Source organism: Pagrus pagrus, assembly GCF_965226575.1.
Source record: "Pagrus pagrus genome assembly, chromosome: 11".
NCBI lineage: Eukaryota > Metazoa > Chordata > Actinopteri > Spariformes > Sparidae > Pagrus > Pagrus pagrus.
The window spans coordinates 30,829,253-30,901,341 of NC_140195.1; the positions used below are offsets into that span (position 1 = coordinate 30,829,253).

Consider the following 72,089-nt stretch of genomic DNA (forward strand, 5'->3'; position numbering starts at 1 on the left):
GAGAAGAGGGAACCAGAGAAGCAAAAAAGCTAACTTTTTTCCGGGTTTTAGGACTCATTCCTGTTGCACTCTATTTAACATTTTACTCACTTGCAACTGGAAGGGATTTTTCTCAGCCTGTTATAGACCCCATCGTGTTGTGCTGTCATTGGCTATTCTGTAACAGCAATATGCAGCAGACTCCCCTTTCTGTGGTTTTGGTTGATTTTACAGACCGGACGAAGTCAGAAGAGCATCAGCAGAGAGCTAATAACCTGAAACACAACAAAGGCGACACTTCTTATCTGGAAAATTTCACACGTGATGACACAGTTCTCAAACATTCACACCACACCACGCATTTGAACCATAGAAAAAAGACAGTATAATGTCAATTGGATTCATTAAGTAACAAAGTCCCTGTCAAATTATTCCTTTAATTCAGCATCTTATTAAAGGAGTAATTCAGTATTGCGTTTCCAGAGGAAGACAATAGACAGATTACAGTAATAATACAGTAGTCAACATGGATGCAGCAAAGGCCAGGATATCATTGTCCTGACATTTTGTCAGTAGTATGGACCAAGCTCCAAAATCATTGGCTTCTAAACTTCCCACAGTGCAACTCAATAGCAGGTTGTTGACCCTCTCTGCCAAATACCAATGTCTTTTAAACCCAACAACCTTACTTTACAATACAATGCATACTTTAAGAAAATGTAGCCTCCAACCATGCTGAGATAACCCTGATGGCATCATCAGACTTGACAAAGCTCCCTCAAGGACACAGATGACATTATACAGCTGTTTTCACAGGCTTTATATTACTCATGACTAATTAAGTTATCTTTATGTGTAAAATAACCAGAATTCTCCTTTAATACTCAAATGGAGTTGAAGGATAATTAAGGATAAATAAGGATAAAATAAAAATATAAGTATATACAGAAATATATTATCTGTATTTATTACCTGTTTGTTTGTGGGCTGGTTTGTTGGATTGTCTGCAGGATTACGCAAAACCTGCTGAAGAGATCTCCACCAGACTTGGATGGAGGATGGGTCTCAGCCCAGAATAGACCCCAGCAACTTTTGGTGCTGGTCCAGATAAAAGGATGGATCCAGTGATTTTTTTCTTACTTTCTTTAACTTTGTCAGATAGTTTTTCTAAAATATTTATCAGGGAATAATTCTCCTTGGTGAAAAAATGTGATGTGTTTGAATGGGTCTGTAGGCGAACGTAATAAGTGTTGTAAGGCGCTTTGAGCGGTCAGTAGACTGGAAAAGTGCAATAGAAATGCAAGTCCATTTACCATTCTAGTTTGTAGAAGAAATTTAAATGGGGCGAACTGTTTGTAAATGACAAACTGGAGAACAAAGTATTATGAATATTATTTCATAGTTAAACAACATCAAATGGTATTGGACAAATGACAATCCCGCAGCAGCCGTACAGTGTGTTGTGCAGGGTTGACCAAAGATGTCATGAATGTATATATGAAATAGAAACAGGTTAAAATCACTATTATATTGCAGTGCATAGTCCCACTTGTCATTGTCTCCCTGTCGACTGTGAACACGAGGGGCCGTCAGTAAGTGAGTGCCACATTCAGGGCTCTCAAGTAACACTGCTCTCAATAGTGTCACTGTCAGCTCCACACGATGGCTAATGTTCTCAAACAGCAGCCTCTCATGGAGGACCAGAACGACAGGTAGGGCTCAAGCCTGTATGCATTTTTCCTTTAGATTCTTCTGCCTTATATGAAGTGTATAGAGTAACATGCAGCTGATACTGTTTCTAACTGCATATCATATGCTGTTCATTTCTGCTGTCATTCTTAAAATGTTAAATGTAGTGTTCTATGGACTATGCATAGCATTATACTGTATCTATATACTCCAGAATATTTCTACATCTCAACAAAAAGTGTTATGACTGTAATTCTCTTTTTCAAGTTAAAAAAACAAAAGAGAGCAACTTCAGTTGTGTGCTATATGTACTGTGTGTTCACATCTCATTTTCTTAGTGGTATTGAATTTGTTAAGTAATGACCCTTTCATCAGTTTCTACATTCTAGTTAATTGAGCTAGATGGCAACTTTGGCATAGAATCTCTTTCAATGAAGCATTGCTTATGTGCTCTGTGATATGTCATTTACATACAAACCTGCTCACTGAGGTTAAATTATGCATCTCAACGTAAGCTATCTGTTTCCACACTACTGTGTGTCTGTCCGCTCTACTTTCTGATTTCAATCTGTCCTCCTGTGATACTGACTCTTGTCACCAGCATCTGCTCCCTCTTCCCCCATCAGCTAACCAGCATGCAGCAGGAGCTGAGGCTCGACACCAGGTCCTCAGGTGCTGCCCTCCATTCAGCTATTTTATACATTGAGAAGCCTCTTACTCCAACTGAATACACCCCACACCTCACAAGCCACCATGTCCCTGAATGGTTCAGTTCCTAACAACAATAATAACACAAATATGGAGGTCCAGACGGCCTCCAGAAGCAGGATGATAAACAACACACAGTGCAACAATCACAGAAGAGGTCAGTTTAACCTGTACAGTTCTCTGTGGTGTAGTAACAAAACTGCTATCTGCTGGATCTACAGCATGTAACATTTGTTTGTACCCCATTTTTTAGTTTTTTCTGTACTTAATGTATTAATTAGTAAGCTTTAGAAGTGTTTCGCTTTGAGCTATGCAAGGCCAACCATGCAGTGACTCCATCTCCATACATGGGCACAGTCTGAACTTTAAGGTCAGGGGTTCCCAAAAATAAAAAAAAACAAGAGGAAATGTAATTCTAATGCTTCTCTTGCACTAAATTCATCCAATGACTGATGGACTATTGCATGACTTGCCAACAGAAAATGAACCCAACAGTAAAAGACAAAGATGCCAGCTATCAGAGTTTCTCCAGAGATGAGTCTTTGAAAAAAAGTGATCATCCAACAAAAATGTTGCTTAAAAGGTCATTAAACAGGTAAAAAAATAAATAAATAAATAAAAAAATAAATAAAAAAAGAAGAAGACTTTATTGGTTATAAAATGGCAGAGCAAGCCTAGGTTAAATGATGCAGAGGCATAAGGATAATTGCAAAATAAATCATCCTCCAGCAGCATGAATGATAAGAGCTTCCCCCAATGCTGTGCACATTTACCCAGGAGGCACAGCAGCTAGTGCAGAGGTGCATTAGTCAGGATGTTAATTAATGCTCTGTGTTCTTTTACACATCCAAAAGTTCACACACACACACACACACACACACACACACACACACACACACACACAAACACATTCCTTATTATGATGAATCCTGAGCACCATCAGAGCAGTTTGGAAAAAATTTATTTCACAAGCTAAAAGTTATATTCTGCGCCTGTGACTCTATAACATGGACACAAGTCTGATACGGATCGTATTATATAACTCTCAGAAACAAAGGAAACAATTGTTTTTTAGAGAATGTTTAAGGAATTTTGACCTCCTTGTAGGGCTGGGCGATATGGCCCTGTCATGCGATATGTTTTTTTATATTGATCGATGTCAATAATTTTTATGATATACAGTATATTTAACAATAATAATGTTGAATTGACAGTTTAATACACTTTAATGCCTCCTGTTCTGTAAGACCTGATGTGGTTCCGACGTGCGAGCAGACCACATATCAGCAGTGACATCTCTGAGCTGCTCCTCCAACTTTACACTACACTCTGCGTAGAGCTGATTTTTCAACCGTGCTTATAGTCATCATATGTTTAGCGATACAGTACGTAGCTGCGCTGGTTCTGTCTTTGTGTCACTTCGGTTTCTTCTCATATGGGGTAATGGCTGAAAAAACAGCGGCAACTGTTGGCGGTCGAACTGAAGTTTGACCAGTAGAAGCAGTGGGGCTGTCCTGTTGGCTACTTGAGGGGAGGCTGACGCTAGCATGATAGCGCTAACTCATACTTTCGGAGTACTGTTTGGGACGGTACCTTTCGAGATGATGGAAGAGGTTGGTGGTGTTTCCGATTCTACTGAGGACTGGTCGCCGACACATTTTGCACCTAATGGTTGTCTGTCCTTTGTCAGACTTTTTCAACTATTTCCAAATAACCAAAGTGGTATGGCCTTTCTTCGGTACAATTTCTTCGTCTTTCGCAGTTTCCTCGCACTCGGTTTCGAGTGGACACACAGGTGGTCACCGTCATTCTGAGTAGTAATCTGTTTCTCTGCTGTGCGATTGGCTGTTGGTGTAGTGTTTTCTAGGTAAAGGAAAACTGACTCAAAAATAACTGTATCGAAAATAAATGTCATAAATTTATCATTGTTATCGTGGAAAATGTTATCATGAAAATGATCGAGATCGTTTTATCGCCCAGCCCTACCTCCTAGATGTGTCGGGTTATCATCTGCCAAGCTGACAGAAATGCATAAAATCCTAGCCAAAGCTGCTCAATACATAGGATGAACATTCAGTGGTCTGGGTTGTGATGTCATCGGGAATTACTCAAGGGACATTATTCTCAGTTCTCAGTTCAAATTTACTCATAACTCATAACTCATAACAGCCTTTAAATACTGATTCTACCATATGCTATACAGTAAGGTAAAATTAATCTTTATCTGTTCAGGGATTCCGCTCTGTTTTGATGTGTTTGACATGTTTTTGATGTAATTTCTCTGTCAGATAATGGAGTCAAAGCCGAGGCCACTTCAGGTCAGTCACACCCCATGAAGGCTTCCAGGACTCACAACGAGCTTCACAAGGAACTGCTACTGGCCCACAAGAGGTAGGTTCCATGCAGGAGCAACAAAATGGTCAGATTTAATTGCCCATTCTGTGTAGCAACAGGGCACAATGAAACAATATATAGTGATCAACTCAAAGCAGATGCGTTACTGTCCAGTAGGCTACCACCTCTTGTTGGCTTATTGAAAAGAAAGTACCCACATCGGTGCATGTTTGAATGGTATGTCTAATAAAGTACGTATAAGATTAATGTTCAGTCTGATGCATTGATAAAAAATAGATACCCCTTGAACTGACATTTTCAGCTTAAATCAGTTTCTACACTTTTCAAGACGCCATGTATGCATGGTGGCATGGCACTGCTGATCTCTTAAACATTAGGCTTTAAGTATTATTTTCCCATGATAACTGCTTAATTTATCTCGGGATAACAAAACTTGTCTTCTCAAGATCTTGAGAAAATTATCTCGCAATCTCGGGAAAACACCCTTTGTCATTCCATGATAATGACATAAGTAACTCATGATCTTCAGAAAACAATGTTCATTATTTGGAGATCTCAACACAATTAACTTGCTATCATGGGAAACTGGAGGAAATAATATATTTGGCCCATGGCCATTTAGGGCTTCATTTCATTTCATTACAAAGAAGCATTATTCCTTTGTACATGGGAACATGAACAAAGGGACATTTAATTCAATCTTATCTCAACATTTTGTTTGAACTCATGTGCTTTTGTGTCCATCATCAAAATGCATCTCATGCTCTATCCTCAATAATTCTTCTCTAAAGCAGCTGTCATTAAGAATGCATGAGAGTCTCTTTCTCTCTCTCACAAACTTGGAATTATACACCTTCTCTCCATGCTGTTGCAGCCCTTTAGGCCACTAGGAGCATGAAGCAGTGTAAAGTGATATGTTCATAGGAGGACTGACCTGGCTTCACAATCAGCTGGTCTGATAGCACACACTGTGCCAGTGAAAGCAGTGGAACTTTTTGTTGTTGCCTGTTACTCTAACCTCACAGTTCACATACATCCGACCAAAAATCTTCTAAGCAGAACGTAAACACAGATTTATTTGAACATCTCAAGTTTATCATAATCCTAAAATGGCTTTAAAAACAATCTACCATGAGTATTTTGGTTCCATGCATACAGTAGCAGGAGACATGATCGTTTCTCAGACAGTGATTTGTATTTTGACCCAATTTGTGTTGATGATGCATTTCACAACTGGACCATTTTCAGAAATTGGTTTAAGCCAAGGTGATTCATTCATTACTGATTTGCCCGGTTGCATTGTGTATGGATAGCAAATTCATTGTTGCCTTGGGTTATCATGGCTTTATGTGTAAGTAAATCACGAGACAGCCAAATGTGGTACCATTACCAGTGGCACTGAAGATGATGGTCTCAGTACATCAGTAAATCTGTACATAAGAGGAACTTTTAAACCTCAGACAATCCACTGGTCAAGCTCACTTTTACAGAGCCTCTAATTGGAGGACCAGCAGATCTGAGTACTCGTTAAATTGAGACAGCTGGGATTTCTAACCATATCCTGTTGATTCATCTGGTGAATGTTCACTCTCTGGCCAACAAGATAGATGAACTGCTGCTCTTCAACAGAGTAAACGCAGACTTTTTCCAATCTGCTGCCCTCTGCTTTATCAAATCCTATCCAGTGGGCACATCCTAGACACTGCACTATATCCAACTCCTCCAAGCGTAACTTGGAGTAGTAAAGAAAAGATAACACTTGCGGACACCTGTGTCCAGTCACTTGATAATCAGTATTTTTGGCAACAAATACACCATGAAGACACACTCCAAGCAACTCTGTGAAAAGGTTATTGAAAAGTATTAGTCAGGGGATGGATACAAAAACATTTTCAAGTTACTGAACATCCCCCTGAGTTCAGTTAAATCCATCATTAAGAAATGGAAGGAATATGGCAAATGTGTAAATCTGCCTAGAGCAGGCCGTCCTCACAAACTGAGTGACTCAAGAAGGAGACTTGTGAGGGAGGCCAACAAGACACCTATGACTACTCTGAAGAAGTTAAAAGCTTCAGCAGCTGAGATTGGAGAGACTCTGCATACAACTTCTGAATGCTGTATCGCAAGCAACTGGACTTGTTTCAGTTTCTTAAAGACGTTTCACCTCTCATCCAAGAGGCTTCTTCAGTTCTAACTAACTGGAGGGGAGTTGCAGGCTTTTAAACTCTGTGTGGGAGTGTCCTTACAGAGTTGTTAAGGGCACGTGTGAGCTTCAAAGTCATTAGGGCCACTTGTGGGATGTTGACTTAACCGGCCTTCATGTGGGTTGCTATTGCTAGGTGAGCCCAGGTGTGAATGGTTGTTAAGCTGTCTGGGGAGGGAACTCAGTACTGCATTGTAGGTGGGTGATAAGTAATGTTGTAGGCCACCTCCTCTGTTCAAAGACGGTTGTTCCAGTTTGACATAGATGGATTCCTTTACTCCTCTTTCAAACCATCTGTCTTCTCTGGCCAAGATGTTTACATTGTTGTCTTCAAAGGAATTAATTTTCTCCTTCGGATGTAAGTGGACAGCAGAGTCTTGACCTGAGGAGTTGGCCCTCCTGTGTTGTGCTATTTGTTTATGGAGAGGTTGTTTTGTCTCCCCAATGTACAAATCTGTGTTGTCGTCATTGCATTGAACAGCATAAACTACATTACTCTGTGTATGCCTGGGTGTTTTGTCCTTAGGAAGGACAAGTTTCTGCCTCAGTGTGTTGGTAAGTTTGAAGTGAACCGGGATATGATGTTTATTAAAGATCCTCCCGAGTTTCTCAGATGTTCCCACGACATAGGGAATGAATTCCTTTTGCCACTAGGTGGTGTGCCGACCATTACAGAATATTGGCATGTTAATGTCTTCAGGCTAGGGCTCTTATCAAATGTGAAGTTTCAGGCAGATTCAAGCACATACAGTGGAGTTAAAGCAACTTTCTGCTTCTTGGTGACACATTGGCCACCGCCATACTGCCACGCTCACGCCATTCACAAAAGCTCACGTGTCACAATACAACATCATCAAGGTGTCTACTCACCATGATTGATGCAGATCAGATCGTCTGGCTTGGAGAAGGACATCACTGATTAAAATATGTAATTTCCTGCTGCCACTAGGGGGTGCTTTGATTGTAACTCAATATTTGCATATCAATGTATTCAGGGCAGGACTCTTGCCAAATGTGTAAAGTTTGGTAAGAGTCAAACTGAGTATGTCTATATTATTCATTTCTCCAAATTCTGCCTCTATCTTTTTTTTTCTACTTTTTTAGATATACGGTTAAATAAATACATTTTTGAGTGTCAGTGTTATCATTAATTAGTTCGTGGTCTCGTAACTCAACCACTTAACATCTTTTGTACTCTGTCTCCTTGTTTCAAACTCTGTAAGTTCATTGCCTCATTCATAAACTCCATTTCTGATATTTCCTGTATAGTTATTTTCTGGTCTAGACTGGTGGGTTTTAGCCAGCTCCTGGTATTTGCTTCATAGCTGCAATTCAAGGTACTGGTCTGTTTCCTGCGTTAGCTCTGAGGGTTACTCTCCAAGAATGATGTATGCAGGTTAAATGTATTTTTTATATTAAATATGTTGTGATTTATAGTCGTTATAACAGGCTGCCAAAATCTGAACAGAAGAAAAAAATTGTGGATAGTTTTCTTTTGTCTCAGCAATTCTCCAGCAATGTGATTTCACTGATGTGTTCATTTTTTTAATGTACTTTCAGAGTAATAAAAATCTCATACAAAATTTCCAGGCAAATTCTTTCCAATGTTTAGAATTGGCTGTTCTACGAATTTCTCTGCACACTTGCTTCCATTCCTCTTTGCTCAGGTCATCTCCTATTTAAGAAGTCAATTTTTGTTGAACACTATTATTGTCCCCATGTCCACTTTCAAGAGCTTTTCATATTTAGTTTTTAGTTGCTATGTAATGGTTTTTAATCAAAAAGCTAATAAAAGTGGTTTGACTTTTTAAAGGTTTTGAGAGATAGGCCCTTATCTGTAGATATTTATAGAAATTGTTTTATGCCAAATGATATCTTGGGACTAATCTCTGAAAATAAATTATAATATTGTTAGCCAGCATTTGTGAGAATGTTTTTAATCAGTTTGAGTCCCATACATAAAGAATGTTATCTGTACTGCTTGGTCCAACTTTGGAATCCCATGTTATTTCTCAGAAACAAACCAAGTCGTTATCTATTTTGTGAATTTTACATATTTTTTCCCAGCTTTTCAATGTGTCATGTACCCATCTGTTTAGCCCTTTGAATTGTAAATATTCTTTCTGTTTATATATGATAGGTCTGTTGGTTTTTTTTATAGATATTGGTTACATTCTTTATCAATTGATTGATAACCACTTTGCTTCTCTGTCACTCAACCATATCATTACTGTATTTATTTGTGTTGCGTTAAAGAACCTCTTCAAGTTAAGGACGACTAATTTATCCAATTCTTTTGCTTTGATTAATTTATTGTATCTTATTATTTTCCTTTTATTGTTTCAAATAAAATTACTGTTGTGGTCAAAGGTTTACATACACTCCTAAAGAACATGTATATCATTGCAATCTTGAGTTCCAATGATTTTCAGGCAGAAATGTGATGAAGAGTCGGTAGGACAGACTACCAAACAGAAGACAGAGGCTTTTCCACGTAGTATTTTATTCCTCATATAAGTTGCCAAAGACACTACCAGTTACCACATTACTGTTGTTTGGTCCTGTAACGTTGCTTTGTGGGTTGAAGTGTGGGACATTTCTCTTTTATTTGATGAGTGAAGGATCTGTTTAGTTGTCACACTGTGAACATCATCAGACCCACACACCCCTGTTCCATGCCCCAGCTTTTCCATTCACACAGACGCCGTCTTGGCTCTGCAGTTGCTCTGATATCCCCCATCTGCCTCCTTAACTTTCACACAGACGGCAAGGCAGAGTATCGCAAATGATTCCTGCACTGACAGGGTGTGAATGGGGCTACTGACTGTTTTAGAGGGGGAGAGAAGTGTCATTGTGGTAGTGGGGGAGGGGGGCGCTGAGGCGGGCAGTGGTGGAAAAGCTCCATGGGGCTCCATGGTTGTGTCATGGTTGATGGTGTTAGGTCTGCTCTATTGTCTTTCAAGTTGGATAGGAATATTCCTGGTAGTGAAGTCTGGTGCCCACACTTGCGGAGATGCACAAGCATTCCAGCACACCTTCCTCTCCTCTGGCGTTTAACTGCATGACCAAAGGTGAGAACACCTTTGACCGAAAGTCCAATAATTCCACTGTTCTACCTATCTGTGTTAACTGATGTCAGTAGTTATTGTTTCACATTTAGTTTCATTTATTTTATTTGCTGAAAATTTGCCATATTCTTTAATTGTTTCCTTAAGAGCAGGTAGTAAGGCTTCAGGTCATGATAAATACATGATGACATCATCAGCATACATAGTCAATTTGTGTTGCTCTTCTCTAATTTGAACCCCTTTGATGAGGTTCTGTTTTCTCACTAACTCAGCCAAGGGTTCCATGCACATAATGCAAATCAAACTGGACAGTGGATCTCCCTGTCTGGTTCCCCTGTGTATTTTCCGGCGTCTTGAGAGTGCCATTGACTTTGACTTGTGTTACAGGGTTATTGTACATTAGTTGTAACCAATTGATAAATTTGGAATGAAAACCAACCTGAAATAGTCAACCTGTTGAATATATACAACCAGCGTACTCTATCGAATGCTTTTTCTGCATCGATTGTTAACAGAAGTCAGTTAGCAGTGGTCAATTATATTTAAAGTGCACCTTATATTGTTGATTGTAGTCTTTAATCTGTATTTAGAAGAGATACTGGCCTATATGATGAACATGTGCCTTTTTTAGGGATGACTACAGTCACTGATGAGTTCCAGGTTGGTGCTCAGGTTCCTTCATCTATGCATTATAGACTCTATGTAAGATTGGTGTCAGTGATGTCCAAAACTCTTTTAATAAATTTGTGTATCCACCGTCCCCTGAGGTTTTACCATTTTTTTAGTTTCTTTATTTGTCTTGATGTTTCATCTATTGTTAGGCTACTGCTTTATATGGATATGTGCTCTGATCTGAAGAGACTTGCTTAAGTTTTCCAAGGTATGTGTCCATCTTTGTTGTATCCAATTTTTCTGATTTATCCTAATACAAGTTCTCATAAAATTGTGTGAATGTCTCTGCTATCTCCTCATCTAGAACTTTAGTTGAGTTTGGTCCCCCATCACAATTTTTCTCTTTTGTAAATACAAGTGAATTTTCTTTATCAATGTATCTAGTTCTGAGCAGTTCTTTTCTAGTTGTTTGGTCGTAGTGGCATTTGTATTCATTAATTAATTTATTTATTTATCTTCGAAGAGTTTGATTTGCAGTTCAAGTTCCTCTTTACCTTGTTCTCTCCATCTTTTCTTGGCAGATGCATTAGCTATTTTTTCTAAAACCACTTCTGCTCCTTCCCATGACGTGATCTCATGGATTTCCCCAGTATCAGTCCTGCAAGAGGGAATTGTTCATTCTCCACTGATGTTTCCCTTTTATAGAATTTTTCTTCACCTTTAGGCTAATAGTTGCATGGTCTGATAAAGTCATTGTTCCAGTAGCGCATTGACTAATAAATGAAATGTATTTTTTTAAACATAAAGAAGTAATCTAATTCACTGTAAGTAGAGCGTCTACCAGAGTAATAAGTGTAATCTTTAATTGTATGGTGTAATGTTCTCCATACATCTATTAATCCTATTTCTGCACATGTTCTCGTCATTACATTGCTATTTTTTTCTGCCTTATGCGTTCCAGATGTCAAGATCATATTGGGGTTAAGGAGCAAATTAAAATCTCCACCAATAATAACTAGTTCTTTCCCATGTGTCATTATTACCTCGATCAACTGAATCATGAATACATGCCAAATGTCTGGAGGATTGTAAATGTTCATTAAAGGTCTGTCAGCTGTCTCTGACAATAGGCCTTTATGATTGTAGTGACACCCCATCTTGCTGAGCTCAGTCAGGTTGAAAATACTTGTACATTGTCTTATTTTACTTAGCTTTCTGTGTTCTTCTTGCATCAGGTGAGCCACTTGGATTAACATTATGTCTCCCTTTTCTTTCTTAAATTGTTGAAAACCTTTTTTTCTTTAAATGAAATATAATCAGGTTACTCATAAAAAAGATTTACTGTCCTAGGTATGTATGTGACATACAGGAATGTGTGGTCACATTATACAATTTAATTCTGTATACTATGTATGGTTTTCATGTGCTTATGTAGAAGAGCCTTAGTAAGCAAATGAATGGACCTTTATGTTGGGAGTTGTATCTCCATTTTGCCACAAGGGGGCATCGCCTGCCTAGTGAGACTAGCTGGTATCCAGCTCTCATCTTGTAGAGAAGTAGATGTCATCCAGGACAGGCAGGCGTGTGTTTGTGATCATCTGGGTTGTGTTTATAACCTCCTGCAGAGCCTTCCTGTCAGCCACAAAGCTGCGGCCATACCAACCGGGATCCCATAAGTCTGTATGTTTCCAATGGAGCAGTGGTAAAAAGACACCAGCAGCTGTTGTGGCTGGTTAACCTTCCCGAGTGTTCTGAGGAAGTAGAGCCGATGTTGTGCCTTTTTAACCAGAGATTGCGTGTTAGTTGACCATGCATGTGAGATCGTCTGAGATGCGTGTGCCCAGGAACCTGACGCTGGAAACTCTCTCTCCTGTCTCTCCATTTATGTGCAGTGGTTTGTGGTCACCCTGTTTCTTCCTGAAGTCAATAATCAGTTCTTTTGGTATTTGTTTGGTGTTGAGTGCCAGATTATTTACTGAGCACACACCCCTGTGGGACCCCTGTGCTGAGTGTCAGAGTGGAAGAGTAGTGGGGCCCATCCTGAATGCCGGCTAAAGGAATGTGCTTAGGATATAACATAGAAGGTATTGAAGAAAAATAGACCCAAGCTACAGTAAATACAAAATAAAAACGAAAAAGTGACTTCCTTATTGGCTACCTTAAAGCTTTGGTAGTTTACTCTATTCATCCATGCATTCCTCATTGCAAGGAGAAGTTTGCGTTCCATCAGTGTCAGTTTATGTAAAACTAATTTTTTAATGAATTAGAAGACAAGAATAGAGGGGTATCAGTGTTTTTTAACAATTCTGTTACACCCTCTCCCTTTACAGATAAAATAACCTCCAAGAGGCTTTTTTGTACAGTATGGGTATGATATATGTACCTACCAATTTTCATGTATGTAGGTCAGGCTTAGGGTGCTGGCAAGCAGGTCATTGTTTAAAAAAATATTTCCTTCTGCTACTAGGGGACACTGTGACTTTAAGCAAATATTGGCATGTAAGTGTGTTCAGAATGGGACTCTTATCAAATGTGTAAAGTTTGGTGCAGATTCAATCATGCACAGTGGAGTTACCACTGCACTGGCTCGGGCCCTAACAATAATTCCTTGCATTTCAAGAGGGTCCATGCACCGTTTCTGTGCTCCTGCCCTAATGAAATGTACCTTCCTTGATTACACCTGAAGCATTAGCCAAACAATAACACACCAAAATACAGATGCCTCCATCACCGAGATTGATAACCTGCGAAACTAGAGGGGAGAGATGGAGTGGTCTGCCCATTCACCATGAAACCAATGACCTGTTGATATTACAAATCAAGACTCGATAGTCCAAAAATGGCATACTCATCAGTGCTAACAAAGAATTTTAAAATGGAAAAAATCAAATTGAAATGTAACCTTAATCAGAAAACATCAAATCATGAAATCCCTGCTAATGAGCCTTACTTCTTTTTTAGTTTCCTTGACACAAACTTCCCACCTAAAATCTACTTCAGACCAGGTAAACCCCTCATAACAATGGCATTCCCTTAACTAGAATGATATGGCTAGAGTAAAAATGGAATGTCCCTTTATATTTACTATTACTGTGACAGAAATAGACAGGATATGGAAACATATTGATAATATCACCTTCTGCAGAAGTGTGCAGTTATTCAAGAAGTAGAGACAAAGAGGCACTATATACAGTGCAATGCAACTAAATAAGTGTGACTGAACTGGTGAGTGTGGGTGAAAATAAATCATTAACATTCATATTTCAAATTGTATTTATAATTGTCAACCTGTCTTTTGAGTTTTCCACCATATCTAACTCAAGCTCTGTCTCTTAATCTATGGGCTAAGGGGTCTGGCACTGAGCAGCAGGTCAGAACTCCAGCAGGTGCTGGAGAGGAGGAAGAGGGTGCAGAGTGACCAGGAAGACGAGGGACAGAGCAGGACTCCTCTGGAGGACGTGCTCCTCAGACGTCAGCAGAAACAACTCGAGGTAATACACCGTGAATTTAGGTTTATAAGGGTTTCAGCAATGGCAGGAAATGCTTGATTTAATCTTTTCATGCAAATGGTCACTTACTGAAACTATCAAGTGAACTGCCTTTGATCCAAAGGATCAATTAAATACATGAATAATAAAGCTGACAGTAGCTGTTTAAATGGTACGTAGTACAGTTTGGGCCTCTACACAAAACCAACAGTATTAGCTGTGCTCACAGCAAGGCAAGTTTCAGAGCAGAGTGAAGAGGCAAAGTAACAGAGGTATACTTCACCAGTGTAAGGTAGCATGAGATCTCCACTGTTCACTGGTTGACTGTTCTTCAATCTGAGGCCTGTACTGTGTACAGGATTTGCGGTTAGCAAGGTAACTTCAGGGTTGACACTGGGTTTTCAGTGTTATGAAGCTGGTTCACTTCTAACCAGGGTACATCGCCATGACAACTTAGACTGCACACCAACCTGCTCCAAAGCAGGTTATGTTCGAGATAACAGATCAACCCATATAAAAGCACTGCATTCTGACCAGTCAGTTCAAGGTAAGAAAGTAGGAGTAAGAATTCCACGTCCGTTAAGATGCATTACTTAACGCAGCAATAACTTCATAGTTGGGCAGTAGATATAATAGGTTACCTCATGGTACTTTTAACAACAAAAACATTCTTAGTCCTATTTCCCTTCAGAACTGCATAATAACTACTTTTTATAATAACTTCACAGTTTTTATCAGAACAGTAAAAGATATCTCCGTCTTTCTGACTTTATAGTGACTTCATCCAGGTATTTCACTTACTACTTACTTCACTTAACTTACCCCACTCACTATACGTCTAGCCAAATGAATTATTCATTTGACATAGTGTAACAGTAATTCTGTTTTTCTCAATCTCAAAGGATACTAGTTCTGCCTGACAGGTGACTCATCAGCATCCTTTTGGTCACTCCATGCAGATCTGGGGGACTGGTGATCCTCCTCAGCACTCTGTCCCTCTCCTGTGTCCCTATGTCCTCTCCCTGTTGGTCCACCTAATGCTCTGTATTATCTTCATTGTTCAGATCCTCCACATTGGCTGTTTCGTTTTCTTAACAAGCATCTGGCTCCTCATTCTGCAGATGCTGCTCCCCCTGTTCTCTGTCTTCTGCTTGGAATTCAATGGTTCCTCTCCATTCCTCCTCGTCCTCTGAACTGTGTGCTTGTTCTTGTTGCGTATGTCCTGTTTGTTGTCTTTCTTCATTTCCCGTCCTTACTTCTCAAGATTAGTCTGCCTTCTCCTTCTCTACTGGCAGGAAGTCACATGGCAGCAGCGGGTTCCTATGGATGACCCAAACCCGCCCCTTTCTATTTTCTGATTTGAGCTCTTATACTGGACTGTCTTGGTGTTTCCTTTGTGTCACCACATACACTTGATCTTCCCAAAAAAATCTCAGTTCCCCTGGGCTTTAGGATTTAGGACCAACACTCTTCATCCAGGGTAAAAAATCTGCACCTTAGGTCTTCTTGTCATTCAGAGTTTGGCCTCGTTTGCCTTCTTTGCAGGTTGTCTCTGAGGCACAGCCTGTAAGCATCATTCATTCAAAGTTGCCACTTCTCAGCATATTCTCTTTGAAGGGGAGCTTTCCCGTCTGTCTTAGCAGTCTTGGGAAGGCACCTGGGCATGGCCAGCAGTGTCCTATTGAACTTTTCCACCTGGCAATTCCCCTGTGGGTAGTATGATGTGGTTTAGACCCCTTAACTCCACTGTATTCCTCTATTTTAGCAAAGAGTTTGTTTTCAAACTCCTTCCCCTGGTCATGATGGAGTTGAGTGGGAAAGCCAAATCTCAATGTAAAATCTCCATATATCTTCTTTGCAGCTGTTTATCTCTGAAGGGGAAGGCCTGAGCAAACTGTGTGAAGTGGTCCAGCACAGCAAGAATATATTCACACATCCCCCCATTACATTTCTCCAAATGTAAGAATCAGTGGCAACAAGCTCAAACACATAGTTGGTAATGATGGCTGTGAGGGGAGCTCTGGTTGCTTTGTTAGGATTCGTTCTGTACAGTAGACCCTCATCACTAATGTGCAGCTTCTGTCTTTCTCGTGCCAGAGAAGCTATATCTTTGTCGTGAGCCTGTTTCCCACCTTTTGGCCAGTGGTTTGAGATGACATATTTCAGCACCTCCCCAATTAAAGGATCCTCTATGTGTGCCTCTCTCAACATTGTTTTGGAGATCTTCTCCACTGACATCCTCACTTCCTGTTTTCCTCAGCTAACACTTCTGAAATGTTGAGAGGACACAACCAGGATTCGCTTTCTTTCAACTGAACAGCTAGAGCCTGAGTCACACTGTTTATGATCTCAGGTGCCACTACGTGAGTGCAGGGTTGCAAGTATTGTTCCTTATCCAAGGGCATGTGTGAAAGGGCTGTCCGCATCCCAGTTAGCCCTACCAGGTTGGTGCTTAATAGTGAACTGGAAGTTAGCTGGTTCAGCTACCCATCAGTAGGTGGATGCATTCAGGTTGGCAGTGGTGAGCACATAGTGAGTGGGTTATTGTCAGTGTATACTATGAATGATGGAGAATAGTATAGATAGTCCCTGAACCTCTCACATATGTCCCACTTCAGGGTCGGAAATGCCAACTTTCCTGAGCGTAGGTGGTATTTTTTCTCAGGGGCAGTTATGACACGTTGCATCTGATAAAGCATTGCCCAAAGCCCCTCCTAGGAAGCATCACGTATGAAGTAAGGCGCATGTATGATGAATGGCTTCTCAAACCCTTCTGAGGTCATTCAAGTGGTCCTCGAAAGTTTAGGAGTGGGCCAGGTTGTTGTCCAGGTAAGGCAAGCATATTTCATCTCGAAGCCAAGCCCAAGCATTCCTCCATTGACCTCTGAAACTCTGCAGGAGCCGATGATAATCCAAAAGGGATTGTCACCAACTCATACAATCCCCTAGTGTAACAGAAGCAGTGAGAAGGTGACTTGATTGCTCCAGGGAATCCCAGTGATAGGCCATTCCTTGGTCAAGTGCCGAAAGCCAGGATCTTCACTTTAAAGTGTTAAACACGTGTTCTATGCGCGGTACTGGATGGGGTCGGGGATTGACTTCCTATTTAGCTCCCTGGAATCGCAGCACAGGAAGAGACTCCTGTCCTAAGAGGAGCTGGACTTAGTTACCCAGCCCCTGGTCTTTATGAAGTGGCTTTGGTGCTGATGTATATATTCGTCTTACAGGTGCGGAGTCACTGAGGCAGATCTTGAGCTGCTGTTAGGGTATGGTTCCCACATGATGCTCCTCCCTCAGTAGTTGTCTCACTCTCAGCTGCTGTGCTGGAGAAAGATGATCATGGGGGGACACCTTCACTGCCAAAGTTTGTTGTGTTTATTTTTTTCTATGTTTTCTTCCTGCTTTTCTGTTGCTGGTGTGGAGACTCAGTTCAGTGGTTGGCATTGTTGTTTCTGTCTCTTTATTTCCACTGGTGTTATGTTAGCTGTTTATATAGTTTTGACTATCTGAGTTTGTCCAAGTACGGTTCTTGGGGGCAGCAAAACCTCAGGAGCTGTGCTACAGTTTTTGTGATTGGCAGGGTGAAGTGGGACCAGGTACCTTGCTGCTAACACACAACACGTTCTTAACCCTTCTGGTGACTGTGGATGTGAACTTGGCTCACACAGGACATCTGTCCTGGTGTTCTAGAAGCGGGCCTGCCCTCACATTAGACTTGATAGCATTTGTCTGACCAGCTGGAATGGTTATTTGTTCTCTCCCTGTTTTCACTGTGCCTTCCCCTAGCGCATCCTGTTCACTCTTCATTACTTTCAAAAACACTTCAGCTTTCTTGCAGTCAAAGGAGAATGCTTTGCTGACAGCTTTTGTTTACAACATGTGGTGGGTCTATGCCCCTCTCTAACAGATATTCAGTCACATTGAAAACTGCTCCCATTCCATCTTCCTGAGTTACCAAAACTGGCACTAGAAGCTCTAACTGTGTGGCCTCAGATGCATGCAACCCAAACTTGATTTCAACCCACCCATTAACGGGGATTGGTGTCTGATTCACTGCCCTCCCATCTAGTGTACCAGGTCCAAGGATCTAAGTAAAAGCCGTTTCACACCGGTGCGATACGAAAATGCGGCACGGATTTGCGGAATATCCGCGCCGCAATTTTCCGCATGTCCACTCCTAACTGAAGCGTGTGGAATGTTCTGTTGTCTTCAGTTCTCATTTAAGAGGCAAACCTGTGATCAAGTGTCCCACAATGCTTTTGTTTCCACTCCATCCTGCCGGCAGACAATTAAGTGTTTCTCAGCAATTAAAGAGCTGGGCTTTTTGTCTTGGGGCGAGGAGATACTGACTGCTTTGCGTTCCTTGTCTTGTGTGTTAGCTGCCACTTTTGCCTAAAAATGTTAGATGTTGTCAGTGATGAGCAGTGTTGGGGGTAACTTGTTACAAAGTAAGTAATCACTTTTTTGTTGTAACGAGTAACGTAACGCATTAGTTCTTCTAGTAATCCATTATTTAGTAAGTTTTTCAAAAATGTAATCTGTTCCTGGGGGAAAAAAATGCTGTCTTTCCCTTTCCTTTTGTCGCCACAAAAAAAAGAAAATCCCTGTGGCATTTGCACTGTTTCTGTTTCTCTCCTGCTGCTCAGCAGGTGGCTGTGTGCCAGTGGGAGGTAAACCCACAGTTGTGTCAGTGCGCATGTGTAGCTAAGTTATTCAATGTAGCAAGATGGCAGAGAGGACTACGGAGCACTGGAGGTGACATGGATGTTTTTGTTTTTTTTAAACACGCACACGATTTACTAATTTGCATACATGTTTTGTGTACACATGCACATGATGCACTCACGCTCCGGCTCGACCAGTCGGCTCACACCTGTCCCCCTCTAGCCATGATGTCTCCCAGGGCCTCTTAATTGCTCATTGATAAAATCTATTACTTCCTGCAAGTCCAAATATTGTCGACAACAAAAAGTCTGTGCTTAAAGGATTCTGATAAGATGCCTCCTGCTTAAAATGAAACCATGTAAGGCTATGCTTCATAGTATTTCTTTGTGATTCATACCTAAATTAAAGAAACAAATAATTAAATGGTCTCCATCCATGATACTAGGCCTATATTTAGCCGACTACAACTGTTTTAGCTTTCCACTCTCACAGACGTATGGATTTTTGAGTTAGTAATTCGTTTTAAAAAAACAAAAAAACATATCCATGTCACCGCCTGGGCACCGTAGAGGACAGCATTGACTTCGTGGAACGAACAAGAACAACATCTCAGTGAAATGCAAGTTTAATTGTTTGTATGTAGGTATGTGTTTTGAAAAAAGTTGCATTTAAGTTACATTTTTAAACATCATATACTAGGCTATAAGAGCCCGTGTTGTACTGTTTTCATTGAAACAGCTGTGCCTAATACTGTATGCCTCTGCCCAGTTCACTGTCAGATTGCTAGCAAACTGAGCTGTAAATGTTTTACCGTGTCTATCATTCCTATTATTAGGCTGCAGAGTTACCAATTATGGGCATTAAAAATGGCTACAAAATGACAGTAGAGTTAATAAATCCAAAGATACATGTACAGTTGGCTTAACGCCGTCTAGACAATATAACCAACATGCACAACGAGTCACAAAGGGGTTTTACCGCAGTTCTTGATAGCTATATAGTACTCTATTGCGTTACTTTTCTCAGTAGATAACGCAGTAACGACAAGTTACTTTTTAATGGGAGTAATCTTGTAATGTAATGAGTTACTTTTAAAAGTAATGTTACCCAACACTGGTGATGAGCCAATAAACATCCTTTTGCTGCTGGGATGGGAGGGGTTTTAGCAATCACATCATCAGTGACTGCCGGATCATTCAGGTAAGTCTTGATTTTATATTTCACTTTGTCCTTGATTAATCCTGTACACACATCTCTGAAGAGCCTTCTCTGTATCATTTTAGCACTGTACTGTTCATCTGTGTCTGATTTCCTAAATGACGCTAGGAATCTCTCCTTCAGCTCCATTGCCTTGCTTATTGCCTCTGTAGAGACTTGTTACCGTCTTGGGTTAAATTAGCGGTGATCCCACTTCTGACACCAAATTTTGTTGCACACTTTAATAATAAACGTGTGTAAATGTGTGTTATGATTTTCTCCTTTTACTTGATAACCTGACAGTCTGCAAAGTACAAAGACATTGCAGCTCATTTCAACATGCTTCTGTTTGCTTGCACATTCTTTCTTAGCACTATGGTACAATGAATGCACTTTACTTTGTTTACCCCTGCAGAAGAGCTCACTTGGGGCGGTACTCCCCCTTTTGGCATAAAAGAGCAACTATACATATCTTTGCAGGCAATTGGAGCACAGTGATTATTATTTATCAAATGAAATTAAATGATATAACAATACATTAAATTAAATCAAATAAAATATTAAATTGAAATAAAATAAACAATACAGGGGTGGCCTTCTTTATAAACTTGAACTCCTCATATTTGTATTTGTTTTAAGACATGAAAGTATTTGTTCCTGAGTCTGTTTGACACCGTGGGGGTTGTAGCTGAAAGAATAAGGCTAAAACTGTCACACACACACACACACACCATAAGAATGCATCTTGCAAGTAACACATTAGTTTAATGGAATACACAAATTTAATCAGATCTACTCATGCCCTAATGATGGGGCAGTGATGTTAAAAGTCTATTAATTTATGCATTCACATAGTTTTATCGATTTTTTTTGTCAGCTGCCCTTTCACGTGAAAGCGCTCATGGCTATATGTGGAAAACCTGGGTTGACGTATTAAGTTTCTTACCAGCTTCATGTGATCGCGATTGTTAGGGTTATTGAATCCGGATAACAGAAACATATCCTGGGAATGATGAACTGTATGACTGTTGAAATTTCACCATTCTAAAGTCTAAGCTAGTTTTGTACAGTTCTGGAGATGCTGAAACACCGAAAGTACCTTTACACCCATTACTGGTCTTTGGCTTTCCGATTGTCATGTACACTGTCATTTTGTTCACTTACATACAAGGCAAAGTTAAAATTTCCTGACCTTTATATTAGGAGTGGGCAATTTATCAATATAATATTATCATGATATGGGGCAATACATTGTCTTAAATTTTAGATACACAATGCCCAAAGTAGCACTGCCCAGATTCAGCATTTTAACCCCATCCATACTAATAGAATGCAAAGTAAATCTATTGTTGCTTACATGTAGGGGACCTTACATTGTTGTACAAGATGTGACTTGAGCTTCTCCCTGGTATTTTCATCTCTGATTATGACCACTAACCTCTCTTTGTTCAACAAACAGTAATATGGTCTCATCCTGGATCTGCCCTGAGAAAGGCCTGTGTGCTTTAAATTACTACTGTTTCCATCTCAAACATGTGGATTTAGTTACCATCATCATGTTTTAAGAAATTCATTACTTACTGCCTGCAAGTTGAGAAAGCCAGATTAAATTAGTTGCTATGCCGTACACTACTGAAGTGTTTCAAATTGGGAAGAACAACATGAAGTCTAAACTGGAGACCATCTTGCAATGGGATCACACCAGCCACCCATCATGACTACTCAGCAGGGATTAAAGGTGCATTTTGTAAGATCTAGACATCATCATAACCCTATCAACAGAGTGTGAAGAAGTAACACATTTGGCGTTATGTCCAAGATGCCAGTGTACTGTATTGCAGAGATATCAACTGCTAAGCAGCCAGGTACGGCTGTCTCTTCTTGTAATAAGTCCACCTGGCCTGAGGGGCGATAGTGAGTCACTGTTGCCTCTAGTGTGCTGCAAGAGATGATGAAGAAATCCCACCAGCCAGAGGAACTACCTCAGAGAAATTAACAGCCTCACTAAGTTATTTAGTAAACACAAAGATGCACAAACGACTTTTATCATCATCTCAAACAACAGCTCCTGAAAAGACACCGCATCCGTGGCAAAGAAAAGAAGTGACATAAAATCAAGCTAAACAGGAGTACATTTTGTCGGGGCTTTCTAACACTGGAGACCGCTGTGGACGAGTTAAAAGATGAACTCACAACATTTCTTTAGGCCGGTAAGTAACATCTCACGTTGTCTGTTTACTGAAACATATCAGTAGTTAACTTATGACAACACAAACTAACATTTAGCGTGATGTGACTGTTTTCTAGGTACTGTGGTGTTGCTAAAGCTGAGCTAAGTGAGGTACATGTGAAGCTCATAAGATAGCAGTCTTATTTTGACCAGCTGCTCGGCTGTCACTTATTAGTTGCCTTCATTTGTAACAGCTGACTGTATATTAGAATTGTATGGACCCAGTAGTAGACAGACTATCATCCCTTCAATTCATTATATTGTAACAACTGTTTTTTTTTTTTTGTTACAACACTTTTGAGGACATTACAATGTTTATTATGTGTGTCTCACTGCAGTAATGACACTGTTCGATGTTGTGTACAGTTAGTAATTTATAAATTTCTTGCTCAAGGAAACAAGGAGCAGCTCGGGCTTCTACCCCCATGAGGAAACGACCAGGTCCGCAGAGCTGGAAGATCCTCATTATTTTACCAAGTGACAGTGACAAGAAAGTCATACGTGGCTGAAGATCTCAGTTAGTTGTACTTTGTTAACTCTGTGGCTGTCTGACAAACATGTTTTTCGCTGCAGTCCATGTTTCCACTCTATGACAATATAAAATCATTAGTTTTGTACACAAATGTTCATTACTTTCCCCCTGAAAGAGGGCAGATGGCCTCTTTCAGGGGGAAAGTGACGATATAAATAAAAGCTACACATCACTGTTCACACTGTATACATCTTAGCCTGTACACATCACTGTTCACACTGTATATATCTTAGCCTGTACACATCACTGTTCACACTGTATACATCTTAGCCTGATTACGTCACTGTTCACACTGTATATATCTTAGCCTGTACACATCACTGTTCACACTGTATACATCTTAGCCTGATTACGTCACTGTTCACACTGTATACATCTTAGCCTGATTACGTCACCGTTCACACTGTATACATCTTAGCCTGATTACGTCACTGTTCACACTGTATACATCTTAGCCTGTACACATCACTGTTCACACTGTATACATCTTAGCCTGTACACATCACTGTTCACACTGTATACATCTTAGCCTGATTACGTCACTGTTCACACTGTATATATCTTAGCCTGTACACATCACTGTTCACACTGTATACATCTTAGCCTGATTACGTCACCGTTCACACTGTATATATCTTAGCCTGATTACGTCACTGTTCACACTGTATACATCTTAGCCTGATTACGTCACTGTTCACACTGTATATATCTTAGCCTGATCACATCACTGTTCACACTGTGTATATCTTAGCCTGTACACATCACTGTTCACACTGTATATATCTTAGCCCATACACATCACTGTTCACACTGTATACATTTTAGCCTGATTACGTCACTGTTCACACTGTATATATCTTGGCCTGATCACATCACTGTTCACACTGTGTATATCTTAGCCCATACACATCACTGTTCACACTGTATACATCTTAGCCTGATCACATCACTGTTCACACTGTATATATCTTGGCCTGATCACATCACTGTTCACACTGTGTATATCTTAGCCTGTACACATCACTGTTCACACTGTATACATTTTAGCCTGATTACGTCACTGTTCACACTGTATATATCTTAGCCCATACACATCACTGTTCACACTGTATACATTTTAGCCTGATTACGTCACTGTTCACACTGTATATATCTTGGCCTGATCACATCACTGTTCACACTGTGTATATCTTAGCCCATACACATCACTGTTCACACTGTATACATCTTAGCCTGATCACATCACTGTTCACACTGTATATATCTTGGCCCGATCACATCACTGTTCACACTGTGTATATCTTAGCCTGTACACATCACTGTTCACACTGTATACATCTTAGCCTGATTACGTCACTGTTCACACTGTATACATTTTAGCCTGATCACATCACTGTTCACACTGTATATATCTTGGCCTGATCACATCACTGTTCACACTGTGTATATCTTAGCCTGTACACATCACTGTTCACACTGTATACATTTTAGCCTGATTACGTCACTGTTCACACTGTATATATCTTGGCCTGATCACATCACTGTTCACACTGTGTATATCTTAGCCCATACACATCACTGTTCACGCTGTATACATCTTAGCCTGATTACGTCACTGTTCACACTGTATATTTTAGCCTGTACACATCACTGTTCACACTGTATATATCTTTGGCCTGATCACATCACAGTTCACAGTTGTATATTTAAGCCTGTACACATCACTGTTCACACTGTATATATCTTAGCCTGTAATGCAAGGCAAGTTTATTTGTATAGCACAATTCAGACACAAGGCAACTCAAAGTGCTTTACAGGGGCATAACAATGACACTAAAAGACACTAAAAATTGCATTTAAAATACATTAAAAACAAGTAGGAAGACATCAAGACACAAAACATTAAAACAAGTTAAGACATAGGAAAGTAGGCTCAAATAGAATAGGTTTAAAAGAGACAAGACTAGAAAATAAGTCACAGTGCAGTTCACAGTCTTGACATTGCTTCAGTGAAAAGCAGTGTCAAACAGAAAGGTCTTCAGCCTTGATTTAAAAGAGGTGAGAGTTGGAGCGGACCTGCAGTTTTCTGGGAGTTTGTTCCAGATATGTGGTTCATAATAACTGAACGCTGCTTCTCCATGTTTAGTTTTGACTCTAGGGACTGAAAGCAGACCTGTACCTGACGACCTCAGAGGTCTGGATGGTTCATAACAAAGCAGCAGTTCAGAAACCATTCAGTACTTTATAAACCAACAGCAGCATTTTGAAAGCTATTCTTTGACTGACAGGAAACCAGTGTAAAGATCTGAGAACTGGAGTGATGTGATCTACTTTTTTGGTTCTTGTTAGGACTCGAGCAGCAGCGTTCTGAATCAGCTGCAGCTTTCTGATGGAATTTTTAGACAGTCCTATAAAGACACTGTTACAGTAGTCGAGTCTGCTGAAGATAAACGCATGGACAAGTTTTTCCAAATCCTGCAGAGACATAAGTCCTTTTATCCTGGATATTTTCTTAAGGTGATAGTAGGCTGACTTTGTAATTGTCTTAGTGTGGCTGCTGAAATTCAGGTCTGAGTCCATGATTACACCGAGGTTTCTGGCTTGGTTTGTAGTTTTCAACATTAAAGACTGAAGCTGAGCAGAGACTGTTAGTCCCCAGAATGGAGCCCTGGGGTTGCTTGTCATTTTCATCCGCTCAGATGTGTAATTGCCAATAGACAGAAAGTAGTCTCTATCTATCTGTACACATCACTGTTCACACTGTATAATAAACACCGTCCTAACATGTTCTAATAAAAACAATGTGTCTGAACTAAACTGACTGCCCTGCCAAACCTTTGTCTTTTTAGGGGCAGAATTCCAGTCCAGCCACCCCCAGTGATGAATTATCACCCTGCCCTTTATTCTCATCTGCAGCTGGTCTCATCAACAAGCCCCCCCAGAGGATGTCTGTCTCTATACATTACATCAGCTAACATCTTTGACCATCATGCCATGACATATACTCTTTATACTGTGAACTCTTGCACATCCCATTATGAAGAGGTTTGCACAAAACTGTACAGCTTTGTGAGTCTAAAAACTTATATACTAGCTATAGTAATTGTTATAGTGGTTCCTTATATTTTTATTGGAATTTTTTTGTGACTGTTGCAGTAATTACCTTCATTTTTTATACACCAAACACCAAGCCAAATTCCTTCCTCTAAAATAGGAGTTACATTTTAGTGTCCACTATTGCACTGATATTTTTGTAAATTTTGTTAACTTTGTAATAAATGGAAGAAAATGAAAGGATTTTTGTGTTGACAATTACTGAAATGAAACATTCCAACCTGGTCTGTGTTTGTTACACCAATAGAATGAGCTTTTCTCAGATTTTAGTATCATTGTATACCTCCAAAAGTTTTGTTTAGCACTTAATGTGCAACAAAAGAATGCAATTGAGCAATGGTAATTATATGGGTACATTAATACACACATAGTTGTAATTATTTCAGTCTTTAAAAATGTAACAACTTGCAGTAATGAATTTGCAAAGAAACAAATGAAATATATAAGATAGTTTGAACTAAACCTTGACAAAGGGGGAGATACTGCCCCCTATTTGTTTGATGACAGTGGCTGCAAATTAAAAAAAACAGCTATTTCATATATATAATATATGAAAGACGATTAGGGGCCACTGTGAAAAATGTTTTTGAGTTCAGACTTCTGAGAAAAAAGTCGGAATTTTTTTCATAGTGTCTCTAATCCTCTGTTGGCAAATGCAATCCAAATACAGGACACATAAATATAGATGACAAAATTTCATAAACCAATACAGGAAATATAAGCAAATGCAAAATACACAAAGAGTGTGTAAGCATGGAAAGCTTGAGTGACTCTAAATAGATCATTTGGCCGTCATTATATGTCTCTCAAATCATAACTGTTTTGCCCTTGTCTTGTAGAAATACATTTTTCCATCTTTACATTAATATCTAGTACGACTGCTTCTCTTTTCTCTTGTCAGAGGGAGAGGGAAGGCGAGGAGAAGGTACGAGAGGAAGCCCAGTTGATGGAGTTTGTCAGAGTCCGACAGAACCTGAGAAAGATCCACTCTGCCATCCAGAACAAGGCGGGATACTCCTTAAGTGCTCCAGAAGAATTCACCCAGCATGTGGAATGAAATCTGCTCTAATCTGACTTTATTCAACACCTACTGTTACCTGCAGTAACAACAAGGTGCTGAAGAACAATTTGTATAAACAGATTTAATACAAATTTGATGATGATCGACAAAGATTACAGATAATTATGGATACAGTTTTCTTTTATAGATATGTAACGAAATGCCATTTGCCACTTTGTGTAAGTTAAATGTTTCTAAGCATTTTAGCTTGATATACAGTTGTGGTCAAAAGTTTACAGACACTTTATAAACATGTACAGTATATCATGGTAGTCTTGAGTTCCAATGTTTTCTACAGCTCTCATTTCTCTGTGATGAATGAGTGGAACACAAACTACTTTGTCACAAAAACATTCATGAAGTTTGGTTCAGTAATGAATTTATTTTGTTACTGGGTTAGATGTCCCTTGGCCAATTTCACCTCAGTTAGATGCTTTTGATATCCATCCACAAGCTTCTGGTCGTCCTCTGGCTGAATTTTAACCACTCCTCTTGACAGAACAGGTGAAGTTCCACTAAATTTGTTGGCTTCCTGGCACAGACTTGATTCTTCAGCACAGTCCACATGTTCTGATGGGTTCAAGTCAGGACTTTGGGGAGGTCATTCCAAAACCTCAATTCTCACCTGATTTAAACATTCCTTTACCACTTCTGATGTGTGTTTGGGATCATTGTCCTGTTGGAGCACCTGACTGCACCCAGGACCCAGTCTTCTGCTGATGGTTTGAGGTTTTCCTGAAGAATTTGGAGATAATCCTCCTTCTTCATTATTCCATTTACTTTCTTTAGAGCAGCAGATCCACTGGCAGCAAAACAGCCCCACAGCATAATACTACCAGCACTATGCTTGACAGTAGGTCTGGTGTTCTTGGGGTTAAAGGCCTCACACACACTTGACTGTGGACACTGACACCTGTCTTCCAGCAGCTTCTAATTCATTGCAGACTTCCTTTTTGGTGGTTTTTGGTTGACTCTTGACCATCCTGACCAGTTTTCTGTCAGCAGCAGGTGATAGTTTGTGTTTTCTTCCTGATGTGGCAGTGACACAACTGTGCCATGCACTTTATACTTACAAACTGTTGTTTGTACAGTTGATCTTGGGACCTGTAACTGCTTTGAAATGGCTCCAAGTGACTTTACTGACTTGTTCAAATCAATAATGTGTTCTTTCAGATCAATGCTGAGCTCTTTAGACTTTCCTATTGTAGTGTTTGTGGCTGAGTCTAGTGGGTGTATCAAACAACCCTATTAAAGTGGAAAAATATCTAAATGGAGAAAAATCATCAGCTGTCAATCATAATCACTCAGAAGAAGTTAAGAGGCCATGCTACAAAGACAATTTGATACAACTTTCAATAATCACCTAAAAAAATGTTATATTTTTGATCCAGCAGATTTGGTCACATTTTCAGAAGACTGTAATAAATTCATTACTGAACCAAATTTCATGAATGTTTTTGTGACAAAGTAGTTTGTGTTCCACTCATTCATCACAGAAACATGAGAGCTGTAGAAATCATTGGAACTCAAGACTGCCGTGATATACATGTTCTTTACAAGTGGATCGAAACTTTTGACCTCGACTGTAGTAGCTATGTATCATTAGTATGTTGTAGAAAAACTATATGATCTCCTTTGACTTGTCAAATATGTTGTCATCGTTATTATTGTAAATGCATGTCAAAGATTTCTTGATGATCTCAGCAAATGAAACTACTGATAGTTTTCTATTTAAATGCCGGAATGAGACATTGAAAGAATCCGCATGTTAACATGCTCACAAAGAAGAAATATGCTGATGCTAAGCAGCTATAATGTTTATCCAACACATCATGATATCCAAACGACTGAATTGGTTGACTGCCAGTGGCTCCCGAAACAACATGCATCACCTCTCTCAAAACAACATGACTATTGCAGCATATGTGGTATACCAGACCTCAGTTGTATGCTCACAGTTGGTTAGGTTTAGGCCCTAAAACTACTTTGTACTACTACTGGTTAAATTTAGAATATTATTGTAGTTTGGCTTAAAATAACTACATTACTTATTTAACTTCAGCTACTAATGCACCCACATTACATTATGTTGGCAGTGTTGTGCATGAACATGCGAAAAATGTGCTCATATTTTTCAAACAATGAACAGTGAAGACGCTGCAAGGCTGGATTACAAAGCTGCTGAAGGGGATACGAGCGCACCAGAGGCTTCATTATTTGACCAACAGTGTGGCAACAAAGTAAGTCTGTCACATGATAAAGCTTTCCAGAGATATCAAGTATGCCATATATAACATATTTTATATGACGTCGACCACGAGGTCGGGTGGTCAAACATTTTTTGACATTACAAAAGTAATAATTTCGCAGGAATGCATGTGTTAAAATGCCAACACTATTGGGGGCAGGGGATGGATGGGAAAGAGTTTCTAATGACAAAGAATAAAGCAGAGCAGCTCATTTAAAAGTGAACTTAACTGAACTTCTAACTCGTTCATTTTAATCTGTGTGAATGTGCACAACATTAAATGTAGGTAATGTAAGTTAAAATAACACACTGTTGACTTTTGCTGTTACACTGGACACAAAATAGCGGCCTGCTGAGTAAAAGTCTTTTGTTTGTTTGACCCAACCATCAGTCCCCATCCTCCTTACCTTTGTGGAATATTTACTCTTTAACTACCTCATCTTCAACTTCCTCCTTTGCTGCCTTCTTAATTACAGCCGCTAGACATTGTTGCCTAACAACAAACATAAATATTGGTAGACTTGGGGAGTAATGGAATAATAGTAATAGGATTAAAAAAAAAATTAAATTTCATGGTGGTGAGACCAACATTGCCATTTATCTGTCAGTATTTATTGATGCTATTTCTCTTCTTACTTGTCATTTTTGTCAATACATTTTGACAATAGATTAGTAAAATTATCACTGTCCCTTCATAGAGACAGCGCTAAGGTAGGAGGCTTGACCTCTGACCTCTGAGTTAACTCTACAGCTGCTGCACAGTGGCAGGTGCTTTCTGTCTGTCCTCCATAGTGTTAGCCTTACAACAGATTTATTACTATAGTCCCTCTGTCACCCTTCCCACTGGTAGAGGACTACTATTTCTAGTCAAGGACACATGATCAAAATAGCCCTATCCGTGTATGTATTGTCATGTAGACATCTGACTCCACTCTATACTTGGGGCATGGTAAATAAGGACAATTATATGTAGTTATGAAAACTAAACCTTTAATTTCCTTCAATATCACCAGAATTGCTGCCCTTCAAAATGTTTAAATATGGAGAGCTCACATGTTTATGGTGAAATTGATATGAGTGACCTAACAAGCATGCAATGTGATGCCATCCCAATTGTTGGCAGGGATTTCCAACAGATCCTTCACTTTGCCCTGTGAATACCACTTAGCCTTCCTGATGAATACACATAGGCTGATATTAGCATATTGCAGATATGTGTGTTTCAGTATATGACTGTCATCAGGTGAAAAATAAATGTCAGTACAGAAGATGACAGATTATGACAGAAGAAAAAAAAAGAAAATAAAGAGAGTGTTTCCATTACTTAGTCAGTGGAACAGTGGTAAGGTTATTTTTACACTGTAAATGTCATGCTCAGTACGTGCTGTATCTGTGTCAATATTCTTAATGTGTTTATTTGTTCATGTTTAAAAAACTAATATGGCAGATATTTTCTACTTTCAATTTTTAAACCCTAAATATCGACATTTGTATTGGCCTTAAAAATCAGTCACACAATGCAGGGCCCAAATACTACTTTTTTTTATACTACATATTGTATTATATTGCCACATATATTTACTATATATGCGTATGTACAACTATGTAACAGACAGATACATTTTATTAAATTTAAAATTGTATCCCTCTAATTCCATAATTTTATCCAAACATTTTATCCCAAACATTGTTGTCACAGATAAGGACTAAACGTAGACAAACATGCCACTTGTCGTTCAAAAGTGTGCAGTGAAGTTCAGTGTATGCATAAATCTTTTTTAAAATAAACCTTTCCTTCCTCAATTTCAACTACTCAACTTGAATTTGTCATTTAAATGTAGCCAAAGAAGAAAAATTTCATGATACTGGATATTGCAGCTTCATTTCTTATGTAGTAGCCTTTAACAAACTACTGAAATGTCTCATGAAATCTTTTTTTTGTTTGTTTTTTTCAGTTACAGGAGACTGGTAAGGAAATGTCTTCTTAAGTTCAGTTGTATCTCAGGCTAGTTATGGCCATCATACCTGCTAGATTTAAGCACACATTGCTATCTTGCTCTAACTGTACAGTTGGCGGTCTCTGTTGGCAGAGAATGCTGTAGAGGTGCCTATATAGTATAGTCAAATAGCTTCGGAAACCTCCTCCTCCCACACTTTTCCAATGTGAGATTATGAGGGTCTGTGTCTAACAATTTCTGTAACTTTTCAAACAATGATCTAATATTCAAAGCCATTTCACACTGTGATTGGTGAGCTATGTGGAGGTGAGAAAGGAGCTAGGGTTTTTCATTCTTGACACGTTCTTGAGTGTTTCTGTAGCTTTCTTATGAACAACTAAGGTTAACAGTGTTGCAGGTCATGGTAATTCTAAGTGCTATATTGTAGGCAACTGGACGTGTTTCAGTTTCTTGAAGATATTTCAGCTCTCATCCAAGAGGCTTCTTCAGTTCTAAGTACATTTATAATTACTGTAAGTCACTTTTGTCCAAAGCAACTTACAGTAATTCATACATTCATACACTGATGGCAGTGGCTGCCATGCAAGGTGCCGAGCAGCACATCAGGAGCAGTTTGGGGTTCAGTATCTTGCCCAAGGACACTTCGATATGCAGACCAGGGGGTCTGACCAGCAACCTTCATATAACAATACACCGGCTCTACCCCTGAGCCACAGCCGCTCTAACTAACTGGAGGAGAGTTGCAGGCTTTTAAACTATGTGTGGGAGTGTCCTTACAGAGTTGTTAAGGACACGTGTGAGCTCTGAGTTTCAGAGTCGTTAGGGCCACTTGTGGGTCATTGACCCAACCAGCCTTCATGTGGGTTGCTAGGGCTAGGTTAGCCCAGGTGTGAATGGTTGTTAAGCTGTCCCGGGAGGGAACTCAGTACTGCATTGTAGGTGGGTGATGAGTAATGTTGTAGGCCACCTCCTCTGTTCAAAGACGGTCGTTCCAGTTTGTCATAGATGGATTATTTTACTCCTCTTTCAAACCACCTGTCTTCTCTGGCCAAGATGTTTACATTGTTGTCCTCAACGGAATGATTTTCCACCTTCAGATGTAAGTGGACAGCACTACGAAGAGGTTAACACTACCAGTGTTTTCAGGAAAGACTGTCTGAAAATGTGCTTCAATAACCCAACACATCCTAATACCTAAATGACTGAATGAGTTGATTGCCAGTGGCTCCCAAAAAGACATACAGTATATTAGTTCCCAAAACAACACCATTGCAGCATACCAGTGACAGCTGGTTAAGTTTAGACAACAGAACTATTTGGTTAGGTTTAGGAAAACATCATGGTTTAGAGTAAAATAACTACCTGCCTTCAGTTACGAACATATTTAGGAATGTTCGTAACTTCAGTTACGTTATGTGACATATGGTAACTAAGTAATGAAGGTAAAATAGCTCACTGTTGACTTTTGCTTTCACACTGGACACAAACAGCAGTCTCGGTCCTGTGCTTGTTTGACCCAACCATCCATCCCATACCTCCTTCATATTCAGCATTTGTTTTTCTTTACCCTTCTTCTCCTCACTTCCTCCTTTGCTGCAGTAATAATTACTATAGCCCCAAGAGGTTGCCGCCTAACAACAAACGTAAATATGGGTCATAATAAGTTGCTTTTACAGTCAACCTGTACAGTCATTTTTCTGATGAGGACGGGCTAATTATCCTCATATATAACATTCTGTCTTCCCTAAGCAGCAACCACAAGGGATAAAATTAAGCCAACATGGCAGTTCTTAAAATGGCCACTTGAGGCTGGTTCCAAAGATGAGTAAATCCCACATAGGATCCCATGTCAAAACACCAAACTTTACAGCCATAATACAAAACATACAAAACATGTTTACAACCTGGTACAAAAACGATTTGGTGTCTATAGCTTATCTCACCGCTCATGGCAACTGTAGGGGCGGTTGAATTTATTTATAACTCACTCATTCAAATTATATTAAGGCTTAAAGTTTTGCATAATTGAGGCTGTGGCTCCTTTGTGTGACATTAGTCACAAGCTCGGCTTCACCTCAGCAAATTCCAGTCACTGATATTCACCTTTCGGCCATGTTTGTGGTGTTGATGACTTTAGGATAAATTTTAATGCAAATATCAGACTGTAGCGGAGGGATAGAGGTGGGGTTTTGGATTGGGGAGCGACCCTTTTAGTGTTATCTGGCAGACAGCTGCTGGAGCTGGGGAGCTCTGGAGGAGACGGTTGTGGGAAGAGCAAGGAGCTACTGGAGAAATAAACACCCAGGGTTGAGGAGAGAACAGAGGTTGTTTTTTTTAAACTTTTGGGAATAAAAAGTGGATTTATCTTTACTCTCTTTTTTCAACGTGTCTGCAGCAATGAGCCCCAGAAATGCTCTAATCCACTGCAGTGTGCTGTACTTGTTTGTATTTTGACTGCTGAGTTGATTGGAAATGTATTTTATGAACATACAGAGAGGTGATGGGAAAAGAAAAAACAGCAGGAAAACAATAAGAAACAGAGTATCTGGTGAGTGTTGTCATAAAACTGAACACAAACACAGACACACACAACCTCGGTGCCGGTTGTTGCTGGCTATCTTGCGGCGAATGTACAGTAGGTCTGTCTGTTTGGGGCAAATAAACCTTATGTGATTGATGTGAGGTGAAATTCGCTTCTCTTTATATATGAACACAGATACCTTGTTTAGCTAGCTTGGCAGCTTAAAGCTAGGTGGCCTTGTTTAACTAAGCAGGCTCGCTTCAGCTCCACCCACACTGGGGAAGGCCAGTACCGCCCACTTTGAACTTCATTCTGGCTCTTCAGGAAACCTATAAACCATAATTATTCTATGATGATACAGATGTCACAAAATTACATTTGTCTTTTTTTGGCCAAATTTGTAAATACTATGTTTGGGGTGTGTAGGGCAGTAGAGGTGAATTCTGAAAATAAAAGTAAAAATGATAATATGTTTCATTAATATGAGCTGAGCTGATCACAGAGACAGCATGTAGCCCTAAAGAGAGCATCCCAACTTAGGGTGCTGCTGTCAGTCATCCACTATTGTTGGATGGCTTCTGCTGTTTCCTATTTATAGAGATTTCTCTCTGTCACTCCTCCTTCTATCTCCTCTGTATTTTGGGGGATGGGTCAAGAGACTTTTTTAGTATCACACTCCTCCAACAATATAGACCAAGGCAGTCATTGCTGGCTGTATTTGTCCTGTGTCTGAGGGCAGCAGTGAGTGCAGTGGTGTGTCAGAGGAAGGGAAGGAACAGTAGCCATGGATGATGTATATAAAGCCGCGGTGAGTACAGATATGACCAAGTATGATATGCTGTTGTATTTCTCTGTCTGACTAAATTCACTTTGACTTCTAAAGCAAGTAATAGAAAATCCTGGAACAGATCATGTCCTTGTTTGTTGTGCTTCAACAACAATTACAAGATAAATTATAATTAAATTAAATTAAACTGAAATTATAAGGGTGGTCTCTGTAGGCACCCATGTGTTTGATAAAGTTTAGAGCCTGTGTGATCGCTGTTAACAGCTCCTGGATTCCAAAGTCACTGGAGTAAATGCAATACAACATGATTTTGTGGTCTTGTCATGTCCTTTGTTTTTTGTGTGGTGGATATTAGTGCTTTAAAACATCAAAAAAAAAAGTATTTGTTAAGTATTTATCTATTACAGTGTTAAATCATCAGTGTGTAGACAACTTTGAAACATCATTAAAGAAAATACAATGAAACATCATTTTTATAAAAAGTAAATGAATAAAAATATCAAAAATAATGGAAAAACAGAAAACAATAATGTGTGTTCCTGTAACTTGTCTGACACTGAAACAATGGAAGTATTAAGGCCAGACAGAGCACAGAGTGACAGGGACACTGGGACAGCTGATGGCTATTAAAACAAACCCCCACCCCACCTATTGTACCCACAAAACAAGAATAGTAAGCGAAGAAGGCAGTGTGACATTGCTGTCATTGCAGAGATTAACAGTATACTGTAGTTGCTGAGCTAAAGTCCTACTCTGACTTAACAGTAAACCCATTTCACAGAATTAATGTTGCCAATGTACTGTATGATTCTGCAAACCACAAATATACTAAACCTTACATTTCTTTATGTTGCAACTTTATGTTTCTTTTGGTTCATTTTCTACTTTATGGTGCAATAGTGCTGTACTTATTGTGTGGTTCGGTATAGACACAAAAACACTTAGTCAGGGTTAGGACAAGATCATGTTTTGATGTAAAACACCTGCTTTGGACACCACAAACACCGCTGGAGATGGCCTCCAAAGATGACGTCCAAAATATCTGGTTTCTGTTGCCACATACATGGCTGGAAATTGTCCCAAGGTCTTGTCAACTGGTGCCATGCTATAAATGTTGAAACGCAGTCTTGTAAGGACCTGGTTTGGCAGCCTTCGTCTGTGACTCAACCACCATCCCCTGCACCTCCTGATTTGACAGTCAGGTCATAAACATGTGAACATGATATGACACATTTTCTCCTGGCCACTGGGCTGGTACAGTGATAGGGAAGAAAACAATCAATAAATACACACACACACACATATACACACACATATGTATATATACATATACATATATATATATATATATATATATATATATATATATATATACATACAAATGCAATATAAATGCAATATTAATCCTGATTTTGTTTCCCTTAAGGTTGAGAACTTGACTGAGGAGCAAAAAAATGGTGAGAAAAACTACTTAAAGTTATTATTACTACCATTATCTGTATTTTTTTGTTTTTTTTTATGCATTTCTACTTCTACACTGATAGTACTTAACATTACGAGTATGAATACTACTACTATCAACACTGGTACAAGACTAGTCTGTATAACCTACTCCATTTTTTGGTAGGTAAAGTCAAGTAAAAAAAATAATGTCCAAGTAAAGGTAGCTTAATTTTAGCATTTCTACAATTCTTTTTTAGTATGTGATCTACTTAAGTTTAAGAGTCTCATTGTCTATTTTTTAAGTTGAGAACTAGCCATTTCCATATAACTTGATATTGAATCTACTTTGTTTTAGTGTGCTAGTGTCATTTTTTAACAACATTAACTAATATTTTCTTGTGTGCAACTGAGTATTTATACTGAAAATAACAATTCTAATAATGAATATATTCTTTGGTAAAAATTTGTGTGTGTCCTTCATGACATTTGTCAGGGGAATGGAAGTAGTGTCCATCAGTTCACACCTGGCATCTCCAGAGACCACCTTTGATCGGATCTCAGTTTCCGCTCTAAATGCAAATAAAGACACACATTGCTGGAAGAAACAACAGTGTCAACATTAGTGTCAGAGATGTCTTTATACTGTGTTGCAGAGATGTCGATTGAACGTGGCATAGTAACCAGCTAGCCCTGGCCCGCCCTCGTAAAACTGCTTTGTACCTCAAGAGGAGATAGCCTGTAGTTTCAGCTGGGAGATGTAAAAGCAGCAAGTTCACTATTGAGTCTAATGAGTAAACAGAATAAACTCAAAATGTCAAGAGAGAAAATATCTTTATGTCCTGTTTTCCTTGCTAAACACAAAAATACAACTCCCCTCTGTCCCGTCCTCACCTGCTGTGTCATCTCGTCCCCGGAGCCATAGGCTGTGTTCAGAATCACATATTAACGTACTGCTTATTATCATGTCAGTTTGTCATGTGAATTTGTTTGGCCACAATAATCATGCAGTGAAAATTTGATATCGTGACAGCCCTAATGAGAATGAAATTATATATACAATTCTTTCCACGACTTTCCAAATTATTATGAAATTACAGACCAATTAATTCAGTTTTTGCAGGGCCCTGGAATGATTTGGCCGGTTCTGCTTTGAAATGTTTTGTAATGGTTATGTCATATAACATTTGTGCGTGTTTTTTATGTTTCTTGGTGTTTTGACATGGATTTCTCTGTTTGTAGTTCCAAGTAACTTTAACATCTATCTGGTTGTCAGACAGGAAACAGCTGCTGTGTGTCTCTTTCAGAGTTCAAGGCTGCATTTGACATCTTCATCCAGGATGCAGAGGATGGCTGCATCAGCACCAAAGAGTTGGGAAAGGTGATGAGGATGCTGGGACAGAATCCCACCCCTGAAGAGTTACAGGAGATGATTGATGAGGTGGATGAGGATGGTATGTCAGCATCATTAAGCCAGTCACATAACTGTACTGTAGACATCAAGTGCATGTTTGTTTCATGGAGTGAAATAAAATGACATGAAAGCAACTTTAGTGTAAATGTAAGTAGAGTTTTTGGAGGTAAAATAACTGCAAACATGATATATATATGGAGTCTTTATGGTGTATGTTCACAGGCAGTGGCACAGTAGATTTTGATGAGTTCTTGGTTATGATGGTCCGCTGCATGAAGGAGGAGAGCAAAGGAAAATCAGAGGAGGAGTTGGCTGAACTGTTTCGCATGTTTGACAAGTAAGTTTCTGCTCACACACACTATAGTGCCCCTTCAGAAGGAGCATCAGAAAGTTAATATCATAATTAATATCAGAAACACAGTGCAGATTCCCACTGACACTTATGTTGGAAGTATGACGAAAGTCAATCAAAGCAGAAGATCAATACCCAAAACTTCACTGAAATGGGTTGTCTTACAGTGACAGAGTGAGAGAGAGAGAAATGATTTGGTCAACACAGCACACACAGACTGTAGTGTTAGATATCAACTCAGCAGAAATCCCAGATGAGAGAACTGATTCTTTTATCTTTGCTTAAGGAATGGAGACGGCTACATAGACTTAGAAGAGCTAAAGGCCATGCTGATTTCCACTGGAGAGTCCATCACAGAAGATGATATTGAGGAGCTGATGAAGGATGGAGACAAAAACAACGATGGAAAAATTGATTATGATGGTAAGTGAGCTAACCCATTAGTAGCACGACAACAGACACCAACTGTATGCTGAATATCCTACAAACTAAAAACTGTTCACATATAGACAATAGACCCTTTTTACTGCAGACACTTTGACTTGTCAAGGCAGGAAAAGCACATGGCTGCATTCCATTTTGATGGGATAATTCTAGGGCTCTGGTACAGTATTGTGCATTCTGACTCACTGACATGACTTAATAGAATGCAGCCATTGTTAACGTTATTGGTCACACCTGTGCTTTTTCTGCTTGGACAAGTAAAAGGCTGCATCTAATTGTCTGGACTTCACCGCACTTGCACACTCGCAGACGGGAAGTCTGTGAGTCTTGAAGGCTGTCCAAACTCACATTTCATCCAGTCCACAAAGGCCCTCAAACAGCCTTTCTACAGACTGAGAATCGGGGGAGGAGCTGTATTAGTTTCATACACTGACTTTGTGTTTCCCCTCTCTGACAGAGTTCCTGGAGTTCATGAAAGGTGTTGAATAAAGGACTCAGCTGGAGGGCTCACTCTGCAGCATCTTCAGTTTCCATTGACTGAATCACCGTCCAAAGCCCTCCCTCAAAGACATGCTGCCACCTATGTCTGCTTTTAACAATACACACCTGTCCTCAGCAGGCTCCTGTCCTGTCAGTAATTCTCAACAACCCCACTGAGGCCTTGAAAGCTTCACTGAGAGATCTCACTGACTGCAAAAATCTTTGTTTCTGATAGTGCTGATAAATCAAAGTGTGAAATATAAATGACTATTTTCATTAAAAAGATTTTCATAATTTGATCGTTTGTCTGTCATAATATGTGATGTAATGAGCTAATTAAATTTAATTAAGACAGAAACCTGAAGACTTTCCAGTAGGTGTTACACAGATGTTAAATAGATGTAACATGCATCAGATTTTCCTAAAGTGAAACATTTGCCAGAATATGATTTTTAATAAAAACGATATACTAGAGATTAGAATATCATCCAGTCTCACTTGTTTTGGCCATGGTCCTCCTGCTATCATCTCAAAGTGGTCCATTTGGGGAATAACCACCAGCTGAGAAGTACTGGATTATGGAATACTCAGGATTGAGAAAAGGATAAATAATCTATGTTCTCTGTATTAAAATTAATGGTTTTCTGGACTGAGCCTTTCAAATAAGACAAACTGCAGACTGCATGAATTATCTTTATGCACAGTGGAGTCTTGGCCTGTTGGTGGTACTGTACATGTAGTTCAATGCACCCACCAGCAGATGGTATAAGAACCTGAGGAAAGAGATGAATCCACCATCTTTCGAGCCAATATCACATAAAAGGAAGAATTAATTTGTTGACTCATTTGGTGTACTGCATTAAGTGTTACATTGAGTGTTTAGGTCCATCATATACATACATACAGTCTACATGCCACCTGCTGTAGAAAGCTGTCTCTTACGTTAATTAGATGACAAACGCTGTATTGGTATTACAAACAATGTTGGTCACAGGGAAAAAAAAAAAAATCTTTCCAAAGCTGCCCTTGTGTGAATCAAGATTCAATTTTGCATGGCAGGCATGTTCACTTAAAAAAATCATGTTTTCTTAAAAGTGATGTGATGTGACAGACAGAAACATTCACAGATGTTTCTTCACGTTAAATTCACTGACTTCCCTATCCCAGAAGTAGTGACAGGCAACGACATGAAATGCAATGTTACCCTGAGTAAATTTGTGGATTCCTCTGGGTTTGAGCATCATTTGGGATAGTATAAGTCAACACAAAATATAAAACAAAAGGTCCTGTCGTTTTTAGATATTTTAATGCAAAATGCCTACGTATCTTTAAATTTGCCACAAGTAGCGGCTCCAGCTCCAGTGGAGGACAAGCCACCTCCACTGGAGGCCAGTTCAACCACAGGCTTATTGCTTCCCCTACACACGAGTCCAACAAGACAGGCAGCTCTGTAGAGAGCCACCTTCAGATGGCCTAATGCGTAAAAGGGAAACCACAGCTAAATGGCTTTGTCACTGCAGTCAACACTGCCTGAGCAGTTCTTCACAAAATCTGCCTCACAGCCAGGGACATCCTCAAGGCTGTCAAGGATGATGGGGACATTGGTGGGATTCCACCACTTGCAGTGAAGTGGGGGAGACAAACCAGACACGGACAGCGAGATCAACTGAGCTGGTCTCTGCTCAATGTGGGCACCCTGTTGAATTACAAGAACAGGAATATTTGTAGACCTTGGGGACATGAAGCCCTGGGACACAGGTGGCAGCAGAGTGCTTGAATCCTGATGATGACAGTAAAATCCTGATGACAGGATGATGATCCATGATCTGTGGCAACGACAAGGCTGTAATAACTTCATCCAATCAATTTTAGCATCCCACAGATATTGTATGGACAGTCTACCTGTCCATCAATCTGACCTTCCCTGCCCACCCTGCGCTGACTCCGCCCATCGCTCTTTGCATGTGACCGGAGTCTACGCAGCGCACTGCTGGAGCTGTGGCGGAGTGAGCTCATTGTTTACGGATATCAAGTTGGTTTGCTTTATGTGCATGAATGTGCTCCTTAGCAGGGATACAATACAAAAAGGAATGGCATCATTTCATTAGCTGCACCAGGAAAATGGTTCAAGTACTGGTCCTAGCAGTCACATGTTAGCCTACTGCTTGAGACTGTTACATATTAGTAAGAATTTTTTTAACAAAATAGACTTTGCATTTTAATTCATGATCTGACTATCAGCCAACCACAGTAGAGTGTGGGAAACACACAATGCACCTAACAATCCCTATAAATAATCGCTTGCCACCCATCACATAAGCTTCCCATCACCCACCTAACCACAGACTTCTAGTGTTACTCTTTTTTTTTTTTACATAGCAACAGTCCTGTGCTGTCTTTGAGAGAATCAATAACATTTGTATGCCCCATAAACACATTCAGATGTAACTTTATGTCCTGTGAATACATTTAGTCCTCCATCCTTATCCAGTTTTCTGTAATTGTTATCATTTTTGCATAGATGATGGAACTTCTTTCTCTCAGGTACACACTACTGTCAAAATGCATAGTAAAAATAATAAAAAATGTGAAACCATGTAAATAACTCCCCCCCTGCCCCCCTAGGGTTAAGGTTAATTGTGCTAAAGAAAAGGCATTTACCATATTTAAAGACTTTATTCAAATATTAGAGATAATGCAAAACAAGGAGTAAATACAGAGCGACAAATAAATAGGTGTCAGGCAGAGTTCAGCACCTGATGAGATTGCTCCAAACGTAGTCCTTGAATTCTGGTCTGTAAAGCAACAGATGAGCAACATGATTCCTGGACAAAACTGTACAGATGTCCCAGTTTATACGACATTTTTTTCATTTTATCTATTCATGCTTTTGACTTGAAGTACCAGCCCTTTATCGTTTTTTACATGTTTCTACTTACTGTGTTTATTGTTATGCACCAAAACACAAATTCAAATGCTGAAAAACTGCTTGGCAAAAAATGTGATTCTGATTAGGGCACGTGTGTGTCCAAGTCACATGCCTGGTCAATATACTGTACAAACACAAATAGTTGTAGGTGTTGTTTATCAGGAAAAAGCACCAGATATGTTCTACTTAAGACGCTGACCTGTACATGTGCAATCCTTTGAGCTTGAAGATCTTCTACTCAACGTATGAACATCTGCTCCTTGACCTGTCGCCCTCCCACATCCACGGCCTCTGCCTCCACTTCCTCGGACGCTGCTGGTTGCCCTCCTGTATTCCTCTCTGATGTGATGATGTGCTTCACTCTGGCGTGTCTGCCAAGGCAGCAGCCATGTTGGAATTGGTGACTTATATTGAGTGAGACAATGTAGATCGCTGAGCGGTTTAAAACAAAACTAGTTGGTATTTTACTATCATTACGAGAAACTGTGACTTTGACTTGACTTGAAAAATGAAAAACTAGGTAGATTTTCAGTTAAATGTCTGAAATAAGGTGTGTGGTTACCACAGGCTGAAGATATTTACACACTTTGTTCCAAGACATAAAAGACATCATTAAATGTCCCACAATTTAATTATAAAGCTCTTCGGTGTGTTAAAAACAGCGGTTGCTAACAAGTGTCTAAATGATCGTACAGAGGTTGTCGGGGACATTAAACATCATCACAGTGAACACAGAGACTCAACTACTCACTAGTCCATGTTTACAGGCCTACTTTAGTTACAAACGTGTAGGTATCATAAACTTGTGTTTGTCACAGAGTTTATTTTCGGCAATATTCATAAATCCAGTGGACAGATCTCATAAGCTTTTTGACCAGGGAACCAGGGCGATGCTAACTTCAGGGTTAGCCTACAAAAACACGTCATCGCAACACCACTCTATGCACTACCATACATATTTTTTCTGAAATAGAGAGCTGAAGTCATGCCTGTGGAGCCCATGGGGCCTTAATTCAGAAAAAAAATAAAGTTGCATTTTATAAAATAAATATAAATAAAGTAAAGTATCATGTAGTTTGTGTTAAACCACTCAGTGAACTACATTGTCTCGCTCAATTCACAAACATCATATGTGTGATTTATGACAATCACACGCAATTCAAGCGGGGACATAAATGACTTGTCTCTCTCATTCACTACCAGACACATTTATTCTGAAATAGGGTCCCATGAGGTTCACCGGAAGGGGCGTGACTTCGTCAGTCTACAGGAAGTTCTTGACTATTTCCGGGTCAGCTGCTTACATTACTGACCAACATGGCGGCCCGTTTCGTACTTCAGTCCTCTGCGGTCCGCAGGGCGCTGCTAGCCCTCAGCCAGCCCAGCCGGACACCGGGACCTCCTGCCGCCGCTGTCGGGCTCAGATGTCTTCATCACGCTGCTCCAGGAGAAAAAAAGACGGCGATATTAGAGTCAGCGGAGGAATACAAGTTCGTAGAGCGGCTCATTGCACCTACGCGGGTCCCTTCTCCGCCTGAACACGCCGGTCCAACCCCGTCTGGCTGGACCCCTCCGACAGATTCATCGCTACCTCTTTCGTACATGATCCGACGTTCCCGCATGCACAACATCCCGGTTTACACCGACCTGACCAACGGCAGCAACAAGACAACGCTCGTACGGAAAGTGGAGGGGGACATTTGGGCTTTGGAGAAGGACGTGAAACAGTACCTGAAGGAGGTGACGGGGAAAGAGTTACCCACACAGGTCAATGAGGTCACCATGACCCTGAGGGTCAAAGGTCATTTCGATGCCGAGCTGAAGGAATGGCTGGTCAGCAAAGGCTTCTGACTGAAGTGATGAGGGGGGACTGAGCTTCCAGGACAGTCACAGCATCCTGCTCAGGGGACACATGGACATGGAGAGGACTACAGCTCAGCCCTCACTGGGATCTGCTGGCATGTCCAAACCTTGAAACATTGTCCTACAGTACTTCAAAACCTAGTCAATCCATATGGAAGGGCAGATTATGTTAAGGTTTTATACCAGAGAACTCTTGAAGCATTGGGATCACAGGTTGTCAAACAACGTATACAACTGTATGTTATGAATGCAACATTAAAAAAAGCATAACTCACCGCCTGTTGTGTGTTAAATATGGAACTTATGTCTGCTATATGCTCGAGCCCGGCTGATACTTGCCTTGTGGGGATGACACCTAGACTAACTGAAGGGAGTAAAAGATTCCTGTAGATATATCAGCTGATAACCACATTTTTTGGAATAAATAAAATGTGGTTATCAGACACCTGTGACATGACTCCAGTGCACCTCGCTACGATTTTTAATAATTACATCAATTAATTAATAAATTACCCCATGCTGCTTCTGCATTATAATCCAAAAAAATCTCTTTATATCAGTACGTATCAGACAATATATACCATATACTGTTGGACTGTCAGTTGACTGACGGATCAGTCTGCAAGACACAGCCTTTATTTCCCATTTTGTCCAAAGCTGTTAGGGAATAACTACTTAAAACAATCGATTGCTTATCAAAATGGTTGACAAGTTTTTGTTGATTGGCTAATCATTGCAGAGGAAGAAAAAAAAACAATAAATGATACCTGACAATATGAAACCTGGTGGGATTACATCTTAAGTTTAAAACATTTTAATTTATTCAGTGATACAATATGCATATTTATATTGAGCCCAGCACAGGACACATGTTTGGGTGATAGAGGAGGAATGTTGAGATCGAGATTACACAAAACCTGCCCAACACATCAGTCAAACTGATGTTAGAATAACAAACAGGGTGCATGACTCCAGTAAATACAGACAGATGAGTGCACATCTGCTAAATGTCTGTCTGAGCAACAGTGGTCAACCTTTGTCAAGCCCAACACTAATATTTGGCAGCAGTTCTGTTTGATGCTTCACGTTTTAACACATCAGCAGTCACTCAACATTAACACTGATGGTTTGAAGTTTTAAACAGGTGTCTGTACTGCATCATGTCAGAGATGCCATCAGGAATGAAGCAGAGAGATTCTCCTGGTAAGATCCTCCAGTTGGTCCTCTGGGAAAAAAAACAGGAAAGAGAACTTAGTGCAAGGTATAGAGCTGGGGAAGGACTTTTCCATAAACCTTCCTGACACTTAATGTTCGTAACCACTCCCTGTCTTAGGTCAGGTAGGATCACTGCTTTATTTAAGATTGTTAAATGTCAGAATAATAGTGGAGCGACTGTTTTATTTCAGCTCTCATTTCTGTCAACACATTGCAGTGGGACAGGAGTTTACATGCACAGTATTTTTTTTAGCATCGGTTTTAAAATCGTTTGACTTAAGTCACACATTTCTCACAATAAGTTGCTGGAAATTTGGCCTATTCCTATTGACAGAACTGGAGTACGTTCTGCCCTGAATTCTTCTTTTGAATAAAGGTCAGGGCTTTGTGATGGCCTCTACCATATCTTGACTTTGTTGACCGTAGGCCATTTTGCCACAATTTTGACAGTATGCCTGGACTCATTAACCATTTGGGGGACCCATTTGCGACCAAGCTTTAACATCCTGGTTGATGTCTTGAGATGTTGCTTCAGTATATCCACATCTTTCCCCTTCTTCATGATGCTGTCTATTTTGTGAAAAGAATGAGTCTCAAAGCAGCAAAGCACTCTGAAAACATGCTGCTAGGTGACAATCACCTAAATTAATCATTCAGAGAAATTAATGATCCAGCAGATTTGGTTACATTTTCAGAAAACCAATAATAAAGTCATTACTGAACCAAACTTCATGAATGTTTTTGTGACAAAGTAGTAGTAACATGAAAGGCCACTGAGTAAGGAAGAAGCCACTGCTCCAAAACAGCTATAAAAAAGCCAGACTTTGGTTTAAAACTGCACAGGGGGACAAAAATGTCTTTTTGGAGAGATGTCTTCTTGTCTGATTGGGAGCTGTAGAAATCATTGAAACTCAAGACTGCCATGATTTACATGTTGTAAGAGTGGATGGAAACTTTTCACCACAACTGTAGATACTTTTGTACCTGTTTTCCTCTACCATCTTCACAATCTCTAGCAACCTATGTTCATCTTAAGGAGACAGAACATGCCTCCTTCCTGAGCAGTATGAGCTGTGTGGTCCCCTGGTGTATTATACTTGCATACTATTCTTTGTACAGATAGACGAGACATTGGAAATTGCTCTTAAGTATCTACTGGACATTCACACAGGTTTTGGTTTATTTATTTTGCTGATGTAAAGTAAAAGGAGCCACTGAGTTTGAAATCATGGGGAAACAGCAGCCTGACCTGTACCATCTGTACCTGACCAGGCTGGATGAGAAGGCAGACGAGGTCTGCATGCATACATCTCATCCACTTCAAGTGGAGTTCCAGCCACTCCCCTCTGGTCAGAGTTATAAGCTCCATTCACACTGCCCTTTCAATGCAGGAATCATGCGCCAATACTCCACCTCGCTGTCTGTCGGAAAGTTACAGATGCAGAGAGGGGTAACAGTTTCACTCTGGCTCTGATCAGCCTCCAGAGGTAGTATCAGAGGCACAGCAGAGGCGACATGCCGTCCGTGTGAATGGAAAAGCCGGCAGCGGGTAACAGGGGTGTGTTAGTCTGATGGTCTTCACAGTCTGACAACTAAACAGATCCTTCACTCATCAAATAAAAGAGAAATGTCCCACATTAAACCCACAATGCAACGTTACAGGACCAAACTACAGTAATGTAGTAACTGGTAGTGTCTTTGGCAACTTATATGAGGAAAAAAAATACTACATCCATACATGGAAAAGCCTCTGTCATCCTGTCCGTCCTACTGACTCTTCATCACATTTCTGCCTGAAAAACAGAGTCTGTCTGCGGCAGCAGAGCCGGGCAGCTCCCGCAGTTGAATGCTTGGTTCAGTGTGAACAAACAAAAGGCGGCGTAAAGGCGAGCCTTCGTTGCAATAATGTGGAGTCTCTGTGTGAAAAGGGCTACGGATACCCCAAGATCATAACAAAAAAAAAAAACTAATTGATTTGCATGGCAATGACTCAATTAAACAAGATGTGTGAGCTATAGGAGTCTGTGGAAAGGAAACTACTTGAGCTGTGACATAATTTCCTAGAATTTTCTAAGTTGTTTAAAGGCACAGTCAAAGTATTGTATGTAAACTTCTGACCAACTGGAACTGTGATATAGTGGATTATAAAGGAAACTATTCTGTCTGGACAACAATTTCTTTTGTCATGCACAAAGTAGATGCCCTTACAGATTTGCCTAAACTAAAGTTTGTTAACATGAAATAACAACAACAACAACAATAATAATAAAGTTCTACAATAAAATATTGAGTGGTTAAAAATTGAGTCTCATAAACAAGGTGTGTATATTTAACTGTGCATGTGAAAGCAAATATTGACTTACGTAACGTGTGCTTCTCTCCTCGGCTCTGACAGCAAGGCTCTGTTTGTAGCTGGGTAACTTCCTCATTCATGGACACTGAAGCTTCTGTTACTTCCTTTAGCATGTCCAACTCCTGAGAAGGACACACAAGAGGAGAAAGTGTCAAGCTTGTGTTGGGACAGATTTTTGTGCGTGTCCCCTATTTCCCGCATATGTGTGAGTACCGTAATGAAGGCCAGCAGTAGATTGTGGACTCTCTGGAAGATGTCAGTATCTGTGCCGAAGCTGGGGGGATCTCTGCCGCAGTAGTCTCTCATGTCTGTTTCGAAAACATGGCTGAAAGTAGCCATCAACCGTTGGAGGTCACACGCTGCTACACGCAATGAGCTCGGAGACAAGACACCAGGACTCTGGGCCTCATTGTTCAGAAAGTCACACTGAGGACAGCAGAGGGCAGAAAGAGAACACAGCAAACAGGAAGCACTCAGTATTATTAATATGCCAAGACCAAATCTATGGGTCTGTGCATTATAATATTTCAAAGTGGAACATTGTATGACAAACATTTTTAATTGACGTGGTAGTCATTTAAGAATCGACACCCTGTTGCAATTGAAGGCTCTATAATGCTGCAGGCATCGTCAACCACATGAACACCATACCTCTGACTGTAGCTGCTCCAGTGCTGACTGAGTCCGCTGTAAAAGGGTGGCAACATCAACAGCCTCTTCTCTTCTGGGCTTACAAGATGTAGAAGATAACTTGGTGCCCTTTTGCAAAGACCTGTAAGGTAAGGAGCAGCAGTGAGACACGCTGGAGAGGAGATCAATATAAAGACAATGATGCTGCAGGCCAATAACAGAGCCAGTGTGAATCTCAAAGAGGGTGGTACTGGCTGTCGCCATCTCGGCAGTGCCTGACTCCACCTAACTCTTGCTAATCCAAAAGTTGGCACAGAGACGGAGTTAGATCTGAATGAAGCCTGGTTACTGAAACACACCCACCAAGCTGGAAGCTACCACGTTAGCTAATGCTAACAAGTTAGCTGTGCTCAAAACAGAAAGAAAATGTCATTGGGATCATTTGTGTTTATCTGAGGGGCTCATGTGAGTTTGACCACAGGTTTATTTTCCCAAACAGACAGAATACCTAACTGCACATATACACAGCCACAAAATAGCGAGCAACAAATGCAACTGAGGGCGTGTGTGTTTCTGTGTTGGTGTTCAGTTTAACATTAGTTCTGACCAAAGTCAAACTCACCAGGGACTCTGGATCTGACATAATATGTGTAAAACAGAATAATCAAAGGACTCATACATACTTGATGTGTGCAGGCCAGGGGTCGAGTGTGGGTTTGAGCATTTGTGAAAGGTGAGGCAGATTCTCAGCAGCATAGAGCTCGTTCAGCAGCATCTCTGCATCTGTACAGGGCCCAGCAGACTTCTTGCAGCCAGGGACAAGAGTTAAAAGCTGCTCCAAGAATTGAAGCTGCCTGTAAATGCTTGCTTCACCCTGTATAAATGTTTGACAAGTTGTACTTACAAAACAGGACATTTTCAGTTTATTGTGATAATGCATATCTACATTTGTAAGTGTTTGCATCCACACTATGTTTATGCAAACCTGTCTGATCATGTCCAGGTCGTCTGCTTTGCAAAGCATCAGCTCCTGCCCAAGCACAGCCATTTCTGTTAGAACAAAAACAAACCACATCAGTATAAGGTTGGATTCACATTGGACCAGGCGATGCAGCAAAATTTGCTGGTTTTCCCATTCATTTTAATGAGGGTGGTCCATTTTGCTGGCCGCAGGGGGCTCCAAAAAAAAACCCCACACAACCAGCTGTGGCGAAAAAGTCAAAACTTAACTTTTGGAGAAACGCAACCCGCTGTCACATTGCGGTGGCCAATCACTTATAAGCTGGCGATCAGGCTTGCAGCATGGTTGGTGGATGGGTGGGTGGGTGGGTAGGAAGGAAGGTAGGCAGATAGACAGATAGATACTCTATTGATCCTGAGGGAAATTTAAGACGGCTGATCATATCAGAGCAGAACAGGTCAGTAGCTGGGTATGTTATTTAGCATGGCTAAATGCTACAGAGGGAACACAACAGACATTTCTCTGTGAAGCTTGATGTTTCACTTGTGATAACTCCATTTGGTTTTGTGCCCCAGTTTAAAACACACAGTAATGATCTGCCTCATCCCTGGTTGTTTACTGTTATTCTTAATCTGTCGATGCGGACAAACCATCACTGGTTGGACCAGCATGCCTGTAGCATAACAACATAGCAGCATCTTCTCTCAGCAAACTGGTCAGTGGGGGTTTTCAACAGGTCACACACACAGACCATGGGGTGACATTCCATACCACCACACAAGACTGCGGTGAAACGCAGCACAACCGGATTTGGTCTGAATGTAGCCTAAGAGGTCATTTTAGTGCGAGTAAAATAAACCAAACTAATGTATGTGCACTCTTGCTGACATTTTTTTTCTCTCTTTCACAAGTTCTGTCCAGACACATGCAGGACTGTAGGACTATAGGAAAGTAAGCTAATGTTACCTTTAGCCAAAACGTCTGGGTCTTTGGATCTCATTGACATTGCCTTGGAATTGCCCACATTTGGGTTGATACTGTAAAGTGACAGGTGAAGATAGGTAAAGGGATTAGTTTATATTTATATCAAACTTTTTTTGATAGACGAGAACAGATGTGATGTTCTGTGTAGCTAGTGTACCTGCTGCAGAGCCATGCCAGTATGTCGGTGCGGTGCTGGGAGGGAACACACAGCAGCTGCAACATGCTGTCCGCTTCTTGTAGGTTCAGACCTTCCACCAAAGGACAAGATGCAGCCTCAACAAAGACAAAACAGATGATTTTAACATTATTCTATGCATTCTCTTACTCTCATTTATACATATGCCGGTGGTTCCTGTGGAAAAGGAGAACAGGTGCAGCTTATTCAGTTCATATATGAGTCGTTAATGGATAAGTTTACCCAAAAAGTAGAATCAGTCATCATCTCCTCCCCCCATGCTGATGAAAAGTCAGGTGAAGTTCTGAAGTCCACACAACATTTCTGGAGCTTCACAGCAAAACAGTGTTGAAGCATTCTCTTAAACAACTGAAGTAGCTGGGGACTTATTTAAAATGTGAAAAACAACTTGAAAAAACATAACAATGAAATGGCTCCATTCAGCTTGTCAAGTGTAATCCAAATCTCCAGAAGTCCCAAGATCACAAGCTGTTTTGAAAAGGCGTTATTTACACCCTTTTTAAGCCAAATCTTCACAGCTAAAAGTGTCAGTGCACACCCGTCTGAGGAGGGTGCACGAGCTCAACTGTACATTGAGGGTGTAAATAACGTCTTTTTAAATTGATTGAGGATCTAGGAGCTTCTGGAGAGTTGGTTTTACGAACTATACAGAGCCATATATGGCTTCATTTTTTAAAAAGTTTTAAAACAAGTCCCCCAGCTGCTTCAGCTTCAACGCTGTTTTGCAGTGAAGCTCCAGAAATGTTTTGTGGAAACTTCACCTGAATTTCCGCCAACATGGAGGGAGGAGATGATGACTGAAGTTTACTTTTTGGGTGTACTGCTCCTTTAAGGTTTTGGTTAAGGTAAAGAGCTGATGCATTTTTGAAAAAAATGGAAAGTTTTGCCAAAACGTTCCAAAAATATCTTTATGGTTATATTGTTGTTTTAGTTTGGAGACATCATAAACCCACGCAGCATATCTCTACGGAGTAATGCACCATCAACATAATATTATCAACGCGTTCTCTTACTTTAGCAAATCATGTTTGGAAGTATTGCATACAGAGTAGCCTACTTTGAAACGGAAATTAACGGTTTCGTTGTCCTCGAGTACAATAAAGTCAAAGTCCAAACCTGTAGTTTGTGCTGACTCTACTAACGAGGCACCCGCTCGTTTGAGTTTAAATCAGTGATGACCCTACAGAGTCGGTGTCGAGTGTCAAGTATTTTGGATGAGATTAAAAAAAAAAAGCGGCGAGCAGCCGACCCTTTGTTAACAGTCACATTATGAACGCTACGTGTTGTCTGTAAATATACAAAATCTAACTCATTATTTGAACTTATTTTACCTGCAATGCAGCATAAACATGTCGTACAAGTTGCTCTTCTTCCAAAGCACCCGCCATCTCCACAACATATGAAGTCGCGTCCTCCTCTTCTTCGAATGCAGTTCCGGCAGACTGTAGGCTGCGAAGCGTGCTGCTGCCCCCACCGTCATGAATTAATCACTTCAGTTCATATTCTGAAGTACACCCAGTGCCGCAAACACTGAAATCTCCTTACCAGCTGATAATTATCCTCAAAAAGAAAGTCACGGCTACAGTGAAGAAGGAAGACAGCTTTGTAAACAACTGTTGTCTCTTACTTTAGTAATGTTGCACAGTTCCAGGACTCCCTCATGAACACAAACTGGCTGCAAGCTTACCTGTTGTTTTTAAACAACTTGCCTGGCCACAGTGACCCAGTCTCAACCTGATCAGGACTATTTCATCTCTTCTGCCGGAGCTGACAGGTAACCTGTCTCTCTTCACGGGGTCACTGTCCCCTCTGGGCAAAGGTCATATGTGACATGTGATGTGCATACAGAGGGAATATAAAAGTATGAATAAGAACGACACACACACACACATTGGGTGATAAACCTCATCGTATTAAAGAGCAAAATGGAGGGTGGTGGAGGTGAACAGCTGCGCAGCTTTCTCTGAAGAGCAATCTATCTAACAACGTGCACAGCGCGGGAGTTAACTGTCTCCAGGAGATGACTGACGGTAAACTTCCAAGAACAGAAGAAGAAGCAAACATAAGATAGCGACATGTATTTATACATTTTAAATTTAGAATAATGTATCTATTACTACACTCCGGTACAGTAGGTGGCGGTATGTACCGTATACATCATAGCTGCAACCCGCCATAAGCACAAAACCAAGAAGAAGGAGTAGGTAATACTTCATTTCCGGGATGCGATGCAATCGGTGGCTGTAAACCACCTCGCGCTGTAATATCGAGCTATTTTTGTGACAGCTCCCGTCAGAAGACAGCACTTTCCTCGGCCTCTACGAGCGATGTGTCTCTAAGGTGTTGATATAAGTGCTCCGTTCTCCGCTACTACCGTCAACATGAAGAAAAAGAGCTCCGAGAAAAAACGCCATGTGGTGGCGTGGCTCAACAAAGCTGAGTGGGATCAAGTTCTGGAGTATCTTTACTCCAAAGATTCGGCCTTACAGAGGTTTGCACTTCAGAGAATAACTGCTTGGAAAGGCAGATATGCCAACAGCACCCCTGTCGCAGTGGATTGCACGGCGGACCTGGTGAGGTGCCAGGTGCTGGACAGGTCAGGACAGCTGGACGGAGACGACCTGGTCCTGCTCTACGGAGCGGCCCTGGTGAGGTTTGTCAATCTGATCACTGAGCGGCAGCAGGGGAGAACAGCCCGTCCACTCCGGCGGCTGGCTGGGAACCTAAATATCCCAGAATGGGTTGTAGACCTGAGACATGACTTCACACACCGAAAGCTCCCAACGTTGAAATGGTGTCGAAAGGGATGTAAAGTGGTCCTAGAGTGGCTCCAGCAGGAGTACTGGTCCAGGCAGCTGGGAGGAGGGCCCAATGAGGGCTGGGAGTCACAGTCGGATGGAGAGGATGAAGACATTGACCTGAAACACCATGAGAACGAGCTCATAGCAAGGCAAAAAGAAATGGAAACCTACAAGAATGCACGGGAACTTCTTATAAACTTTGAAAAGGAGCAGTACCAGGCTTTTGATGGGCTTCCTGAGGACAAAGAGAAGAGCTCGTGGCCAGCCCCCTTTGCAGACATGAGCTGGTTACTTGGTGAGATCAAGCAGTTTGCTTTGGAGTCAAGTGATATGCTGGTTGATGTGTTGTTGGAAGATGGATTTCTGGTTCCAACTGTTGAACAACTGGAAACATTAGGCTGTGACACTTGTGACAAAGCGTCTGCCACTGAACCCAGAGTCCCTCAAACCTTCCTGCGTTTTTGGCTGCCCCTCCTCAAGATGCTAAACTCACCATCCTTTATTCACCTCCTGCTGGAGAAGCTCTTTGTTGAACTTAAGCTGCTTGCTAAAGAGCCGAATAATCACAGGGCTTTCTACATTTCTGCCTGGATTTCAGAAGTCCTCTTCTGTAACAGCAACAAATTTGAATTCCATTTTCAAACAAAGGTACAGAAGAAGGCCAGAATGAAGGACAGGATTTTTGTAAACCGCATCCAGCTGCGTTGGCAGCAGCTGCTCTCAGCATGCCTGGATGCTCCCTGCATCAGCACGCCTCACCTGCTCCAGTTAATCCTAGATGACATGGAGCATCCTCTCCCTCTGGATACTCGAGAGAGGCTGATCCAGCTCTGCTCCATCTACACACAGACTGCACACTCAGAATTTGATACTTCTCTGGAGCAGAAACAACAGCCGATGTACACACTGGAGAGTTTGCACGAGAAGCTGCAGCTTTCATGGCGCCACAGCCACTCTTGGCGCTCTACAGCTGACTTGGAGAGAAGTGTGTCCTCCCAGGAGTACAAATGGGCAGATGCTCAGGCTGAAAAAGCAAAATTGCTTCGAGGTTCACCTTGGCAAGTGTGCGTTGATAAAGCTTTGTGGAAGAACTATCCTCTTGGTAAAGTCCCTGGACAGTCAGATGACCCCTCATGCCTCATGGTGGAAAACTACTCAACAATGACTGTCTTTGACCAGCAGGTGGAGTTGGAGAGCAACACAACACACAACGCCCCAGGAGTCTCTGCACCAGTGAGAACAGCTGATGGCCTTCTTTGGAACCACAGCGACCTTAACAAGCTGAAATCTGGACTGCAGCTTTTTTGAGTCATGTTGTAATGCTGTGAAATATAGCTCCTTACATGCAGGGACATTATGGAACTGGTGCTTTCCATTGTTTTGACACTTGGAAAACAAATATTCAAAATGTGTAAACTTCAGTAGAATCCAGAGTTTGGTCCTGGATGAAATCAATATGTAAAGAAGTGGATTACCGATTGATATAAAGGTCATTCATTCCAGACATTAATCCGATACAGTGCCCTGTTTTATATCATTTAAATAAACCTTTAGTTGCAACTGTTGTGTAAAGTATTTGCCTTCACGTAGTGTGCTGTGTTGATAATATTTTCAGCATGTGGCTAAGACAGAAGTAGAACTAGTGCAGACTATTTAACAAATCATTTAAAACATACTGCACATGGTAAGGCAAGAGTAGGTTGGGATATTGTTAATTCATTATGATGGTGTATTAGGAGTTCAGTGAGTTGTTTTTTTCTTGCACCTGTCATGCAACTTAACTTGCACTGTTAAAACAGTTGTTGGTCCCTACAAATGGTTTTGGACAAGATGTCTTTGAAAATCCTGGCAAAGGGGACGTTATTGTAAGCACAAGGTGGTTTTGTGTAATGCATCTTTCTTTGGCGTACTTACGTTAAATAAAAATTCTTCTGAAGGAATAAAATTGTGTTTTTTATGTGTAAGATTTATGGTGCCTAATCAAAGCATGTTGGTTTGGAAAGGATGTCTTTTGTGAGAAGGCTAACTGCAGTATAAGCAGGCCATCGAGGGTGTTCAGCAGCACAGAGTTAAATAATCATAAGCACTACTTAGCGGACCCATTGTGTTTCTTCTTTTACAGCCTGTTTTTCAAGTTGTACAGTGTATCCATGGTTAGAGTAAATGCTAAAAGGAACCCAAGACACTAGACTTCACCGTACTGCAACTCTATGTCTCTAAGTGGAAACTCGGCCAACAAAGCAGCTTGAGGACAAAGATGTTAAATGTAAAAATTAAAAAATGAAATAAAGCACAATTTCACAGGAGATATCCTGAGCATATCACAAAGTGAAAAATATGAAGACATGTATGAAATGTCATAAAATGCAACACAAACAGTCATATAACGAACACTATGGAGCTTAAAATATGACATTTCTTTTGAGACCGGGTCGGTAGGTGATACTCTGCTCAGTTCGAGGCTGTGTGAATGTGTCATCATAAAATGTAGTTGTCCATTGAGTAAAGTTCAGTAGGACTTTTATTTTGAATAATTTGTCCGGAAGTGTCTTTGAGCGGATGTTTGAAGTTGGACCTGTCGTCAATCTGCGCCATCGCTCCCCAAAGTGTGAACGATTCAGATTGAGTCACGTTAAGGTTTCAGTAACCAACACAGTTTCATCGAAGAACGCAGCTGCAGTAGTTTTATTTTCCAGACAGGACGGTAAGTTTGAGGACGAAGGACAGTAAAAACGTGCTGCGTCATTCGTGACTGCTCGTCATGGCTGTAGTTAACGTTAGCTAACGTAGCTGGCTTATCGATAGCAAAGCTAATGAAAACCGCGGGCACTTGCAGGTGAAATGGTTAACGATAACCAGGTCAATTGGGTGAACCATGTCACATCAGCTAGATGTGGAGCTGTTTTAATGCACCAGAACATCCAGACTTAATTTAAGTTAACCTAGACTAGCACTAGCTGGGTGTTGCAAGCACTTGTGCTGCGAGGACAATCGGGGCCTTGTTGGCATACTAGAGTTAAGGCTCCTAACATTATCAAATGCATAACTAATTGCGACGAATTGTAACGGCGGGGACATGGGGAACAGTGGGGTATATCAGGAATATTATGGTAGATTACAGAACGTACATCGTTTAGCATCTTATAGTGCTAATGATGTTGGGCCTAGCTTTAGCAGTGAGCTGGGTTAGCTACGTTGGCAATACGTTTAGCCAACACACACGCAATGTCTGCGCCTGTAAGAAAATGGAGGATGATCGGGGACACTGTTTGGGTTAATAATTTTGCACAATATTGCATGTTGAGTACGTTGAAAAAATGTTTTATTGTTATTAACCACATGCCTGAATGGCTAACTGTGCCTTGCATATATGTTACAAGTGTATAGGTTACAAACAGATGGTAAACTGAGTCAACCTAGGGCGAAAATCATCATTTATAATAAAAATATCATTTAGTCTATTAATCTAATAAATGTCCAGATTGATTCACAACATTTGACCACTCACTCTATACTGAGCTATAGATTTGTCCATTTTAAAAATCCATAGCTTCTTGCTTAGTCAGTTTTTTTTTTACATGTATATAAAACCCCTAGAGAATTTAGTTAACAGCATTTACCCTGCCACACAGCCTGAAATTAATTTCCTTCCTTAGTTACAGGATTTCACACTAACAGTATATTTTCTTTGTCTCTACAGGTGAAGCATAATCAGATATCTCTTGGACAGCGTCCTTGTGGTCAAACACAATGATCACCAGAAGAAGAGGCCGTACTATGAACAACACAGAGTTGCAGTTTCTGGAGGTTGAAGTTGTAGATGCAGAGGAATCTGACAAAGATCTCCCAAGTACATCTGAGGGGTTCCCGGCTGATGATATCGATACAGCAGGAATAGAGCTAGACGACCTGTTTGGAATCGAAGACTTGAAATGGACACTTCAAAGAGATACTGTCTCCCCACTCTTTGATATTGACTTGGCTGATCTTGGTGTGTGCCATGCCAATAATGAAGGTTCAGGAATTGAAGCTTCGGGAGGCTCATCTCCAGAGAGAATGTCATCTGACTTGAAGGTGAAGAACAGACACAACCAGTCAAGCCACGTGATCAACAAAAATGCCATTGCTGCCAGATTGAATCGTCTGAAGAAGAAAGAATATGTCAACAGCTTGGAGAAGAAAGTTTGCACCCTGTCAACAGAAAACAACCTGCTCAAACAGGAAAATTCCCAGCTGACTAAGAGAGTGGAAGAGTTGGAAGATGAGACCAGGTACCTGAGGGCTGTGCTGGCCAATGAGAGCATGTTAGCTCAGCTCTTGTCCAGGCTGAGCGGTGTGAATGGGATGAAATTATCTTGCTCGCTTTTCCAGGGGCTCCACTCAAACGACCACGACTACGCCTTACCCAGGAAGCGTGTGAAAGTGGAGGAGAAAGAGACATCTGGTGGCGTATGTCTGCACGTGGACAAGAACCATGTCTCGGTAGAGTTCTGCACCAAGTGTGCCGAGAGTGCAAGCACGTCGCTCAAAATGTAGGGTCAAGTACATATCTCTGTTTTCAGATATTGAGACTGAACATGATAAGGATCAGTGTCCTGAACTTTTTGAGAGGTGGAGGAACACTGTTGAAGTAGTTAAAATTACCTAAGAACTGCTCAGTGTGCATGCGTTTTGTGTGATGATGGATTGAGTACTAAGTAAGTTACTGCTAAATCTTGTTGACAGTTTCTTCTAGGTAATGGTTGATCGACCATGCGGGATGAGTGGCTTTCTGAACACCTTTACCTGCCTGACTCCATGGTAAGGATCAGACAAGAAATATGTCTTGATTATGTTTCAAACAGGCTTGAGGCCTTCAGCAGCGACCTCAGTACTTATATAGTTCCATCTTCAGTGTCATTTGTTTTATGGTTTGTCGTAAGAAATTATTTGATTTTAGTAAACATGTAACTTGGAGTTAAACTAAGTGAAATCAAAGCATACTGAATGTTAAGATAACGGTGAAGGTCCACAAAGAGTGATCTTGAACAGGCTATCAAATTGGAAATACAAAAATCCATGAAAAATAATTAAACTTTCTTTTGGTAAGAATTGATCTCTTTGTGAACCAGCACCATTGTACTAAAGAATACTTTAATTTAGCGGCACCTATTTTTCTTTATGCTAAAGTGGATTCTGCTGGTGGAAGTTGAAGAGGCTGGACAAGCAGCTGCCAACGTGGCCTGGTATTTTTTCAAAGGTAGTATCGGTAACAAATGGTATACGTCAAATTACATTTTACCAATACTCCACGACATCTGTAGCTGTAGATCTGGTCCATTTTTGGAGGCTGACTACAGCTGCCACATTACTTGGAGAAATTCTACTAGAGGCTTAATAGTCTTAATAGAATTTTGTCTTGTGTATATATAATATTGGAATGTATTAATTAAATACATCCAAAATAATCTGCTTAAGTGGTGAAATTGCCAGTTTGGATCAAGTGTATCAAAATGTAAATGTGTATATAATTTGGAATATGTATTGTTTGAGGTAAATGACCTTTTGAGAAATGTTGGACTAATAAATCATATTTTCATTATGTTTGAGTTACAAATATCTATTGTGTCTTGTTCTGTACTTTTGATATTAATGCATCTCTTTTTCTCTCTCTAAACAGCAAGCTCTCTGCCGATAAAGGTCTTACTTTTCCTGAACGTTGGGTTGGTAAAGGTTGGCAAAAAAAATTGACCAAGACCTTAATGATGGAAGTACGAAGTACACATATTAGCGGTCCAATAGGGATTTATCATCCTGCACATGTTTAAGTCCATTCACTTCAAGTCATTGAAACTTACATCGCTTTATTATTAAGGTCACTGTTTAAATGACAAGTGAAATCAAATGGGGGTTTTTTCACGGGCCTGGATCGTTCCACTTCAGCTGCACCATGCCAAGCCTTAAAAACAATCTGCTACCAGGTCACAGCGCGGGCATTCTTTGTTTCTTGTGTTAAACTGGCAGTAGACAAGTGTTTTGCTTTTATATATTGGTATGAAGTAACTGTTGATTGCATAATGTATTGGCTATAGAAGGACAACTGCGTTTCGATTTGTTCACTATATGGCACGCTTTCAAATGCGATCCCCAAGATTAAAAAGTCATTGGTAGGCTAGAAACAAGCTACATCCGGGTCGCATGACTTCAACTTCACCACCACTAAGCATTTACTACACTATGCAATACACGCCTTAGTACTAATTGATCAATTGCCAAGTTGTGAAGAGTAATAGTATAGCCTGTAAAAATGCACTAGTGAGTTGATTTGTTTGGCATGATGATGTTTAATGTCCTCGACAACCTCTTAAGTCTCTAGTCCTAGTTTTATTTAGCCACTTGTAAGCAACAGTTGTTTTATATAAGTACTCATAGCAAACATTGTCTGTTTCCACTTTAACTTGCTGCTGTTGCTGCCATTAAAAACTTCCCAGGGGCAAACCAGTGGGATGCTTTTATTCACTGCACTGTTCCACCAGTAAATTCAGGTGTAATCAGTCAGACATGAACATTCTGTGCAGTTTGGTCAGCAGATTAGTTTAAAATATAACAGGGAGTAGCAGTACAAACAGAAAGTCACAGTGAGCTGTTGGATGAAGTGCTGCAGGTGATAGACTCTTACTGTGGTTCATGATTAAAACACCGCCAACACATAAAAAAGGTAAACCACATTACCTTTGCTGTGTGGTGCAGTTGAAAAGCTAATTGTCTCAGCATGGCTCCACAGCTTGAGGCCCGCCATTGCTTGGTGTAACTGGAAAAACCCTAAGAGTGTACAGATCCACAACCTGTTTGAAATGTTACCTCCACAGTATATAGATAAAGTGGTCATTTTTTCATGCACATCATTGTTATGTAATGCTGTTTTGAAATCTACTAGGACAGCACTTGCAGGTATTTGTATGAAGTTCTGATTCAGACTTAAAGGACTAGTTCTGGATTTTGAAAAAGATGTGTAAAAAATAAAATAAATACAATGCAATCATTTGCACAGTGTTTTATAGTTCATGTGTACAACTTATACAAAGTGTAGATCCTTGCCTGTGAACGACTGAGCCTTTTAATGATGTCCCTTTCATATCCAATCATGATCCTTTCACCATTACCAATTCTGCTTACCTCCAGAATGTTCCAAACAGGTGTTTTTGGAGCATTCCACAGCTTTCACAGTTCCTTGTTGCTCCTGTCCCACATTTGCTGGCATCAAAATCTGAATAAGCATATATTTACAAAAATCAATGAAGAGGCAAACCATTAAACATACTGTATTGTCTTTGTACTGTGTTCAATTGAGCATATGTCAAGAAGGATTAAATTGTCACATTCTATTTTTGTGTCCCACCATATTGGGAAACTTGTAAAATAATTTGTTTGACCAAACATACCAACTCATGTATGTTTATTTAAACTATATGGATTGGCAGGCAACTGGTATTCCTTAACTTGTCCTTGTACACATCAATTTCTTTAATGAAACAATATTAAACTGTCGATGAAGGTTCTCAGTCATCCAGGTCATGGTCAATCTAGGTGCTGTATTGTAGGCAACTTGATGGTGATATATTAAATATCAAACAATATGATGTATCATTGATTTGAATCTTGTGGACATGATTTTTAAGTTTGGACGCAGCCACGCCAGCTGTTTCCCAATTTGTCAATCTGATGGCTGCCAACTTCAGTTTCTTATTTTTCAAGTCAAAATTTAAAAGTAAGCAAATATTTTTCTGACTCTAAATTTAGTTAGACTGGTCTTTAGACATTGCTGTGACATCACAAATGAGAACTGGCTTTTAGCAGTCCCAATTGGCCAATGAATGGTGGTCAGGATAGAAAAAAAAATTGTGAAATGAAAGGGTATTTTTGAAACTGACTTGTATATGATTCCTTCTTGTCTCATTTGTTTTTCTCACCTCTGATGTTTATTTTTTGTATTTAACACTAGTTTTTACTTTACTGCCTTACACAAAACCATAAACACTTGGTGTCAGCGCTGGTTCTTGAGAATTTGGATAAAACAGCTTTCAATTTTAAAAAGAAAAAAGTTTAATTGTTAAGAAATCAAAAGTTATATGTTGATAGAGCAGGGTCTCAGCAAGCATGCAGTATTTCGGTGCAACCTCCTGAGTTTGTACTTTTTTCATTAAATACGCTTTTATTTCCTGTCATTACTTAAGCCCCATTCACACTGCCCTTTCAATGCAGGAATCATGCGCCAATGCTCCACCTCGCCCTCTGTGAAAGTTACAGATGCAGAGAGGGGTAACAGTTTTGCTCCGGCTCTGATCCGCCTCCAGAGGTAGCATCAGAACCACAGCAGAGGCGACACATAGTCCGTGTGAATGGAAAAGCCAGCAGCGCATAACAGGTGTGTCAGTCTGATGGTGTTCACAGGCTGACAACTAAACAGATCCTTCACTTATCAAATAAAAGAAATGTCCCACATTAAACCCACAAAGCAACGTTACAGGACCAAACAACAGTAATGTGCTAACTGGTAGTGTCTTGGCAACTTATATGAGGAAAAAAAATACTACATCCATAGGTGGAAAAGCCTCTGTCATCCTGTCTGTCCTACTGACTCTTCATCACATTTCTGCCTGAAAAACAGAGTCTGTCTGCGGCAGCAGAGCCGGGCAGCTCCCGCAGTTGAATGGCAGTGATTATGTGATGCGATTCAGAGCAAAAAACTTTAACTCACCATATCTTTGTCACCTTCCACTATTGTGTTGTTGTAGTTACTGTCCCTGAAAACTGAGCCCTCCTGACCAATACTTAGTAAAACATAACTTTGTCACTTTCCAGGATGCATGGTGGGCGAGCCTTCTTTGCGGCGATAATGCAGAATCTATGAAAAGAGCTTTAGTATTTGTCAACACTATAAAAAGCTAATTATGACTATTTATTTAGTCTATATTTTAAAAGATTACTCGTTTGGCGTGTTTGTCTTCAGAGTACAGGACAGGACGAGGAGTCAAGGGCAGGGTATGTAGTTGCCAAGTCATAAGCAGTGTATTAACGCAGATTTTAGAGTCGGTCAGTTCTTATCATTATTCCTTATTCTTTACATCTTCATCATTCCAAGGATTTCTCAAAAACACAGAGCCAGTGGTTCAACCACACTGAACGAGGGTCCCTGTGAACTCTAAAAGGAAACAATAGATTTTGCTATATTTGATATATACTTTGCTGTTTGTTTACTGTGTAAATTAACACATTAGCCTTGTCAAGCTAAACACAATGAGAGCTATAACAAGGGCGAGGAAGATGTGGTAAGGTACAGCTGATTACGTATAATATTGTTTGGTGAACATCTATTTACTTTGGCTTTCATTATCTCCTTGATCTTCTTATTCTTGGTATCCTCCTTTCTTCAGTCTTACCCTAAATAGGGATTATACAATTAGGGTGAGATTTGAACATAACTACAGTGGTTCCCATACATAGATTTATTTGTGGCAGCCCCCCACAATATCAGTATTGACCACCATGAAACTTAAAATACATTAAAAGTACAATAACAGGCTGAGTACCAATTTCTGGAGGAGGAAACACTTAAGGGTAGAGCAGGTATATCTTACATTTCTGAGGTCCATATACTCCGAACATTCCTCTTGGTGCTCTGTGTCACCTTTAACACAGTTTTGGCACTCTAGTTTTTGTATTTGGGTTCAGTTGTTCATGTTCATTAACATTTTTGGACCGTCTCAGACCATATGAATGAAAGAGAGAGTAGTGGTGTGCGATACTGCAAGATTTGGTATCGATCCAATACAAAGTAAATACAGGGCCAGTATCGCCAATACCGATACTTTTTAATAATTAAGGTGGATGCATCATCAAATTGCTAAATCTGAATGAATTTTCATTCATGATTTTTATTTTAAATAAACAAATTGCACAAAATTATCATTTGAGAACAAATTAAAACATTTTTTTTTTTTTTTTGTTCAGAAACTACAATACAAAAATTAAATAAAATGTCTCCCTTCATTGCACTTCTTTTCTGGATTTTTTCTTAAATAAAGTGTACAAAATTATCACTTCACAGCAAATGTTATAAAACATTTAAAACAAATTATTTTTTTTTTTTCAAGTAGAATGTGTGTTCAGGAAATACAATACAAAAATAAAACACATTTTCTCCCCTTCAGTGTACTTCTTTTCTGGCTTTGAAAAAATAATTAAAAATAAAAAAACAATTAGTGAAAATACAATAAATTAAGTGTAAGTAACTAAACAACCCCCAAAGCCTTGAGTTCTTAGTAACTGTCCTGCCTTTGAAAAAATCCTCTCGGCTGGCACTGATGATGCAACCACTCCCAGGTGTTTCTTGACAAGTTTGCTCAGAGAGGGAATGTTGGTGCATTGTTTTTCCACCAAAGTAGTGGATCCTGATCCTGAGGAATTGGCCTTCTCTTCTGAGTACCTGCCCATTTCAATTAGGGCAACAGAGCCAGTTGTCCGATGCTGCTGAGATGCAAGGACTTGAGAGTCAAATTCTGTCCATATCCCACCTTTTGCTGCTGGTGGCAGAGCTTGAGCTTGAAGTAGTTGCAGGAGCTGGTGGCAGAGCTTGAGCTTGATGCAGTTGATGAAGGTGCTGAGGTCTGACTCACTGACTGCATTTCGGTGACACGTTTTTAAATCTAATGTCCAGGTAGGTGCTGACAGCAGGACCATAAAACATTTCAATAGCCCTGAAACGACGGTGACATTGCGCTGACAGCTCAGCAGCTAGCTTGCTACCTTGGCGCTCAGAAGTTGCAATGGTTCTGAGAAGCAGTGACACCAGGGGAATCACCTTTGAAACTGAAACATGTTTTTCAGTGGATATCTCCCTGGTTGCTTCATCAAATGGCCTCAGTGCATCGATGGAGAGACTGATGACAGACCATTCTTCCCAACTTCAGCAAAGTGAGCTCTTTCCAAGGAGACAGAAGACTGTGATAACTGCCTCTTTTGCTCAGGTAATCTCTCCCACATGTAGAATACAGAGTTCAACCTTGTCTCAACTGCTTGAATTAGTTGTTTTTTTTCAGGGAACTTCTGCTGCTTCTGAATTTCTTTGAGCTTGTCTGCAGCTTTAGTGCTATGGTGAAAGAAAGCAACAATAGCACTGCTTTTCTGCTGAATCTCAAGCAAGTCAGGATGAGCCTTGAAAGAGTCTTTCACCACCAGATTCAAAGTGTGTGCAAAACATGGGTAGTCTGCCCAACCTGCTTTGCACACAGCAGCAACCATGTTGGCGCCATTATCAGTTGTTACAGCCAGAATCTTGTCCGTTATGCCCCATTCTTCCACGATTCTGGTTAATTGTGAACAAATATTGTCTGCAGTGTGTTGTCCACGAACAGCAGCAACATGCCTCTGTGGCTCTTGATGTCCACATGTCAGTTGTAAGCACAACATTGTCCACACCACTCAATGACTTTCTGACCTTAGAGCAGCAGGCTTCATAAAGAGCTGGTAGTTTCCCCTCCATTAAAGATTTTCTCCTTGGAATTTTGTACCGTGGGTAAAGTGTCCTCACAAAATTCCTAAAGCCGCCATCTTCCACCACTGAAAGAGGTTGCAGGTCCTTCACAATCATTTCTGCCAGGCTCCTCGTAATCTCCACTGCTCTTGTGGAATCAGCTAAGTGAAATAATAAAATAATTAAGTCTGTAGCATATCTACTTGTAGTTTAAATATAGTAATCATAAAGTGTCCCTTTCACAGTTAACACAAAAGGGTAATTATATTCAATCAAATCTGAGCCATATTATATTCAATATATTTGTTTCAATTCCAGTAAATGTATTCATTTAAATAACACATTTCAATGGGATAAATGTATTATATCAAGGTCTTAGCATAATTTATACTTTTTGAGTTGGCTAAAGTAACAAATGACCAGTTGCACTTTAAAAAATTAATATTAACTAATGCTGAAGCTGACTAAAATATTACTTTCACCACTATTATCTACGTGGATATTCTCTGGCAGACTTAAAGGCCTCTGCAAATGACCTCTGCCTCTGGGTTGTGGGTCTTGGTCTGTGGGGCCAGGGGGTGGGAGATTTCTCTCCTACTCTCTCCGTTTCTGTAGCGTTTTCAAATGCGTGTACAAATTTGTTGTCTTACCACTGTATCTTACAGCCTTTTTACAAATTATACAGCTCGCCGTTGTTTCATTTTCGGCCTGAAAATATAGCCACATAGCCTCTTCCTCTCTGACATTCTTCTGCTCTGTCTCTGTGCTGCTTGTGTGTGTGCTGCTGGCCGGGCCTGGCTGGCTGAGCCTGCTTGCTTGCTTCTTTGCCTGGCGCCGCTGAGTCACGTGATGGTACAACCAGGGCCGTTTCTGTCTTATTGGGGACCCTATGCAAGATGCTGTTTGGGGGCCCCTATTTTGTCAAACTACGATGGATAGATTCCTAACCCTTTTAGGTGATCCACAAAGATGCAACAATCTATTACATTTTAAGAGGAAAACAGGCTAGAGTTGTGAAAACCTCTCTGAAAACCGGTCATTATCTCTCAAAATATTTTTTTTTACCTTGCACCATCGCTTAATACATATTTTATCAACTTGTGGCCTACTTGATTATATCTCACATTCACATATTGGTAACTTATTAAGCCTACATTTCACCATCAATCTACACTGTAATTTGTAAAACGTATTCACAATATACACAATCAATTCACATATTAGCATTGTCAAAATTATGTTCATACAGCGTCTGAATAAATAGACACAATCAGTTTAGCTAATCAAACAACTACAGTATGAGTCTACCGGCAAATATGGTAGTCTCACTGGCTCAAATACTTGAATGAATAAATCAAACATGAGCTGTGGTATTATAAAGAATTATGCTACACTAGGACACTGGCAGTGAACATATCTGATGTGATGCATAACTAGCCAAGCATCTTAAACCAGTTTACAAAAGCATCCATCCACACTGCTATATACACCTTTCATCATGTGTCCTGAAGTAGGCTACCTCTCTACCTGTCCATGGGAGTAGTTAACAGACATCCCAACCTACAGAAACTAATTTCACGTTTGCAAAAATACTGTGGCGAGCTCTCGTGGAAACATGCAGAGAGACAGATTTTTAATTTCACAACCCAGGTAGCGCCGTCATTCGCAAATTTCAATTATTCTAAACTGTCTTATCCCTTTCATTACGTTACTCACCACAGCAAAGGATCTCTGCACTGTCCCTGCATCCTGCATCTGTCGCTGACTCACAAGTTAGAACATAGATGTCAGGAGAGGTGGTGGAGTTTTTTTTTTTCTACAAGTTTGGACTGTCTGGAAGCCTAGAAGAAGCTTTGCCTGTGGCAAGAAAATATGCTCCTCCTCCTGTATGGCCAAAAGAAAAAGGAGAATGGCCATCCTTGCACCAACCTAGATGAGCTGAGGTACACACTAGCATCTACCACAGATTCTTCAGCAGCAAATCTACCCTCAACAGAAGATGCCTTCGAGCAACATGTATTAAGAGCCTTATACCAAACAGCAGTTTGGCGTCACAGCCATCAGGCCAAGCCTCATCTCTGGAACCCAGTTGGTAGAGGATGGAGGCCCAGACAGGATGGGTCCATTGAACCTATCATGTTCCGAAGGCACCAGCACCTAAAGAAGTTCGAGACATCACCCACCTGTACTGTAAAGATGGAAAATGCAATGAAACCAGCAAATGCCAGTGTCTTTCAGTGGGCTTGACTTGCACTGAGTTTTGCTCTTGCTCTTTCCCAGACTGCCCAAATATGACCCACTTTGTCACTGATGATAATGTGGATGAGTGACAGGGATGGCTACCAAAAACAGCCTATGAAGAACACCAGCCAATGAGCTGGGGAGTTTAACGTGAGGAGAGGGCTCATTCCTCCTCAGAGTGTTTTGTTTGATGAACATTTGTTTGATTTGAGACAGTAATTTAATTTGTACTGTGTGAAGTTAAGTTATAGTTTTATTAAAAAGATCATCAAGGCCAAACTACAATCCTGTCACCTTGTCTCCTTTGTGTGCTATTGCTGAGCTGTAAGCCCCATCCCCCGGTGATGTCACACGGTACAGTACAGTACATTGCTATGCAATGCAACATATTCTTTTATTTGGGACAGTTTATATATTTAGTGATGAATGATTATGCATAGTATTTACATATTTGGCATTGCTGGATTCAGCACAACCATGTGTCAATGTTTCACTTTCTTTCATTTGGGACACCTCATACATTTAGTGATGTGACATGCTCACTATGCATGCTATATTCACATATTTGGTATCACTGGATTCAGCCCAACCCCATCTTTCCAACAAGCCATCATATGTGTTTCTATAAATGTGTTATAAATGTAATATAAATGTGTTTCTATATGGCCAAGCAACTACAAAGTAAATGAGAATATTCTGCATAGATATTCATTTTTTGAATGGCCGCTTATTTTAGGCAAGTGTTCATAGGTCTCTATATGTTACACACATCAAGATATTCACATCAAGTTTTTTCTAATAGGTAAAGCAACTTCCTGACCACAATTATGTTAAGTTTCAAAGCTGTCAGAGCTTGTGTTATTAATCTACACAAGTTTATATGTCTTAACTCCCATACGGCCAGGCTATATTTTTGTTCTTTTTTTAGGTTTGGGGTGTATAACAATATGTATCAATTTAACAATGTTTGCAGTAAAATATTTTAACCTAAGAACCTATTTCATATATGGGAGACCTTAGAGAAGAGGAAAAACATTGCTAGGTTTTGTTCTACCTCCGGTAGGGGTATCTCACATTTTGGGGGGCATTGTCACTAGCCTAAAAGTCCAGAAGATTTGTCAACATAATTCTTGTCCTAACACAAACACAATCTGAGGTGGGAAACCAGGCTGTGGTAGGAAACTAAGGTTGTACCTCAAAGAGTTCAGTCTTAACATATGATAAACATATGTTTTCTTCAAATTTCTTGTTTAGCAGGGTCTGTACTTTTTTTTCTTGATGGCACCTTTTTGGATGGCTGCAACCCCCAGCGTTGTGCCTGAACGAGTTCAGTGAACGATCGCTCATGAACTCGGGTTTGGGCTTTCCACTTTACTCAAAGGCTGCAGGTCTCCGACAATATACTGCAAAACCAGGTTGTCCAGCTGCGGCTGGGAGATAAAGACAACGGAGGCTTCTTGAAACCCGGCGGGCAAAGTTTACACAAAAAGGTAAGGTTTTTTCCCACCTGGATCATCACTGACCTTTTCATAAAATTGTTTTAAGTAATCATACGAAGATGCCGTATTAATGGTGGAGGCAGAGTCTGAAGTAGTGCTGCTGCCTTCATTTGTTTTTGCCTTCATGCTCCGCATTTTGATGACGCATGCGGCGGTGCGACTCTGTGGTGGCTGGTGTTGGCAGATTGGGTGTTTTTTCCGCTACATATTAAGGCCTGATTATGGTGTGTTTTAGCCGGGTTTTCGCCTGGAAGGCTCTATGGAAATCTGGCACTCTCTTAAACAAAGTTAAACTGTGAGAGAGCGCCGTTCACAAATGCCAGAATGAATGCATTCACAATGACGTTCATCAGGCAGAAATACAGTACGTTCAGTTCACGTTCGCCCAAAATATGAACGAGTTCATGAACGATCGTTCATGAACTCGTTCATAAATTACATTGAATAAAGACCAAATAATAGATGCCAGGTGGGGCATATGCCGGGCTGACTGGTTCAACTGGCATATTAGCCAGTCACTCTCAGACTAGCATTTGATTTATAGGGAAGTGTATAGTTTAAACCCTTTATCCAGGTAGGATTTGAAGGTCATATGATGAACATTAAAAACGCTATTCTTTGGAAGCTCCCAAAAACACAGTGAAGAAAAAGCTCAGGTATTATCCCAATAACCCCTTAAACACAAATTGAGATAACCATTGACTTGTCTGTCTGTCTCTATAGTCCAAAGCAAGTATCTGCTTATGTTATTATGTCAAGTCCAACACCAAGTCAATAAACAGCATCCTGACTGGAAACATCACAGACTGGCATGGTTGGTGCATGGCCCAGGACAGGAACCTATAAGCAACCTATCAGAAAGGTCAGAGCAGACTCCATCTGCTGAGGAAGCTCCTTTGGAGTGCAGGGGGCACTCCTGAGGACTTTCTATGACTGTGGTGGCATCAGCCATTTTCTAAGGAGTCTGCTGGAGCAGCAGCATCTCGGCAGCAGATAGGACAAGACTTGATAAACGTATCAAGAAGGCCAGCTCCATGCTGGGATGCCCTCTTGACCCAGTGCAGGTGGTGGGAGAGAGCAGGATGATGGATAAGCTGTCATCGCAGCTGTGCACCCCCTGCAGGTCACTATCACAGCACTGGTCAGCTCCTTCAGCGACACACTGATACACCCCAAGTGTGTGAAGGAGAGGTATCACAGGTCCTTCTTTCCTGCTGCTGTCAGACTCTACAACCAGCACTGCTCCCAGTAGACCTCACTGTGCACTGTGCAATAAAAACTGTATACATAACTCATTACTCATTTTGGTTTGCACTAACTGGGCAATTTTCATACTCATATTAATTATTTATTAATAACAATACGCTGCCCACACCGTTTATAAATACACTGTCTATATTTGTACATATTATGTATATACGATTCTATTTCTATTTCTGCTCTAGTTCTTCTTCTTACCTTTCTATTATATTGTTTATTTTTTACCTTTATTATTGTTAATTTTTATATTGAACTGTCCTTTTGCTGCTGTGACGCACAAATTCCCCCGTTTGCGGGAATTTCTGATTCTGATTCTGAGGGCTCTGTAGCGGGTAATTAAACTGCCCAGATCATTGGTACCCATTTACAGAGCATCAGTGATATCAGTAAAGTGAGATGTCTGCACAGAGCCCAAAGGATACTAAAACTACCTACCCAGCCACAGTCTGTTGATCCTGCTGCTTTCTGGAAAAGTAGTATCGGCTGCCGTACCACCAGACTAGGTAACAGATTCATTCCTCAGGCCATGAGACTTCTCAATTCATCCTCCACACTCCACTACTGTAGACAACATTTTTTTTGTTTTTCCTATGACGTAGCACTAAAAGGACTCAAACTCGTTTTTTGGTTTGCAACCCTGGTGTTTTAAATGATAAATAATTGAACCTTGCACCAATTGTCAAGTAATTATTCAAGAAGCCCCTATAATATCTCAAAGACAATCTATGTCTTACCAATATTTTTTTCATAGGATAACAACCAGTAAGAGCAGTATGACTTTGATTTTGATAAAGATTTTCAATAAAAAAGGATAAGACAACACCCACGCCAGCCACAGTCTGTCCACCCTGCTGCCATCTGACAAAGCAGCAGTATCCATTGCCACACCACCAGACTACATATCAGCTTCTTTTCTCCGGCTGAGACTCGATCTCAATTGTCTCTTTTATTTAGCATAAAGGGACTTAAACTCAGATTTGTTTTATTTTCTGGCTAAGCTTTCATGAATCATGATCAAAATCATGCAGATTCAGAAAACTCTTTTAAAAGTGTGAATAGAATTTAAAATCAGTGGTCTGGTGGCCAATTTGACCACATTCAATCCAAGTCAAACACAGGATAGTCAAGGTTTTCAAGTCAAGTGTGACTCGAGTCTCCATTCACAGGTTGTTGGTCATAATCAATGTGAATTATTACTTTTGAGCTAGCATGTGTCAGCTGAACTGAACTGTCAACTGGACATTGAGAGAAGTATTACACTTGTAATAGCCCGTGCTGAAGATGCTTCAAATGCTGCTATCCTGGCTGCAATTGGGACACTTCAAAACATGATGGGGGACTTCAAAAAAGAACAAAAACAAACCACACTCACCATGGCCAGCATCGCAAAAGCAGTAGAACAAAGAGTTGGGAATAGAAGTGAAACAACTCAAGAAGAAAACCACAGAGCTGGAAATGAGAGCTGCAGAGTTGGAGAGATACAGAAGGAGATGGAATTTAAGACTAAATGGCCTGAATGAAGAAAAAAAGAAAACACATCAGATCATCAAGGACATCGTCAGAAAGATTGTACCACAGTGGAAGGAACCCATGGATTTCATCATAGACTCTGTGCATCGTCTAAGACCAAATAACGCTGACTGTCCTTGCCAGATCATCATGCAGTTCACTGGAAGGCACTTCAGGGATGAACTCTGGCGTACTACCAAACATAACTCGGTCTGCAAGGAGCTCAACATCCGCTTCACAGAAGATCTCACCAAAGAAGACAGAGAGGCACGAAAAGCTGTATGGCCATAGATTGAACAAGCAAGGAAGGCAGGTCCCCCATGCCTTCATCAATGGACAGAGAGTCGCACCATGATCAAAGTAACATGGGATTTCTAATCCTACAAGCAAGTAAGTTTGATAAGCAAATTGACATGCTTAAGGTTTTGCTACCATAAGGGTTCAGTATCCTTAGATAACACCGTATTCTTGTTTCTAAAACAGTTCAGTTAATTCATCTCAATCTTTGTTTTGAGTTATATGTTCCAGTTAAAAAATTATATTTCTCTGTTGTCTGTTAATGCAAGGGGTCATATGACCAAAAGAAAAAGCTTTTTTTTGTTTTGTAAAGGAAAAATGTTAATATTATTTTTTTTTGTTGCAAGAAACGCATTCCAAGATAGAAGATATCACTTTCTGGTCTAAACAATGGGGAGACGAAGTTTATTTCAGCCATGGTACTTAAAGATCAGCAGGGGTCGCCATCCTACTAAAAAAATTCAAAGGCCAGGTTATCGCTCATGTGGCAGATGTTGATGGTCACTGGCTGATGCTTATACTAACCCTTGACGATTTCAAATTCATCTTAATCAATATTTATGGGTACAACGGGAGCACTGAAAATAAAAACCTATTACAACAAATTGGCTTACAATTAGATAATATGAAATCAACATACTCAACTGATAATGTTATAATAGGTGGTGATCTTAACTTAGTCCATGATGAATTTTATGATAAATTTCCTACCAGATTCTCTGCAAGTCATCCAAACAAAACTTTTATAAACTTCTGCAATGGCCAAAGCTTAACGGATGCTTGGAGACATTAAAATCCAGGAATATTTAAATTCTCATGGTTCAACTCCAATTATAAATCCAGAATTGACCACTGGTTTATTGCAACCCACTTGCTATCCTATGATATCAGCTCTGATATATCTGCTGCTCCACTTACTGATCATAGTGTTATCTGTCTATATGTGAAACCTAACAACAGTAGAACTTGTTCAAACAAATATTGGAAATTTAACTCTAGTCTAATTAAAAATAATGATTACTGTCAAAAGATTAAATCACTAATTACTGAAATTGTAAACTTGGAAGAACTAACAACGCCTGTCAAAAAATGGGAATTTCTTAAATATAAAATAAGCCAATTTACCATCTCATTCAGTAAAAAAAATAAAAAAGAATTAGATAAAAAGGAACTAGACAAACAATTAAATGTTTACTGCAATAAACTCAACCCTACTGAAGACGATAAACAGAAAATACTAAATCTTCAACCTAAACTGGATGAAATATATATCCAAAGAGCACAAGGGGCCTTCA

At 40.2% G+C, this 72,089-nt stretch overlaps 6 protein-coding genes across 7 annotated transcripts; 5 read left to right on the top strand and 1 right to left on the bottom strand.

The window, feature by feature from the left end:
- Nucleotides 1-1,641: 1,641 nt before the first annotated feature.
- On the top strand, nt 1,642-26,897 carry LOC311264783 (uncharacterized protein; the record flags this gene model as incomplete). Its single annotated transcript, XM_084365883.1, has 6 exons — nt 1,642-1,691; nt 2,270-2,340; nt 2,441-2,533; nt 4,665-4,767; nt 13,964-14,105; nt 26,742-26,897. 6 exons carry the CDS (start codon nt 1,642-1,644, stop codon nt 26,895-26,897), a joined length of 615 nt encoding a protein of 204 aa, XP_084222009.1.
- A 7,413-nt stretch (nt 26,898-34,310) lies between these two features.
- On the top strand, nt 34,311-38,841 carry tnnc1b (troponin C type 1b (slow)). Its single transcript, XM_084366301.1, has 6 exons — nt 34,311-34,435; nt 35,841-35,871; nt 37,162-37,308; nt 37,491-37,605; nt 37,907-38,043; nt 38,522-38,841. Exons 1-6 carry the CDS (start codon nt 34,412-34,414, stop codon nt 38,551-38,553), a joined length of 486 nt encoding a protein of 161 aa, XP_084222427.1. The 5' UTR covers nt 34,311-34,411; the 3' UTR covers nt 38,554-38,841.
- A 3,924-nt stretch (nt 38,842-42,765) lies between these two features.
- On the top strand, nt 42,766-43,611 carry mrpl49 (mitochondrial ribosomal protein L49). The gene has a single exon (XM_084365566.1). The coding sequence runs from the start codon at nt 42,791-42,793 to the stop codon at nt 43,322-43,324; it is 534 nt and encodes a 177-aa protein (XP_084221692.1). The 5' UTR covers nt 42,766-42,790; the 3' UTR covers nt 43,325-43,611.
- A 523-nt stretch (nt 43,612-44,134) lies between these two features.
- haus7 (HAUS augmin-like complex, subunit 7) lies at nt 44,135-51,132 on the bottom strand. The gene is made up of 9 exons (XM_084365565.1): nt 51,007-51,132; nt 49,637-49,752; nt 49,462-49,532; nt 48,520-48,584; nt 48,218-48,408; nt 47,556-47,676; nt 47,118-47,330; nt 46,915-47,026; nt 44,135-44,561 (listed from the first exon to the last, which is right to left on the bottom strand). Exons 1-9 carry the CDS (start codon nt 51,061-51,063, stop codon nt 44,512-44,514), a joined length of 996 nt encoding a protein of 331 aa, XP_084221691.1. The 5' UTR covers nt 51,064-51,132; the 3' UTR covers nt 44,135-44,511.
- A 427-nt stretch (nt 51,133-51,559) lies between these two features.
- On the top strand, nt 51,560-54,415 carry las1l (LAS1 like ribosome biogenesis factor). Its single transcript, XM_084365564.1, has one exon. The coding sequence runs from the start codon at nt 52,057-52,059 to the stop codon at nt 53,782-53,784; it is 1,728 nt and encodes a 575-aa protein (XP_084221690.1). The 5' UTR covers nt 51,560-52,056; the 3' UTR covers nt 53,785-54,415.
- Nucleotides 54,416-55,031: 616 nt separating this feature from the next.
- On the top strand, nt 55,032-59,500 carry crebzf (CREB/ATF bZIP transcription factor). 2 transcript variants are annotated; one of them, XM_084367429.1, is made up of 4 exons: nt 55,032-55,180; nt 56,177-57,008; nt 57,202-57,276; nt 57,646-59,500. In XM_084367429.1, the coding sequence occupies exons 2-3, from the start codon at nt 56,227-56,229 to the stop codon at nt 57,209-57,211; spliced, it is 792 nt and encodes a 263-aa protein (XP_084223555.1). In that variant the 5' UTR covers nt 55,032-55,180; nt 56,177-56,226; the 3' UTR covers nt 57,212-57,276; nt 57,646-59,500. The 2 variants fall into 2 exon arrangements, with proteins under 2 accessions (XP_084223555.1, XP_084223556.1); XM_084367430.1 differs by lacking the exons at nt 57,202-57,276; nt 57,646-59,500 and having other exon boundaries at nt 56,177-56,747; nt 56,848-56,982.
- Nucleotides 59,501-72,089: the final 12,589 nt, after the last annotated feature.

Bases quoted from the DNA above. Each gene is read 5' to 3' on its own strand.
- haus7 (XM_084365565.1), bottom strand. From the start codon at position 51,063: ATGGCGGGTGCTTTGGAAGAAGAGCAACTTGTACGACATGTTTATGCT. The intron at 49,753-51,006 runs GTAAAATAAGTT...GTCTTTGTTGAG, and splicing joins ATGTTTATGCTGCATTGCAG to GCTGCATCTTGTCCTTTGGT. The intron at 49,533-49,636 runs GTACACTAGCTA...GTCACTTTACAG, and splicing joins CTGGCATGGCTCTGCAGCAG to TATCAACCCAAATGTGGGCA.
- mrpl49 (XM_084365566.1), top strand. From the start codon at position 42,791: ATGGCGGCCCGTTTCGTACTTCAGTCCTCTGCGGTCCGCAGGGCGCTG.
- tnnc1b (XM_084366301.1), top strand. From the start codon at position 34,412: ATGGATGATGTATATAAAGCCGCG. The intron at 37,309-37,490 runs GTATGTCAGCAT...GTATGTTCACAG, and splicing joins TGATGAGGTGGATGAGGATG to GCAGTGGCACAGTAGATTTT. The intron at 37,606-37,906 runs GTAAGTTTCTGC...TCTTTGCTTAAG, and splicing joins CTGTTTCGCATGTTTGACAA to GAATGGAGACGGCTACATAG.
- las1l (XM_084365564.1), top strand. From the start codon at position 52,057: ATGAAGAAAAAGAGCTCCGAGAAAAAACGCCATGTGGTGGCGTGGCTC.
- crebzf (XM_084367429.1), top strand. From the start codon at position 56,227: ATGATCACCAGAAGAAGAGGCCGTACTATGAACAACACAGAGTTGCAG.